The sequence below is a fragment of the Vespula pensylvanica genome, chromosome 2, assembly GCF_014466175.1.
Source record: "Vespula pensylvanica isolate Volc-1 chromosome 2, ASM1446617v1, whole genome shotgun sequence".
NCBI classification, from domain to species: domain Eukaryota; kingdom Metazoa; phylum Arthropoda; class Insecta; order Hymenoptera; family Vespidae; genus Vespula; species Vespula pensylvanica.
In genome coordinates this window covers 9,075,830-9,138,633 of record NC_057686.1, presented here as the reverse complement: position 1 = coordinate 9,138,633, position 62,804 = coordinate 9,075,830, and the positions used below count along the sequence as shown (strand labels likewise).

Genomic DNA, 62,804 nt, shown 5'->3' with positions numbered 1-62,804 from the left:
TCTCTCTCTCTCTCTCTCTCTCTCTCTCCGTCTCTTTTTTCTCTCTTCCTTTCTTTCTCTCTCTCCCTCTCTTTTTTCTCTCTTTCTCTTTCTTCCTCTCTCTTTCTCTCTCTAGATTATCCCGCTATATACCTTTGTCCTTCGTCCTTTTCCAGTTCTCGATGTCCTCATTCCCCTAACGGATGTTCTCGTTTACTCTGCCATGCTTTGTTGCACCGTTTTCGACTTCCTATTTTTTTACAATTTTTTTTTTGCTATGCTACAACAGATCGCAAGTAGGATACAAAAACGATCTGTATACGTTAAGTCTAGACAAATGTTTATTGATCTGCAAATGGTCGGATAGGAGTAATCCAGTTTTGAGAAATATTTCGAAGACAGAAACGATCTGCGTCAAGTTATTTGACTTTAATAGAGACGAGTATAGAGAAGTAAAACATTGCTATCACGCCGAAAAAATTTCCCAGTGTGTTTCCGGCAACATGAAGGTGACCTCAGTAAGCTCGTTTGAATTAGCGTAATAATTAGCGTAGTGACGGACACGAGGTCTCATAAAACTAAGGTGCGAAGTCTACGAAAAGTGGAAGGGGAAGATAAAAAAACAAAGAAAGAGAAGGAAGGGAATGATAGAGGGAAACAAAAACTGATACGGAACAACGCGGAACGGCACGGCAGGCAGCACGAAATCTCAAATGCGCCGATAACACGGCTCTCTCTCTCTCTCTCTCTCTCTCTCTCTCTCTCGGCTTGTACTTTCACTTCCCTCCTCCTCCCGTCCTCTTCCACCCCTCTTTCTTTCTCTCGCATAGAACTACTTTTCCTTTCAAGCCCTTGACTGAGGTGCCCGACCATGCCCATCTTGAATTTAAAGATACACCTTTGAAGTCATATATACCACATAGTAAAAAGAGAAAGAGAGAAAGAGAGGCTAAAGTCGGTAAGATACACGTCCGTTTACACGTTCGTTCGTTCGTTCATCCTTCGGGGCCGTCCTTACTATCCGTGGACTGCCCACGTCGTCGCGTGGGATAAATAGTTGCTCGTCCACCCGTAGCTATTGCCGCTCGATCACTGAACGAAGAGCGAAAGAAAAAGAGATAGAAGGAGGAGTTGGATAGTGCTCGTTTTGACCTCCGCCTTGCGAGGAGCGCCGCGAAGAGGACGAAGAGAGAAAAGGAGAGTAGAGAGATCAGACGGTAGGGTGTAAGACGGAAGGGAGGTAAAGAAGAGAAGCGAATCAGAAGAAGAAGGAAGAAAGAGAAAGAGGAGGGGAGAGGTGTTTCGCGCGTGTGGCAACGCTTTCGTGCGAAAGAAGAAGCCGAAGAGGAGGATGAGGACGAAGAGAAGTAGGAGGAGAAGGGAGCGATAGCGAGGCTGCGATAGCAAGAGGGGAGCGAGGAAGTCTCGACTCGGCGAGTGACGCGAACGAAGAGCCAGGAAAGGGTTCGAGAGGGAGCGAGAGCGAAGCTGGTAGGGGTTGGGACGGAGAAGGGGGGAGTCGACTCGAGATGATGCAGTTGTGCGTTTGCAAGGAAGGCGGAAGGAGGAACCGCGGAGGGAACCGGTCCCGGTCACTGGGCCACCAGCCGGCCGTCGAACCCGCCACACTGCCCCCTGCCGCCACCTCCTCCTCCTCCTCCACTGTTCTCTACACCTCCTCCTCCTCCTCATTCTCCTCCTCATCCTCCTTCTCATCCTCATCCTTCTCGCGAACGCTTCCCACCATGTGCCAACCTTCCTCTCGCCACTTCTCCCTCCTCCTCCTCCTCCTCCTCCTCCTCCTCCTCCTCGACGACTCTCTACCTTCAAGTTCTTTAAACAATGTCAACTAGCGTGTACCGAGCTGATAATGCTACTACGATCGTCGAAGGTTGCTCGACGGTGTCCCTCCCACGATCGATACCAGTTCTTGGATCCTTCGGCAGAAGGACCTCGAGAAAATGTGTATCTATAAGTGCACACGAGACGTCGTGGAGAGTCGGTTTACATGCTCTTAGGATATCAAAGAAAACGATAGTCCTAAAACCTACGAAAAAGTATGCGTTTTGATTTCGTTTAATCCACTTTTATTTCTCAACCTTTTAACTTCTTAAAGTTTTGCATAAGAGAGAAGAAGTCATATGTGTCAATGAAAAAGAAATGATGCATTTTTTAAACGTTTATGTAACGCCGCAAACAAGCGCTATACCTCGTGTCGAACGATTCATCGCGAACAGCGATCTCTCTCGCTTGTCGTTTAATCAACGCGGTAGTCGCTCGAGCGAAGAGAATGCCGAGGTTTGTTTTGGATCGGGCCTTCGATCGTGAGAGAACGCGCACGCTGGCGCACAGCAAACGGAAGCCCGCCTCGCACACCGTAATCTCGTCAAGATACGCCAAACATTTTCTCTTAATTAAGAAAGGACGTGCCCGTAATTAAGTTTCCCTTCCATGAGCGTTTCACGCTTATGATTTGCACCTTTTGCGTTTCATGCAGCAAGCCGAAAGGACGAGCGGAGAAGAATGATCGATCTTTCTAATCGATTCTTTTCCTTTTTTCCTTTTTTGTTTGTTTCTTTCTTGATTAGATTGATTTCAATCTAATAATTTTTCCATGATAATTAATGTATAAGAAATTTTTTTTTAAACGAAGAAAATTGTTTGGAATTTTGAAATTTATTAATACAAACCTATATATATATTTTCTCAAAGCATGTATAAAAGTTATATTATTGCATACCCTTGGCCAATAAAATTTAGAACAAATATCTGATTGTTCTTGTAATAAATTGATGTGAAAATTTTAATAAGCGCGGGAAACAGAAGTTTATGATATCGATATAACAAACAACGCCCTCATTTCGATACTTCAAAAGTATAAATATCGATATGCTGGTAATACAATTTGTCTGCGGAACAAATTTTGAAACCATACTTATAAAAAGTACACGATCGATAAAATATTTCATACTCTTTGGATGAAGGGAAACTATCTTACCAGCAGTCGATATAGATGTTTCGATATCTATTTTTACAAGAAAAAATTCTATAAATCTGAAAATTCGGTAAATTATAAAATTTTATAACTATATAGATAATTTTTTTTTTAAATACTCTATTTTCTTTCATTGTCCATTTTTAATATAAAATTTCGGCTTTTTATTGTTTTTTTATTATTTATTAGTTTTCCTTCGAAACCGTTATGCATATCGAAAAAGTTTATGAGGAAACATTGTAAACAAAGAAAACTAAAATTTGTTTAAATAATTATGAAAAGTTATACACAAAATGTTTAAAAATTGTTGAGAAATGGGTTAGTTTTGTATACAAATAGAAAATAATTTGTTTTTTAAAATACAATCATATCTTATTATCTCTTTTCTCTTTTAGAAAGCAAAAAACATTTTTGAAAATGATATTTTTACATTTTATTATCTATAAACGGCAATAGTTTCAAGGCAAATATTCTCATTTTTAGTCCAATCTATCATTTTTTGAAATATAATCTTATTTATATAGCAAATAAACACTGTTATAAACATTTACAATATTTTTGCTTATTTTCGTTTCTCGAAAAAAGATATTAATTAAAATTAATTCATCGCAGATTTTTTAATTTATACTTTTATTGGATTTATTTTATCTCCCGAAGATACCAAACGCACTTTGCTAAATGTATAATTTATATTTTATTTATTTAATTAAATATTAAGTAAAAAAAGTCTACAAATTATAACATATTATAAAATGTTTGTATAAATTACATAACCGATTTCTACAACGTTACGTTACAAAAATGATGATGTATATAATAAACAAATGTGCTCAAAATGGTTTTTTTTGAAATATTTTATTATAAAAAAACAAAATATATCGCAACGTGTTATTAGGCACAAGTGTTCTTTCTTTGAACGTTCGGTTGACACATTGGTTCTAAGACGGTTACTGGTTCTGCACAGGGAGGACATGGTTGGCAAGGTTGACAGGGTTGACAAGGTTGACAGGGTTGACAGGGTTGACATGGTTGATAGCAAGAATCTGGAAGACATCCACCGCAAGGAGAAGCTGTGCAGGGTACAGGAGCAGGCTCGCAGGGAACCGTGCAAGGTTGACATGGTGGTATGCAAACAGGTTTGCAATCGACTTCGCAGACGTATTGCATCTCGAAAGGTAGATCGTTTCGTACGGTAAGACATTTTCCTTGAATCAAGTAGCAATAGGACAATGCCAATACGGGATTTCCACTGTATGGTAGGTGATGTGGATGCGGCAAATGACCATGTGTGTCGATGTGCGTGTACTTTAAGGGTGAACAGCTACAAGCTCCATGCTGTAATCGATATCAAGAAGGAAAAAATAGAGACTAAACAACGTTTTAAACGTTATTGTAACGAAACAATTGCTAAATTTATCATTAACGCTCTCGGTGCTTGCATCAAGCCAATTATCAATAAAGTATTCATTGAAGATCTCTGAAAGAAGATATCTCGATTGACAGCCACGTCTGTAACGGTACTTGTGAAATGTAATTTTAAATATTAACGAAAGATACGCATTCATTCAACAGTTTCGTTAAGGATTCAATTCAACAGAAATTCGTTAAGGATCGAAAGCTGGAATAAAGTAGAGGTTAAGGATCCTGGAAAACACGTGGGATAACATTAAAAAATAGGGGCAGTCCGGGATAATGGGGAAAAGTAGGTAATCTTGCAGAAATCCTGAAAAATATATTCGTTATCACTTTTTTGTATTTTTCTTGTTACTCCAAGACTGCATAATTTTATCCAGAAGAAATCGTTTAGCCAGTGCCAAGATCGGTGAACCTGTTGGTTGAGTTGGAATATCACCGGCATTGCCGGCTATATCCAGATGGCAGTATTTTAGTGGCTTGTCGGATTGAGTACCATTCTAAAAGTAATTGATAATTATCATATTCGATCGTAGATAAGTACGAGAAAAAAATAAAAAAATGTTTTTTTTATGATTAAAATTTAGTGAATACTTTGTCTAAGCCAGAGGCCATAATGAGAAAGGCCGAAGGTCCCTGATGACCTCTCTCCGTTCTCACACTTGATTTGTTTACTGCCTGCAACACGTCGTCTCCCTCCGAACGTCCCTCATGGAAACGGAAATCCTCTCTGCGTATTCTGGATATTTCGAACGGGTCGCCTATTGTCTCACCTGAAGCTTGAAGCTTTTCTGCGTTGCTAACCAGCCTGGCTACGGCGTTGTCCATGACAATCTTTCGAATCATCGAGACGTGTTATCGACGATAATAATAATTTAGACAGAACAAAAATAAAATAAAAGTACTCACGGAATATCCAGTACCAGCCGATAAGTGAGCATGACCGGTCAAGGTCGCTATCGTAAAGATGTGAGGATTCACCGAGCAAAGTGCCATTTCTTTGATATGACAAAGTGCATCGGCCATAGCCATCCGACCTTCGGCATCCGTGTTACCAACGCGTACTCTTACTCCAGATTTTGCAGTTATAACCTCGTCAGCAACATAGGAATTCTCACCGACGCTGTTTCTGAGCACGCACAGTGCAGCTACTACCTTCACTGTCGGTGGTTGTAAAAGATTCACTACCTGAAGAACGTTATTTTTCTATGTACTTATTTATTAAGATATATATGTCATATTTAGATTTAAAATTAGACATTTTTTCTTCGTATAACTTTTAAGAAATGTTCCTCCTTGAAAATATAAAACTCGAACCTGCATAAATCCTGCACAGGCAGCAGCCCCGCACTTGTCTCTCGACATTCCGCACATAGCCCCTTGACATTTAATGTCCGTACCACCGGTATCGTAAGTGACACCTTTGCCAACAAGCATTACAGTCTCTAGAACGCAGGCAGGATTCTGTGGTTCGTAAGTCAGGAAGATGATTCTGCCGGCATGACGTGGTATTACCGAGGCCGCTCGATTAACACAGGCGAAAAGAGGATACTCCTGAAGTAAGGTATCCTGATCAGATATCACCTGCATTGTCACATTCGAACCGCAAAACAATTCGGCCAGGTACTCTTCCACTCTCGGCGGTGCCATCCTCTCTGGATCAGCTCCACCTATTAATTAATTAATGTATTTATTTATTTATTTATCAAATAACGTTATAAAATCGCATCGATTAAGATTGGCAAGTCACGTAGTATGTATGAATGAGGATCGAACCACATATAAGGTACTAATTGATAAATCCAATGGGAAAAGACCATTCGATACAGCAAGATGTAGATAAGAAGAGAATATTAAAATGGATCTTAACGAAATGCTGTACGAGATTTGCGACTGGAGAGATCACGGAGGGATTTGGGAACGCAAACGCAATACAACGACGGAACATTATCGAAATTTTTTAAATATATTTGCGATAGATATATTTGAGACATGGATGAGATTTTAAAGTATTTACGACAATGAAACTTTCGAGTTTCTAACGTTATATAATAATAATAATATAATTTATTTAGCAGAAGAAAATAATCCAATATTTCTATTTTCAAATGATTGAACAAGGAAAATTGTTTCATTGTTTAAAAACGTATCAATAAGTATGCAAAGAGAAAAACAAAAGAAAAAAATATCGATTGCATTGTTCGTTTTCTTGCGATATTGTTAAAGCATTCGATTGAATGCACTTCCATCGTAATGAATTTCAACATCTTCTCTTCTGCGCTTTCGCGCGAACAAATATTTTTTCTAGATTAAATGGATCCCTGCGTATTTATGAGGCCGTATATTACTTTTTTTTTTTGTATACAAATGCTGTTGAACGTTTTGAATTTTCTACGTGGTTCGGCATCGATCAACTTGGTAAACATATCGTCGTTCGTTGCATATTTATACGGCGTTCTTCTCATAACGGAGTTGGAGATCGATCTTAAGCGTTAGGCAGTAAGGCTAAAAGCGTTTTCGATAAAAATTACATCGGGATTGTTTGTCTATCCAGGTTAAAAGATATGCCATTAGAGTTATTATTTTATTCTTTACGTTGGCAGATGGGTGATTTAAATTCAGGCCAAATCCCGAGAGGTAGGTTGTTATAGGTTACTCTACGAAATTGCATTATCTTTCCTTCTCGTTCTTACTAGTACTGAACATACAAAGTGTAGAAAAGTTGACGTTAACGTAGGGAATTGGGAAACACTTACAGTCAATCTTGTTTTTATTGACAATGTTTAGAAAACTAAATTAAACGTATTTACGTCGTTGTTTTTCTAAAGAATAGATAAGTTAGAATATTTTTTCTCAGAATAAATTAACTTAGAATATTTTTCAAGGTTTACTTTTTATCGAAGACTATATTGTTGAGGAAAAACTGCAATATATTTCGTTTCGAAGAAAATAGATGTTCCAAAGGCGTGATTGATTTTAAATGAAACAATTTGAAGATGCATAGGAAAACAAGAAACTCAATCGTTCGAACAAATTTTCCTTACAGCTGGGAGATCGTCTAGAGAGGTTGAAATTCCTGCGGCGGAAAAAGAGTCAAGAGAGATACTTCTCTTTTTCTTGCTCGAGTGAGAAAGTTACTCGATTCGCCCGATAAAACTTGCAAGAGATTTTAGACCGGTGGGCATGCCGTTGGCAATAGCGAACTGTATTCGATCAAAAAAGAAGGCAAAGGAAAAAGGACTTACCGATGTCCCTCGCGACGTATCTACCACTTTCTAAGGCTGAGGCTAGCTTCACTATACCCTGGAGTTTCTTGCTGCAAATTGGACTCCAGACTGCTAGTTGACAAGCCTTGTAGCAACGATCAGGACATATCTCTCTCACCTCAAGGGGCTAGAAAACGTAAAAAATATACATTAAAACGATTCGATGTGTCCACACTCTTTTTATTTTTTCAAAAAGTTTGTTTCTTCGTTTCGATCGTAAGTTTCAAAAACAGTACTGCAATTTCTTAAGATATAAGTTACGCTCATGCGACTTCGTCGTCTCGGGATGTCGATTCTTAGGAAAAAAATGAAGAAGGAACTGCGTTATCCTTACGCAAAGGATGATCGAAAAAGTAAAGGAATCTCATTGGATAAGGTTTACGGAAGCAATAACCGATGTCTTAGGAGAGTTTCTTTTTTAACACGTTAAAAAACGAAGAGCAACTTTAAAATTGTTACGATATTCTTTTGTTGGTTCAGCCTAAATTCGCAGGATCTATAATTTTAAATTCGAAATAACATCTAAAACTTAAAAGTTCCAAAAGAAATTCTTCACTGTTTCTCTTTTTTTCCTTTTCTAGTTAATTGCATCGAGCAAACGAAATTGTTGGACAAAGAATCGCCGGAAGTAAATTTTAAACTCGCAAATTCGGGACTAAAGTGCTTCGTTATTATTCAAAGAGGCAGCAACCTCTTAAAAGAAAAAGAAGAAGAAATAGACGAGATTAAAATGATTAAAATCAAGCAATTCGTAAGTTTACAGCATAGGAGGTAAAAACATTCCGCCAAAAGCTCGGTTAAAAGAATGAGAGGAACAGAAAGGTAGAATTTCGGAGATAATTTTGTCGACAACCTGAGAAAAAAGGGGAAAAGAAGTTTACGTTGGATCTCGGTGCTGTTAATGTCGTATAAGAATTCAAACCGTTTTTCGTTCTTTCTGTGGATACATCCTTACGCGTAGAATACAATAAAACCTATGGAAACAATGCACCGATATTAAGTACGCGATATTCTGGCGAACTCGTTGCAGTCGAACCGTGTTCAGAATTCGCAGAAAAGAAGACAGAAAAAGAGTTCAGAACGGCGTTCCGATTACGCGCCGTCGGAATTCCAAAGACGTTTTCCGGTATTTGGAAAACGATGCCTCCTATTCGTCGTCGTTGAGGGAAAGGGAGCGAGATGGTGGCTAGGAAAGAAGGCTACGAATTCGACGGTTGCATCATCGCCGCTAGAGGGTTCGAATATTTCGCTAATTAGGTCGCCTAGCCGACTACCAGGCTTCTGGAACGCTAGCTATTCGTTCGTTGCTTCTCCTATGAGGCCTTCTCATACCTCTTTCCTATCTTCTCTCTCTCCCCCCCTCTTTCTCTCTCTCGCACTCTTTTGTTCTCTCATTCACTTAACTTCATACTTTGTAATTTAAGCATTACTTTAAATATTAATTGACACTATAAAGTTTTATTATATTTTTATAGATACGTCTTTCCTTAGCCATAATAAAATTTCTCTCTCTCTCTCTCTCTCTTTCTTTCTCTTTCTCAATTAATATTTTCGAGTTATCTTTGTCAAATTTGTTCTATTATCATTTAAGCCTTTAATATACAAAGACATCTGATATCTCATTTGTTTCTTATGTCATTTTAAACATAAGCGTCTGAGACAAGTATTTTACACTGATTAAACTTGCTTTTAATGCACCTATAAAATTAATATTACAAAAAAATATAATTAATATATATGCATTATTTTATATATATACATATATATATTAGCGTACAATTTCGTAATGTTTTCTTTCTAAAAAAATTTTTGTCCAAAAAAAAAGTATTTTTTTAAGTAAAAAGTAACACTATATATAAAGATGTTATATATGCTTATATAATAAATGGTGTAAGAAGGGAACCAACTTGGCAATGTAAAAAATGTCTTACATAAAGAGTAAAAAATCTTAAATAAAAAATACTTCTACATTTACCATAATGTTTTGAAAAATTGCATTCTTTACAGCAACCTAATTGATGTCGTGAGCGCATTCGAGACTGGAAAAAATTGAGCCACGTTCAAAAAGAAAGCAAATATTTGATTATTACATGTTACATTTATTAAAAAGTACATAATTAAACTATAATAAATTATTATAATTATAAAATTAACAAAATATAATGTCTCGTAAGAGATTCTCCTACATTTTTTTAAAAACTTAAACAAACAATAATATACTTGCCAAATCTTTAAAATTAGTGCGACCTTTGGCACTGCATTTCATTTGCTACTTTCTCATTTCATTAGCATTGTTAAATAGAGATGTTTTTTATTTTAATTATATTTATCACTGAAGATAATAATTCGTACAGATAAATAGGAGCAAAAGAGAATTTTATAAACTTTATTTAATTTTATAAGCTTCATTTTTTAAAAATGTATACTTTTTCGGATCAACTAGGTTCTAAAAATTTTCATTTGTAACGTAAACTTTCAATATGTCGTTTTGAAGTTCTAAAATTTCTTCCTGAATTTCTTGTGTTTTTGCTAGAACAAGTACCGCTATCGATTTAACCATTTGTGTAATCTGTATTTGTGAAATAAAACGATTTACACAAAAGCAAGTCATGAATTCAAGAATAGTAAATTGTTCAAATCTATTTTCAAACTGTTTTGAAAGTTTTTCAAAGTGGATGATGAATGATGATAGGTTAAAATTATCTTCACCATTCTTTCCCATATCAAAATATACGAGAGAATTTTCATTCAATTTAAATATCCAAAATAGCATTTTATCTTTAAATGCTTTTATGAAATTAATCGTTCCAGTTAAACGTTTATTTCTTCTCTGAAGTTCAATATTTAAATATTTTAATTGTTTAAAAATATCTGTCAGAAAATTAAAATCCAATGAATGTTAATCAATTATTTAAAAGATTCGTCTTTTAAAATAAGAAAACATTTAATCTCTTTTAACAAAATAAAAAGTCTTTTAACAAATAATAGTTCGAGAGCTTATTTTTAATAAATCATTTCATATTTGTATGTAGTATAAGATCAAATTTAGGTAATTCATCTTTCTTTGGTAAAGCTCTAAACATTTCATGCGGTAAAAGATTTGCTCTAATGCTGTTAATTACGTTAATAACATGATCTGCTCAAATGATAATATTTTGGCTCGGATTTTAAAAGATATACACGGATGAAAGAAAGCGATAATGAACGAACGAGAGAAAGAAATGATAATCAATATAAAGACTAGGCATCAGTGTGGAGAGAACAGAGTATAACAAACAAAGTAAAGTAGAATAGAGTACAAGAGAACACAGTAGAGTAGAACAGAGTAGAGCAGTTGAGTTTTATCGAGCATCAAGTGTCGAGCGAATGTACAGACGAAAGGAAATTTGTATATCTCAGGAGACAGTAGAGAAACTATTATCTTTATTTTAATAAAAGTATTTATTGTTTTCCAAATACTCTGGCTTGAACCCACTTATATTTATTTATAATTATTTACAAAATTGTAATGTTTTTCATTTTTAATTTATTTTCTGATGTTTGATAATTTGCTACGGGTGAATACGTGGGCACATTTGTGCTGTGTGTCGACACATACAATTGAGAACTCCTACTTTATAACATAAGTGATTTTATTTGTAAGAATCGATGTGTGTGTGTGTGTGTGTGTATGTATATATTAAGCAATATTTTTAATTGTATCAAATTTTATTTTATTTATATGTCAAAAGGTTAGAAGCCTCAATCACTTCGAATAAAAAAACTTCGATTCAGGTTCCGTACATGTCTCTTTGTGAGGAAGCGAATTTTATTTTTGTAAATAAAAAAGGAAGGATTCCTTTGCTACGTGTTTCGAGTCGGTAAGGAGCAAATGATACTACGTCCGACAAGGGAGAAAGAGAGGGAGAGAAAGAAAGATAAATAGATATATAGATATATAGATAGATAGATAGAGATAAATATATATGTACATATATATATATATATATATATATATATATATATAGAGAGAGAGAGAGAGAGAGAGAGAGAGAGAGAGAGACTAAGAGCTTGTTAGAAGTTTTGTGTCGCTACTCTTAGGCTTTTAACCGTGCACTGAATTTGTCGAAAGTTTCTGTGAGCTGCTGGTGAAAATACGCGTGCGCCGTTATCTTTTGCCAATATTTGCGTTACGACGTGACCGTGCATAAACTTTCAACATTTTAGCTATTCTTCTAGCTTAACTGAAAGATAATAGGAGAATGTTACTCACGAAGAAAATTTTTGTAACGAGCTATCCTTCGTCTAGTAAAATCTTTTATAATTTAATCGATTCGATCAAAGGCAAGCTTTCACCGAGATGAAGCAAACGGTTGACTAGAAATAGCTACGAGATACGTCTCGACTCATCGGTTAATGTCACGCGTGTGATATACCTTAGTATCCACGAGTTTACGAGGATAAATGCCGAGAGTAAAAGAGGAGAGAGAGAGAGAGAAAGAGGGAGCTAGCTCGATCAGACAATTCTCTCTGAATTCAGTTTGCTAAGCGATAGCAATTCCTTCGAGATACTATTACAGGCTTTCCCATTGTGTGAACGCAGCTGCATACATGGTTGCATCGACTTTGCCCTCAACGCTTGAAACAGTTTTCCTCTGACAATGAGTCAGTAAACACGAAACAAGCTATCTCGAAAATGTATTTTCGCTTGTAACACAGCACGCATACGCAAAACGTCTTTTCTATTATATTCGTAAAGATTCTATGTATTTATCTAAGTATACACATTTAAATCTTGCCTGTCCTTCATACATTACACGCTTTTACGTTGTTTACAAATTTCTTTCGATTGACTTTCAAGTTTTATTAAACAAATTGAAGAAAATGAAACATTATTCTCTCCATTGATTATTACTTACCACATAGAGACCTTCCAGAGCACCGAGCAATGTCACCAATTCAACGTTTTCAAAACGGACATCTGGTAGAAGTGCTAGCAACGGACATCTCACACCAGCTTTGAGAGCTCTGATGAACGAAATCGTCTAATTAGATTGGTGATCGAAAATAAATAGATTTTTTCCTATCTATTGATTTCTGCTATAACCATGTAAAAAAAGTGAAATTAATCACAAAGAATAAAGGTAATGCAGATTAATGAAGTTAACAACGCATTGCAAGATGCATTGATTCTACAAAATGAATAGAAATAAAAAGGAAATTCTTATCAAATATATTATCAGTATGTTAGTAATATACAAATGTAGAATAGTAGCTTTAAACTTTAAGATAGCGGTAAAGATAATTAAATGTTAGAAAAAGTAAGAAAGACTAATTTAATGGAATCATTAAGACGTGAAAAATCTTTACTAGGTGCCATTGGAAGTAGGAAAACGGTATCGGCTGACGTTACTTGCAAGTTTCCTGGATTATCACCACGGGAGGAATTTCATTTTTCAAGCAAATTTCGCGAGAATCGAACGAATGGATCGCACGGAATTTCGTTTGAACACCCAGATACACTTACGCACGAAAGTCGTGTGAAAATGTACACAGACATATTTCAATGTAATAGCATACTGTCTCACGAATGTACACAGATAGGAGTAGAATCCAATACGCGAGCTAAGTGTACGAAACGCGAATATTCGGAGAGGCAATAGCATGAGGTACTCTCTCTCTCTCTCTCTCTCTCTCTCTCTCTCTCTCTCTCTCTCTCTCTCTCTCTCTCTCTCTCTCTCTCTCTCTCTCTCTCTCTTTCCTTCTCTCTCTTCGTTTCTTTCTAATAAGATAGGCAGTTCTGGAATGCAAGTGAAGGTATCTAAAATCGAACGAATGTGATATCGAAGTCTCTTTGATTAATTACTTTGAACGAATGTGGCGTGCATTAAAACGCCACAGCCAGTTAGTGGCACAAACCGATTTTCTCTACTAGTCCTTTCTCCATCTTCCTCTTTTTTTCATCGGACAACGAAAAGAATCAGCGAAAGCGACGATCCGAAAACAGATATCTCGTTTTTTAGCGCCGTCACGTCATCGTTCTCGTTGCCGGATTTAATTATCTTCGTCTCGTGTTGGAAGAACGACTATTCTTCCCGCGTTTTCAATTTCCGTGCCACGCTTGGACACGTTTAGACAAAAGAGCGTGTTGAAATTCTGCGCATAATCTGTAAATATTAAAGAAGATGGAGAGAAAAGAGAAAATGAGAAAGAGAGAGAAACAAAAAGAGGTTCGTCGAATTTTCATAATGTCGATAGCTCAAAGCATGTACTGAAAAATTTTATCGACAAGTTAAACCTTTAAATGGCTGCACATTGCCTGACATTAGTAAGTTTTTGCGGATAATGGCCTCTGTGCGAGAAAAAAAATCCCTTTTCCACTCGAAAATCATGAGAAATTCCTTTGAAACGACAAATGAATCTTTTTATGAGACTTTGTATACGAATGCAATTTTAATTACATAACTGGAGGCGACAAATTAATTAATGGCACACCACCACCGAATTCTATGAACTTTTCCGTGCTTCGCAACATGCATAAGAATAAATTGAATAAATATACTATGCAATTTTTGATTGAAATCCTAAATTTAAAAGCAGTGGTTTTAACAAATCAAATGAAGGATAAAGATTTGTGATTGTTGACACAACGCTATATCGTGGTCAACGATCAAATGGTACTGCTCAAAAGCAATCTCGGTGTACCAGGAATTAATGGGAATTTAGCTCCCACTGTAAACCGCGCCGACACGGAAATAGATGTGTCGTCGGACACTGTAAATCTGTAAATATGGAGAGTACAGAAAACATTGTACAAGAGAAACATTCGCGTTTAACGTTTTAACCGTTTGATTTGACGAGAAAATATGATATTCCATTGATAATATGTTCTTATATTTAAACATGTGATCAATAGAGAAATCATTTAGTTATGATTTGTAAGATTGGTTTTGAAAATTTCTTTATAATAAAAAAAAACTTTTAATAAATTATTTTTAATAATACGGTGAAAAAATATTTTTAAAAATATACCCTTTAATACGGTCTTGCAAGCTTTTGCGATTTCCAGTTCTAAAGATATTTCTTTGTTATTAATGATCTGCATAATTTCTTTAATCTGTTAACCGGGGAAAATTACTTAACTAGTTAATATAAAAAGTACATTGATATAATGACCTAAATCCTTTCGCGATTTTTCAAAAGGACATACTCATATTTACTACATCTTCAGAACGAAAAGTTGTAACATCATGTAAGAAAGACTTTTTTAAAGAAAACTTCCCTTTTATTTATGTACGTAAATAATACCGGTATAATAGCATCGATTTTGTCGAACTTATTAGAAGACATCTTTCATAAGTATATTTTTAATTAATTTTACAAATTAATCTTCTCCAAAATTAAATTAATATTTATAAATTTACCGTACAATACCCCTTGTGGCGGCCTCGCCAAAACTTCGTACATCATGATAATCCATGTTGAGTGGTCCAGTTGGACTATAAATAAGTCTTTTCGCAGGCAGGTTGATCGACAGGACAGCACCGATTATGCCAAGGGCGGAATCGATTTGTGCAGCGCTATAGAGAACCGTTTTGAACGGTTCTGGCTCATCGAAACCAGGCGCACTCCCGGAGACCAAGATTATACCATCGTAGTCGCAGCTGCAGATGTTCAGCTCGATCTTCAGCTGACACGGCATCCATCTGAAACAGATTGTCATCTTATCGACTGTCGAAAATACGATCAGTGTATGGCTATTCGGTTACAAGCCATTACACATATACGCTTATCTCTTCCGGAGATAAAAGAAAATTTAGCAAAGTGAAACTCCATCGTAGAGTCCCGACTGAATATTCATTTAATGCCTTTCATAGACACTTGTTTTTTATATAAAATACAAGAGAATTCATTGTCAATCTGTTTGTATTAAACTTTATTCTCATTATAAACTATACTTGTAGTCTTCTAAATATCACAAAAGATACTTTCAAAATATATTATATGAATAATTTAATATTTAAATATCAAGGTATTCACCGTTCAGAAAGTTTTACAAAATTATCTTTTCTGCCTAGGTAATATCGCAAAAGTATACAATTCAAATTCAAAGCAAGTAGAACAAAAAGATCGTTTTCATTGTAAACAAAATTTGTTTGTATATCGAAAAACCGTTCGATATCTCGATATTTGCATTTTTGGGCCATCGAAGTGGAGATAAATAGGACGAGGAAAAAACGAGATCCATTGATGCCAACAATAATGGAATATTATTCGTCTCATCTTTCTCTCGTATCCGATGCTCCATTTCGAAGGATGAACGGAACGATAACTACTCCGCGTTGACCGATTATCAATACGTGTCCATTTTCTGCTCGTGAAATAACGTCCTGCGTCGCGTAGGATCTCTCTTTCTCTTTCACTCCTTTATTCGACTCGTCGATTTTGCGATTTCTCGTTGTGGACGAGAAACGAATGTCACGATTCGAACTAGCAATGAGTTATCGTTGGGTCTCGCACTCGCTCCATTTAATATTCTATACGTATATACTGAGTTATGCTCGCTTAACGCGTCGTACGCATTGTGTGCCAGCCCGCGAACTTGGTAAAGCGAATAAAAAGGTATGGTTCGATCGCAATTGCAACGTTTACAATCGGAACCATACGACGGAAGCGAGTTGTCACGTCCAACGAAACCAAATATCTAAAAACATATACTGTGTAAGGAAATTCAATCGTTTACATGAGAAGAAAAAATAGAAGTGGAAGAAAGGCAAAATTAAAAGCTTTTTTATTTCAAGAATTTTAACGGAAAATTTACACAGAATATTGCGTTCGTTTTATTACATTTTCCAACGCAAAATATATTTCTTTCGTTGAACATTAGAAATACGTAAACTAAACGTTCGCTTAAGTTACGAAATTAAGTTGTCCGTCAGTATTCGAATAACGCTTTTTCTACTATTTCTTTAATGGTCATTATTTCGTCGTGCTATCTTTCTTCTGCCCTAAGTCTATCTACGCGCTGATCCTAAGATCGATTTTCCATAAGATGAGTAGTCTCGAACGACGATTGATGCTTTTATTTAAATCTCATAGCGTCCTAAGATATACAAACTGACAATCTTTTTAATATATATGTGATGATCTTTAAACGGGATTCAAGACATATTCATTTTTCTCGATCGAGAACGCACGTCTCAAATTCTCTCGAGAGCAACTTGCGATAATTTTACTCTTAACTGAACATGTTATTTTCTCTCTTATCAGATTAAAATGTACAGTTTTACTGCTATATTCCAAGGATTTTGAAAAATTAAAAAAGATTTCTTTATTTTTGGAATTGTATAAGATATTCTTCATCATAAGCACATCAAACTTACTTTTCCCAAATATAGATTTTGTCTTTCTTATTCTATATATAGACATTCATTAATACATTTTTTAAACATCTTTAGTATCCGATTTTCTTTGATCTATATGTCATAAGAATCGATTTATTATCTATATGTATATATAAATATATGTACAGAACTGCAGTACATATATAAAGTAAGCTATAATTTTAATGAATTAGAACTTTAATTAGAATTTAAATATAATTGCAAAAGAAATTAATTAATTGCTTATATTCTTTTATATCATTGTAATAAGAAAGAAACTGAAGGAATCGATCATCCATCTTCGAACCCATGTTTCTTAATTTACAAATCTAAATGCTTGTCATTGTACTAAAGGTTGTTTATAAGACTTTCATATCTCTAATATATAAAATATAAAGAGAATCGCAACTTTTTCTAAAATTTAACAATATTTTAGAAACTTGACCTCATTAGCATGAACGATAGGACATATATTTCTTTATTTTTACTGTAAAATTATCTATCCAAAGCTCATTAAAATATCCAAATGAGTTATCGTAACTTCTCAACCCAAGGAAACGCGTTTTGCAATGCTCACACGGAGTTTGTACTTGCGTTGAAATGGATCAGAAAATCTGAGAATAAGTTTACACGCACAAACAAGTAAGCCTATTTTATGGAAATAAAACACACATTACTCAAGCATGAAAATGAAAAATGAGATACAATCATCTTCTCTTTTTCGGCAGATTTCAAAAGGTGCCACTATACAAAATTCATTTTTCATGAAAAATGTCGAAAACAGCGTTTACGATAATAGTGAATCCAGGCATAATTCTTAACTGATTTTGATGAACGAGATTTTATCTTAAAGATGATGGTTCAAACAAGGATATAACTTTCTTAATTTTTGAAAAAGTTTTCAAAAAACGACTAGCTTTTAAAAAATATAATTAATTATCGTTTCGAATTCGATCTTTGGTTCGACATCACGAAGAAGAATTTTAATCGCATTGATAGCCATATGTACGGTCATCACCTCCTTAGCTCTTTGTGACAATCACACATTTTTTGAAAAAGTTTATTAATAAATAGTTTCTTTTTGGGGTTAACTGAAAATTTATTTTTAACGACACTTTTTCGTCTCATCTCAAGATGAATCATGTAGATTCGAACAAAAAATAAGAATTCTTTTTATCTACCTTATTCCACTGTAACACAACAGAGTATTGATAAGAGAAACAGTAAAAGTATATGAACAGAAAATCATTTTCGTAGAATTTACATCTTTATCGTCTCATATAGATATGTAGCTACTATTAAATTTATTGAGTGTCTTTTATGTTACCCGTATCAAGAAAATTTTCTCGCGAGCTTACTGTAAGTTCGTACAATTAGATTTTCAACCGTACGTTCAAAACTTTCGGAACTTTCTTATTTGCTTTTGCTTTGTTTGCTTGAATAATTGAATATCGACTGACTTGCTATGCCGCATCTATCGAAAGAACAATCGAATCGTTTGAACATCATCGATTACGATATATGCATTACTAGCGACTGATTTGCTTGTTTCAACGAATCGCCGCATGTGGTTTTTATCGGCAAACCGAATGTCAAAAATTGCCAAATCCCTGATTTTATAGGATACGGTTGACAATAATGTTGTGTATATATAAAACATATGGGCCACTGTAGTAGACGATAAATTAATCGATTAGGGAAAAAACCGATTCATGAACCATAAACATAAATCACGTTGTCGTGTTCACTCAAGATTTTTTCACATTTAATGGAAAGCGTGAAGTATTTACATGGAATTTTTAATTTTTTTAATTCATGACAGTGAAAATTATCATTATTTACGTAGACGTTTTGTTTTACGCTTGCTGCTACCATGACAGAAAATCAAACCGGTTTATTCTGTCACGACTGAACCGTAGAGGTGTTGATGTCGCAGGTAATCTTCATGATAGCATGTTCATGGAAGCGTAATTCACGTTCGTGATTCATCTCTCGTGAAAATACAACATTACTCTTCCAATCGAGTAATTTATGTCTTTTCACGACCTCTTGTTTATACACCTGATTATTTTTCACAAATTTTCACTTCATACTCGACTGTTTCTGTATATTTTCATAAAAAAAAAAAAAGGAAAAAAGAAAGCTTACAGTATCAAAATGACAAGCCAAGCTGTTTGAAACGTACTTTCGACAGAACGATAAAAATATACGAAGAAAGGACGAGAACGAAAAGCAAAGAAACATGTGAGACATAAATAACCTTCAAATCACCGTATAATATAACATAAATTCATAAAAGAAAAAGAATGGCGCTCTAGCATGTGTCGTTGATAGAAATGAGAATCTGTATTACATTACGTACACATACGTTAATTGGAGTTCTCTATCGATTTGTTATATTAACTTTATACGCTCGTAAAATATAATTTATCGAACAAAAGAGAGCATCTAATCTGGTTCATTTTTCCGTACGAGAGCATTGGAAGAAGAAAATTTTTGAAGCGAAAATTTTTTAGTCGTAAGAAGCCGAGAATGGAAAAAGAGAAAAATGTTTCTACTTTCTCTTCTACCTCGTATATGTCATGCGCTTGCGCAGTGGATATTATCCATATATATATATATATATATATATATATATATATATATATATATATATATACTATATATACTATAAATTGTATAGTATATTACGCGATGACAAGTATTCGCTAAAGATTGTGAAATTTTGTGAATTTTAATATGACAAAAGAGCACCATACGTGTCAGTACTACTAATTTATTTAGACAAACGGTCTCAAACAGCAATGGCTTTAGTAAGACGAACATCTAATATTCTATTAAATAATAATGTTATAGTTGCCAAAAGGAATCACTTATCACTATTACTTGCCTTAGCCTTTAATGATCACAAACCTCAAGGAGATTCTTTCAGATAGGTCGTATTTATAAATACAGCAATTGATATATATATTTTCATTATGAGTCATGAACGTCAACGTTCTATACCGTTATAAAAGGCGATAATTCAAAATTTTATCACAATCGAAAACCAAATTCAGTGACTTATTTATAAAATGAGGGCTAAATTTTAACTGATTAGAAACATTGAACAGAGTTTTAATCAATTTTACGACGAATAGAAGAGTACTTTCGCTTTGTTTGTTTAATCGTCAAACTCTACGGATTCATTCTATGACCATAGATGATGCGATGATCTAATTTTTTGCTTTTATCAGAGACATGGATAAAGAATGAATAAAAATAGACATTCCTAATTTTTATTGCGTTGTATAATTTAATCTCTTTAATACCAGGCCTATCTACGCGATATACACGAAGAATCCAGCGATCAATTTAATATGGATGCTTCTGCGAATAACTTCATAAAAAAAAAAAATTCATAATGTACGAGACCGATACATCGGTCCGTAACAAATTTTGCATAGGTAACGAGGGCCGATATATCGATCCGCTAGCAGTAAGTAAAGTTAAAGATTGGAATGAGAGCTAGAGAAATAGTGATTTACAAGAATGTAAACGATTACAAGAATTCAAATATAGATTTGAATTTAAAACAAATCAATTCATTGCATATCTATTCCACAGAAATTGTCGATTTTTGAGCAGTTCAATGTCGACTGGAAAATGAACAAATGATTCTTATGGTCATCACCTACACATTGACGAACAAAAACATTGATGAAATCATTGGATTTCATTCAAAAATCTTAATGAAAGTGCGAAACTAATGAGAGTGCGAAATTGTTGAGAACAAATGTGGACAAATTATCAATGATTATCAGTGATGATTTTAACATTAATTTTGATCTAGAAGAAGCACAATAACTGATCACATTCTTAGAGAAAAAAATTTAATTTGAAATTAAATACTGATATCAATAAATTCCCATTACCAGGTCGGCTATTATAATCGATGCATTTCGACATTATTTAGACAATTTACAGTCGAAAATATTTATATTATAAATTTAATTTATTTTATAAAATAATATAAATATTTATATTATTTTAATTATCATAAGCTAATAATTTTATTCTTAGAAATTATGAACTAATAGAGATCGATGTGTGAATAAAGATTAAAATATTTAATTTAATTACATTATATTTATTTAATTTATATATCGCATTATCGTCTCTTAATTCTAGTATCCTAAAACTTGTTCATATTAAAAAAAATTAATGGTTTCAATATATAAAAAAAAAGAACTAATGATAAGAAGTTGGAATCATAGATAAGCTTGGATTGTGAACTTCGTGATTTGTTTCCTTTTTTCGACAGAAGACTATTAACTAATAGAAATCGATGTGTGAATAAAGATTAAAATATTTAATTTAATTACATTATATTTATTTAATTTATATATCGCATTATCGTCTCCTAATTCTTAAAACTTCTTCACATTAAGAAAAATTAATGGTTTTAATATAAGAAAAAAAAAAAAAAACTAATGATAAAAAGTTGGACTCTCAGATAAGCTTGTATTGTGAACTCCGTGACTTGTTTCCTTTTCTCGACAAAAGACATGCAACGAGTGGTGGTGTGGTCAAAGACCGTGAAACCGTAATCAATAAAATGTGTCTCGAAGTCATGAAGAATACGTTAAAATTTTCAAAGGGGATCCAAACAGTCGTTAAATACAACTACAACAGTTCAAGATGAAATTCGCGAAGAGATTCTACTTAGTAACAAGTTACTGAACTAACCGTTGGAAATAATTATTAACTAGGCTCCCCAGCGATGATATTCGAAGATAGTCGCGTACAATGCATTTGCATTTATATTAACAATATGCACAAACGTTACGTGATCGCCTTACGTTTTACTACCAATGTAAATTTCTGTCGATAAAGCCGTTGGAACGGAAATGATAAAAGCTGATAGGAACGCTTATTCAATGCTATCTAGTCTTATCCGATATTAGATTAAAATATTATGTTACAATATTATGTATAAACGTATAGGAAATATATAATAGGAAATATTCGTTTAACCAGAAGCACTTGAAATCTCTGGGATACTTCCCTACGCGATGAATAGATAAACGAGAAAAAGAAAGAGGGAGCGTTGGGTATCGAGTTTGTAAAGTGGAACGTGACTACAATTTGTCTATCTCGCTTTAACGATGGCAACTTTCCTCGATGATAAGGTTAAAGCGAACAATATACAAAATATTATTTCAGTGAGCGGATCTGCCTATTCTACACGAATAACCATCGAACGAAACGAGTTTTCAGGAAATCGAAAAAAGGAATCGTAATTTGAAGGCCAATAACCGTATTTCGTTAAATAATATATATATGTACATATACATTATATAATTTTGAATAACGATTTTACCTTGTAATAATTACTGATGGATTTATTAGAAATATATAAGAAAACATTTAACGATAAATTTTGAAGAATGCATGAATTTTTATCGAATTCTTAAACTGGTTTAGTCAATTTAATCGATTGTAAAAATACCTTATTTGATACGATTTAATTTTACATCGCATTTATATAGGTTTACAACGACGGAGAGAAGAATTTTGGTGGTATGAAAAAGATATAGAAGGTTTAAGAAATTTGTGTTTTATCGGAAATTAAAATTCCAATGTTTCGATATCTACTACGGGCTCTCGTGAATAATGTAATATTTACTGCGCTCTGTGATCATATACTATTACATAGACTTTAATTATACATATACTTGTAACACTTTATTTCCCCGGAAGAAAAGAGCGAAGAAGGCAAAGATAAAAAGGAAACGTGCAGTAATAAAAATAAGATTATTGTTAAATTATACCGTTTATAATTAATGTCGTGAAATAATAATAGCATGAAAAAGAATAGCAGGAAACGGTTAAATGTATGATTCGAGAAAAATTTATTCGACGAATACTCTTTATAAATTAACCCGTAACAGTTTTCATGATCAAACGCATCGTACGTACAAATTAATTTTTTCTCGTAGTTTTATTGCGAGAGACATCGAAATTATCGTTTGTTGCCCGTTTTGAAAATACTTTCTATTAAGAAAAAAATTGGAAAGATCAGTACGGAATTTGGTCGACTGACAGGTATAGAGGTTAGCTTGTGAACAAAGGATTCGACAACCGGTGAGACGTACCGTCCCTAAAAAATAAAAAGGAAGAGAAAAAGAAGGGAAAAAAGGATTGCGAGAGCATCGAACCGGCGCGCTCAGAACGGAGTTCTTTCTTTCGCGCATGTACGTAGTAGAAGTGCTGATTGTGAGAGAGTGGTACATATACTCGTATAATACGACACATACATCGAAAGAGAAGACTGGAAGGAAAACTCACCTCGACTCGACAGCCATGATGAGAAGCTTGTTTCACTGGCGAGAGAGAAGTCGCGTGTGATCGAAAATTCTGCTATATATATATATATATATATGTAATATCGGAGTTCCACTCCTGACTTACTACCACGGTTGTTTGTCCGATTGTAACATTCGTCTAAGAAGGAGAAGGAAAAAGAAAAAAATGTCAACAAATGAGAAACGAAGGTATGTAGAAGGGGAATCTAGAAGGGAGACGAATCGACAATCGCTTAGAGACGCTACGACGAATCGTGAATTCCGATGTAATCAAGCATATTTTGTTCTTTGGTCAAATTCCGATTCGATAGAGTCGAACGTAAAGAGGAACCTGAGTCTATCGCCAGGTGATAGGCCACGTGATTGACTTATCTTGCTGTCGAGAAAGGAAAAACGGACGACGAACGTTGTTATGCGAAGAAACGAAACGACAAACGACTCGACGCAGCACAGGTCTTTCGACTACTAAACCTTCCGCCCCGTCGCTTTCCACGAATATAACCAGCCACGCTTCTGATGCTATCACCGCTACTACTGCCATTACCACTGCTACTACACCAACGGAGATGGCAGTGGTACGTCATCGTCGGCTCTACAGTTTCCACGCACTGACAGTTTCGTAACCTTCCCCGTAGAGCGCTTTCAACTTTACCGCCTGTCGTAATCGCGCCTTTTCACTGTAAATTTCAGTACCCAACGACAGTTCTTGCATTTGAAAGACTTCGTGATTACGTCATAACCTCAAGCTATCCCGTTATCGTTTTTAAGAGCCTACTTTGAATAGATTCTTATTTTTGATAATCCGACGTAATATTATATCTGTTTTTGTTTTTCAGTAAAATCGACGGATTCCACACTTTTTTCCGCTTTTTCCGATGAAAAATGTAATTTATCTTTGATCAGGATATTCGAAAACAAAAGAAAGAAAAAAATGGAGATGTGGGGGCTTTGTTTCGGCACTTGGTGTTAGAGTTGAAAACAGAAGGTTTTAATCTGCCTTTGTCAGCCCAATCGATAACCAGCCGCGTCGTTCTACATATATATATATATATCATAGTATAACAGTGCTACCAACGTGTTGCTCGAAATACGGGTAGGAGAATGCGCACTTTCGATGTATATATAGCTTGAAAAAGTGAAAAATTCTAGTAACTAAAAAACCTCCTTGACCATGCCTATATCTATGAGATAGAAATTAATCGAAGTAATTCCTACTCGTTATCTACTAAGTAGGCTTTGTCGATTGTCGGTTACTTTATCGACCGAGTAAGTACGCGTGTTATCAACTCGCAGCATTTATTCGAAGGTACCCTCGTTCTATGTCGGAGGAAACATTCTCTTTAAAATCATAAGGTAAATGTCATGATACATAACGGGTTTGGGCATTCAGCTCATTTTGTTATTAATCATTAATTATTCGAATTGTGGACCGTGCGTATAACGAGCTATAAAATATATTGGATAGATTGAAACATTCCATGTTCAATTGTGAAGATTATATTTAAGAATAATAAACGCTAATTTGGTACAAAATCTACATTTATACGAATTCAACAAAAATCCACTCTCTCATCCAACTTTAACAAATTTTCTGCGCTATATATTTATATATGTATATTCGTTCTATTATAAAATATAGTGTTAAACATAAATATGCTCATTGACGTCGTACAAATCATATGGCATTATAGGATTTATCTCATTCATCGTTCGATCATGGCGCAAGCTACGATATTTACAAAACAAAGAAAGGAGAAATAAAATCAAATTAAAAAACGCAAACTAAAATTTGTGTATCAAATATGCCTACGCTTTCATCGTTTGTGATTCGTTATTATGGAAAACTTAATCGAACTCAAGCTCGAGCTCGCAATACTTTTTTTTCTCCCATTTTAAATAACATTAAATGATGAAATATCTACGATAGCAAAAAAGTATCTAGACGCTAAATATTCGTTCGAGTCGATGAATATTTTTCATCCCGAAAATAATCGCAAGTAATCGAAAGTAATCGCAAATCCTACCGAAGTTTGGATCTCTTATATATCCTGATAAAGAAGAATAAGAAGAAAAAATGGCAGAAAAGTGAATATCACCGGCTAATGACCGGATCGTCAGTCTTATGCCGAAGCTAGAACGCCTTTCGTGCATTCGATCGAGACTCGGGTTTGTTTGGTATCGTACAGGGAGGTATTATATTAAAATTCGATATTTGTTAAATAATCCGTCTTTCATTGCATACGTTCCGATGATCGATCATTTTTGGAACTTGAGAACGGCGTGTCTAATGTAGCTATTCTATTATGGCACGTCGAATCTAAGTATCCGAGTTTGAAAATTTCAATCGGAGTTATATATCGTTCAATACTCAACTTGATTTCACAGTCTGGCAGTAAGCTTGCACGTCCACAATATCAGGACACCGAGCGTGATCGACGAAATGAATTTTGGACTAGTAGTTAACGAGCATTCTCATAGTCTCGTTCCTTTGAAAATTTCATTCGTAACCTCCAACGAGCTTACACCTTTCAGAGCGCTTAGTTTTTGGATATAACCATTATCAAAACGAAGCTTTTCGTTATTATCTACCATTCCTTGAACTGTAGTTGTCTTCTCGTTTCCAGTTGAAATCGATGTAATAGAGCAGGAAGAAGTAGCATTCATTGTGTTGTTTCGATTGTCGAGACGTGTACTGCTCGCATAGAGTCTTTCCTTACCCGGGAAAAACTTGGACAATTTGTATGCTATAGGATGGAGCAAGTGTAGCTCGTAAGCGTCTTCTTTGGGATCAGCCGTGAATAGACTGACTATTATTCCGACTAGAACTGTCGATACACTGCCGATCAGAGCATAATACATGTAGGTAATCTCATAAATAAAGGTCAGTGGATTCTCGGACGTTTCATTGCTTAACAGATTCATTGATCCGACATTTTGGTTATTAAGAATGGTCGATCGGTTTGATATCGAGTTTAACATATTGCTTGGCTTCGTTATCCAAGATGAGAACGTATCGTTCTGGCAGCCTTCCGTTGACAAGGATAATATGTCATCTTTCGTTTCCACAGTGAGATGTCCAAAGGTCAACCAAAGTGTCGTACAATGACTGAAGATCATTCCCGCAGCTGCACCTTTCCAATTGGCACACGGTACGAGCATTGCTAGAATGAAGACGCCTAAGAGAGGACCGGAAGTAGCCGATGTCATCAGCATCGACGATTCTATTACTCCGGATAGCATAGCTACGACGAAACTGATACCGATTATTAATACTCCGTAGAAAACGGACATTATCTTGATCATTCGTAGCTGCATCGTATCTTTGAGATTGCTGAGTGCTGGAATTTGACTTAGAAAATCCTCGAACGTTACCGTTGCCAGAGAATTCAGGTTTGAGACAGCTATTGTTAGAGCGCTGTTGAAGAGAGTCGCCATTACCAAACCTAATAGACCTGGCATGTTAAGAAATTTGTCTTGTACGAAGAACGGCACGATCTCATCAAACTTAGAGATATAACCTAATTTGAAAGGATCGCAATCGGCGTAGTTGGCGAAGATCACCATTCCCACCACCCAGGAAAGTGAGAAGAGAACAGCAATGGTCGGTATGTTTGCCATCATAGTTCTGAAAAAAAAAAATAAAATGTTTGTTTCGAGTTTGTGAATATACGAAAATTCAGGTTACGATTGGGAAGATAAGAGTAACAGAAGAAGAGGTAGAAGAAGATAAAGGCGAACCCAACTCGAGTTAGTACGGAATTAGGTTCGGATTATATTCGACTTTACTCAGTGGATTATCTTGGTTCTCGGCTTGATTGGAGCCAAGTTTCGCGTATGTGCTCTTCCAACAAATAACGTAGTCGAAAGATTTATACGCGGGAGTTCGGTTTCCATGGGTAAGAACGTATGTTGGCCGGATCTGAATTGATATTATTGACCTTATTGAATGTCGAGTATTTCATACCGAAAGTTTTGGCCTTGTGCCATTTACCTCGACGAAAGGCTTCATCGATTATATCGTAAGGAGAACAATTTTTGAAAAATCTCAAAATACGACCTAATTGTTTTAAAAGACGCACTTTTCGTCTTCTTCCTCCCTTTTCCCATAGAAGCAATAATGACGCGATATCAGTCGCTTTCAAAATCAATCATCTAAGAATCACAATCTTTACAGCTTAATAATCTCATATTTTATTTTATAATAAAATCAGATAGTTTAATGAAGAATAATAGTTTAATGCATAGGAAAGATAGATCGATACATTGGCGGAAAATAATAATTTTCTCCACTTCAACTGATTGGTTAGCCTGAATCTAGTAGCAATTTGAACCGTTCTCAGCTTTATATCGCATTCCATTTGTTAGTGGTCTACTCGAAAACTCGCGTTTCCCGGCCATTTCTATATTTAATGAGACAAACAATGGCGCTAGCTACTCGTTTATTATTCAAAAATGCAATCCCGCAGCATTGTTTTCTTACTTTCAAACAGGTATCCACCTTTCTCTCTCTCTCTCTCTCTCTCTCTCTCTCTCTCTTTTTCTTTTTCTGTCGTTTACACGACTATTTCTACGAGGGTCATCGTCGTTATAGTTACCATTCGTATTATCGCATCGTAGACGAACAAGAATCGAGTGAGAGTTAGGAAAGTTTCACGTCGACGAATCGAATTATTTAATTCTCAAGGGAGAAGCAACATAGTTGGTTGTGTTTCGCAAGCGAAAGAGATAGCTTACGAATTATTTCGACACCCGACAATGACGCTTAATCCCCTTTTGCATGGTCGTTTCAAGGAAAACACGGTATGTTAATAGATAACGCATCTACTTCCCGTAATTTTCTTTTTTCTTTTTGTACTTGAAACGTATTTCCTAATTTGCTGACGTTAACATTGTTGACGTTATAGATATATGAAAAATTCATAAATTTGTCGTAAAAAGTTTTGACGATTTTTCCGCGAAAGATAATAATTTAACTAATAGTATTGAAAATTATTAATTATACTTATTTTTATCAACAAAGTTATATAATCTTTAAATTGCCTAGTTAGAATACATGATTTAGTAAACTACATAATGAGAAAGAATGATCGATTGACTTTTTAGTGAAAGGATAGATTTAGAAAATAAAAGTGAGTAATGTACGATAATGGAGAAATTTTGGCATAACGAAACTCTTCTTCGTCACGTGATCCGAATGTTCGCAAGCGTAATTAACGAGCATGCGAACGCGTTCACATTGGGTCTAATTACTTCACTTCCAGATGTTCTTGTTGAGAAAACAGTAGGAAGTCTCTGTAAGCATTTATTTTGTCGACGAAAAGGTTTCAAGACGAATATTCAAGAATTATTGTCTTACAAAAAGTACAACTTGTTAACGCGTTAGTTGGTTTGTTATCTTACGAAGAATGACATATTGAAAATACAAAAAGAGTATTTTACAAATAAGAATGAAAAGAATATATGCAGTTACTGCGAAATAATAAAAGTAAGCTTTCAATGAGGATCTGCAACAAACAAGGTCGCGTAGTGATAATTCGCTCGTCGATTATTGTTATTATCGTAATTTTCTATAAGAAGTGCTATCGTAATAACGTGTATTAAGGATAGTCATACGTAAAAACTATTAACATTGCCATTTTCATTTCGTTCATTGGAAGTCCCGCGTTTTAATACGATCTACCTCACCGGCAATTACTTATCAGGAAGTGGAAGATGCTAGTACGTAATCATTAATCTTTTTCTACTTCACGAAAACAGACCTATTACCGATTTCTCAAAGTTGCAATTTTAATTCAAAAATGGTTTACGGACGTGCGTATGGAAATGCGATTAATCGATACATCATTAATTATTATAATTAATTTTGTTATCCTTGATATATGATTTTAGTGTAGTTATCTTGAAAAAATTCGCTATATGGTCAAATTCTTTTTTTTTTATATAATAATATTAAAAAACTCTTACTTTACAACTTCTCTCTTGCTCTTCATACTGCAGTATCTCTGGACGAAATTCTGTTGACATCCGAAAATAGATAGACTCATGAAAAGCTGACCGAGTACTGCTGATACCGTCGTTACACGTACCGTAGGATCCATGTCGAAGCTGATAGTAGTAATAATAAAAGAACACAGTTGAGTTAAACAAGAGTACGAAACGGAGAAAATTCATGATTCGGGCCGTATGTGTACTTACTTGTAGAATTCCCAACGACCACGCTCGATAGTGACGTTGAGGACTTGTTTAACTCCACCTGGTACCTCTATGGTACCTTGGACGATTAAAACGATCGATATTCCTATCATCATGAGCCCCTGTATAACGTCTGATAAAATGGCAGCCTTTAAACCTCCCTGCAAAATCAATCATAATAAATTTCGGATGCTCGAAATTATTTCCGACTAGATTCGACATTAAGACATACCATTAATGTAAAAATTACCGATATCGTGACGATACCGATTATGCTGGCCCAGTAAGGTAATCCGATGACAGCTTTCAAAGCAACACACGGCGTGAAAACGGTGACTGCTAAATTCAACAAACTTCGTATCACGTAAGAAAAGCTTGCAATGCATCTAACCAGCTTCGATTTGAATCTAAACAATTTTTAATTGTGATTAAATATGGGACTACGATGAGGATAATTCAGCATTTATTCCTGAAAAAAAAGATAGATACCTCATATCCAAATATTGATAAACCGAAGTGATCCCAAGATCGTAGTAAATCGGCACGAAGATGTAGCAGACGATGGGGTATGCCAAGAGCATGCCATATAGTGTTTCCCACATAGCGTTGCCTCTATAGTAAAGCTCGGAAGGATATCCGAGGAAACTTCTAACACCTAACGTACCTCTAGCTATGGATAACATCATCGCACCCATAGAAATGTGTCCAGCAGCGAAGACATAATCAGCCTTGGTCTCTTTCGTTTTTCGTCGAAATTTTCCCCATAATGGTAGGACGAAGGATATGACGATAAAAGCAATAAAGATCAGATAGTCGACTATCATCGAAGACGCTTCGATAGTCATCTTGAAATGTCGTGGTGACGTCCGTTTGTCTCACGAACTTGTTGTCTTCGTGAAGAATACCACAAGGGTCGATTTTAACTATCCGGATCGAGAGTACTCGAGCTTGAAGTCGAGTCTCGAGTGTAAAGAAGTACCTTCGAAGAGCCGCTTAGTAGTCTGTCTCTCAAGATCACTCGTGAGATTGCCCGTGGACGAAAAGTCACGTGGCTAGGTCTTCTTTCTTTTCTTTCTTCCTTCTTCTTCCACTTCTAGTTTCTACGAAAGAACCGTGCTCTCTGTCAGCTTATACTCGATATCTGTTCTCTTCAGCAATGCGCAAACGTGTGAGATGAATCTATATATATATATATAGATTCATGTATATGTTTACTTGTGTGTACGTATCTCGAGCGTAGGAAGTATCGAGTATTGCGGGTTATGTAATTTGGCGAAATGAGCGTGACTCAATGTGATCGATGTGATGCGAACAGAACGACTGCACGTACTGACTACTACCGAGGTAAAGCACTTGATGTTATTATGCTAACGACCTAGACAAAGAGCGATAGAGATGGAGAAAGAGAGAGAGAGAGAGAGAGAGAGAGAGAGAGAGAAGGAGAGAAAGAAAGAAAGAGAGAAAAAGAGAGGGAAGAAGCGTGCCAAACACGATCCAGACGAAGAAGGAAAGAGAAGGATAGGCCAATTGGTTATAAAAAAGGAGTGGGAGTGTGCGGAAAGAAATCTGAAAAAATGTATCTACCATATTACCCCCTCTTCTTCTTTCTTTCTCTCTCCACTTTCTTATCTCCTGCATCGTTTATCAGGCACATCGATGTGTGATTCGCAGAAACTTGCGACGTCCATGTGAGAGAATTAATCGTAACGATTGACCTGTTCGCGATCCCGCCAACTTGTCAACTTGTACAAACAAGTATCTACATAATCATTATCAAATGGACTCATGTGATTCATGTTATTCATGTGACCGTTGTCTGACGAGATAAAAAAAGAAGTAACATCAAAATTATTCTCGTGAGGCTGTCAACTGGCTATCGTTCGGAGCTCTTTCACGATGTGTGATTTTAATTTATGATACCTCTTTATTATTCATTCTTTTTTTTTTAAATCTCTGTATTTTTTAGCTTCCAAAGAAACACGTTGTATATTTGTATCGTTATCATATCCGATGTTTCACTATGACGATAGTGAATCCATGACTCTTAAATAAAAAAAAATGTTGATCTCTTTTTAGCGTTCATGGACTCTTTACGATTCGTTCCATTACAGTTTGAAAATTTTCCATTCCGAGAAACGTTAATCCTCGAAATCGACTTATCTAGTTTTTACGATGGAAAATCTGTTGTGGTTCTTTATGTCGATGTTGGAAACCTTAGCCTCTTGATCTTTTACTAGGGTAATTTGGCAGTGTTTCGTCGGTCGAGTCTAATTAGTTCGAACATTTTGATCGAAACAGCGATATCTTGCGATAGAATAGAGAGACTGGAATCGATTTAATTAACGTTTGCATTAAGATCACTTGATGTTTGCATATCACGCAAGCGGAAAATCTTTGGATTTCTCCTCAGACACGCAGACACTCATCAGAGATAACAAACCGATGAAATTATGCCGAAAGATTGATTCATCCTATCCCTAATTTCCTTTCCTTCTCTTCACTTTTGTAGATCATTCATTGAATTTTCCTTTTGATCAATCGAGATCTTTTCAAGATGTTTACGTTTATAAAAAACCTTCGACAAAGTTTCAAATCATATGCGTAACTGCTAAGATAGGTGATTGCAGATAGGAAGGAATAAAAAGAAAAGAAAAACGTTCCACTTTAATCGAGCAACCAGAATGCGGATACTGGAAGACCGTTAGAGACATGGCGCCAAGATTAATTTCAACTTGGCGTTCGTATCCACGTTCGAACGATATTTGTCCGAGAGGAAAGGTGCCACAGAAGTAGACTTATGTTTCGAACGAATATTCTTTGTTACGAAAATTTGCACGAAAATCGAACAAAAGGGTTTGGTGAATTTTCCTACTCTTTTTTTTTTCTTTTTTTTTTTTTCGTATAAAGATAGTCAATATTTCTTCTTTGTTTCCTTCACTTCGCGAATGCACATTTTAAAGATAGAGAAAATTACAGAGAATATACCTCGATGCATTTTCTGTTCTTTTTTTCTTTGTTTTTTCATCTACTTTTTCGGCACGGACACCGTGTGATGAAGCAACACGACCTACATTTAATAATAGAAGCCGATTCAAAAAGTAGCGTTATCTCTTTCGCGTGTTTTTGCAAAGTGAAAAAATATACGAGAGGGACAATCCAGAATGTTCGTCGAAGAGATGTGCAATGGGTGCTTACTATTCATGAACTTTCTTTTTATCAACGGCGGACCTATGTACGGGAGGCTTCACCGATACTGAACTTCTTTTTTCATGAAAGAGTATTGAATTTGGGTTCTCATATTATTTAAATAAATATTTTTCGAAACGCATAATATATGAAAGAGAATACTTTACCTCCTTCTTTATAGTAAATCAAATTTTATCAAGCGATTATCATATTTTCACCATAATTGGAATGAAGTGTTACGTGACTCTCTCTCTCTCTCTCTCTCTCTCTCTCTCTCTCTCTCTCTCTCTTTCATTCTTTCTCTCTTTCTTCTTTTCTTTCTCTCTCTTTCTCATAATATGTACATAAATGATATAGTTTCTCGAACATTCCTCTTTCTCTCTCTTTCTTTCTCTCACTCTCTTTCTCTTTCTCTCTCTTTCTCTCTCTCTCTCTCTCTCTCTCTCTCTCTCTCTCTCTCTCTCTCTCTGTCTGTCTTGGGAGACGCGATAAGCTTGTTTACAACGAATATTAATGAGCGCACGCGGGATTCGGTGCACGTGGCGACGCCGGCAAATTGAGTCTCTTGAAACATTTGTGATGAAATATAATTGTCCAATACATATCATTTTCATCTCATTTCTAAATCGAAAATGAAGGTATAAAAATACCCTCAAATTTTGTGGAAATTGAATGACACATTTATTTATGTGTACACATATACACAAAATGTTTATTCAACGTGTAATTAAACCCACGATGTTTTAATATTGGAACTTTCCAGTGTTTTTGTGGAGCTTGGAATTAACAAATGAAACTAATTTTTGAATTTATAAGTATGGCGAGTAAGCGTTAAGACCGTTACGAAGAAGTACACAACATACAGATAACTATACATATACATCTACATTCGTATACAGTATGTATTCGTCCTTGCAGAAAGACTTCTAAAAATGCGAAAACAGTGCGACAAAACGGTGCCACAAATTCATGAAACTTGTCTCTCTCTCTCCTGCGTATCGTCTTGGCCGCGTTCCATTTTCCTCTTTTTTAACGAACCTAATTTTCATCACACTTTACCCACCGTCTTTCGATACACCTTTTTCGAGCAAACGAAGAAATGTACGATGGTATATTTTTTCGATACAATATATGAGTGGTATCTTTGTAACCAATGAAGTACATTTCCTTTGTGTCGTTAACACGAACGAGAACTTATTGTTTTTCACTTGCGGATTTTTTTTTTTTTTATTTTTCCTTTCTTCTATATTGCTTTTCATTTCTTTACGTTGCACCTTATCTTTCTCTCTCTTTCTCTTTCTTTTTCTCTTTTTTCTTTTTCTCTCATTTATTCCATATACGTTCGTTTTCTTTCTCTCCATGACCCTTTTATTATAGAAACGATCTTCTTTCAACATAATCGTGCTTTTGCTCTAACAATAATAGAGACGGAGAGAAGGATGGAGAGAGAGAGAGAGAGAGAGAGAGAGAGAGAGAGAGAGAGAGAGAGAGAGAAAACAGAGTAAAAATGATCCACGCAGAAAGGCGAAAGCATAAATACGTAGATAAAAGATAGAGATGTGAAGAGCTTAGTCAAGCATAACAAACGTGACTAAATGTTCCGTAAGAGTCAAGTCAAAAATTCCGGTCGATTATAATTTTGAACTCGTTGATCAATTCGACCGAAACGATACAATATTATATACATACATTTTTTTTTTTACATTGGTATCGTATCTTTTAGAAATGTTCTTTTCTTCATAAAGCATGTTTTGATATTTATTTCCTGTTGTATTCCCGAAGCAAAATGTTCTCCCAGAGTATAATATTTCTTAAGTTGAGATTCGTGCTATGCAACTATTCAATGTAGAATATATCAAAACGTGTTTGTTGAAAAATGTCTAATATTTGATCTCGATGCTTTAAACATTGTTATACAGAGTGGAATACGCGATAAATCACCGGAAGTAATAAATTTTTGTCGGACCTCTTCTTTTTTTATTTTTTTCCTTCAATGACAATAGTAGGAAATCACCTAATCCTTTTATGCTTCCGTTTTCATCACTCGTTGCATCTCTCTTTTTGTTGCAAGTAGCTCTAGGGAGTCTTTTAACAAGTATTTTTATAAGACAGGGCGGCTGTGTTCGACAATGGAAAGCGTGACTCTTTCGTAATACATATTTACTGCATTAGTTGAAACAATTACGAAGCGAGTGTCGCCGGAACATACGATTCAAGGTCAAACTGAGTGAGTTTACGCGTGTATAAAGAGTTCGATACGTCATTCGAGCGTTTATATTTTATCACCTGGAATTACAATACATATTAAGTACTAAGCTAATTTACTGACTTTTTCGTTTATATTAGGTGATGTGAATGTTAATGTTACTAATGAATAATTTGGAAACATGAAGATACTTCATTCGAATCTTCGAAGTATAATGAAGCGAAATTAAATAATGAACAGAACAAAACAAATAGGAACAGTTCGTTTTATGTATATATACCTAATGTATAAACCAGGTCCAAGCTTGATTAGTCTTTAATCTTTACTTCATAGATTCCTATCCCTTTCAATTCTTGATACCCTAACTATAAAATATCTTATAGCCTTACGATGAATGAATTTTTCATAGGTTTATTATTTTTGTGTAACGCTTGAAAGTGACCTTGTACATTATAGCTGGCGGTAAAGCTTTTGAGAAGTCTCGTCACAAGACTTTGACTTTGTCGGAACCTCGACAACACAATGACGAAGACAACGTCGAGACGAGGATCATCGAGCACACAAGCTTTCAGTCTCGGCCCACGTGCTCTTTGAGTTAACGAAGGAAAAGTGAGAGAGAGAGAGAGAGAGAGAGAGAGAGAGAGAGAGAGAGAGAGAGAGAGAGAGATACGAGCGCGAGAGTCACTCGGTAAATATTTGATGGTTTGCAAGCTTAATCGACCAGTTGTTATCGTTGTCTATTTTACCTGGCATCAGAGAATGCCACCATCATTTGTTTCATGGCTCGTAAACGACCATGATCCAAGATAATCGGTAGGCTTTCGCAGAACATATTTATTAGCGCAATAAACTTGAAGAAGTTTCAAACGGAATCCTTAGAAAAAACGTTTGTAAGAAGTCTCTTTCTTCAAACTAATAGAAACATATGATTAATTGAACAAGTGAATAATAACTCGTCGAAATGAATACATTTCATAGAAACGTTTAGAGTAATATTTTACGAAAATGGAAAGATCGATTATAGATAATTATATTCGAACAAATAGAAATTTCATCGTAATTATTTCGATTTCCGTTTAATCTCTGTCTGTAAACATAAAAAAGGATAGGATGATAACGAGACGAAGATGTTATGGTTCTTGGAATTCATAATGTAGTGTTAGAAACATTATGTTGACCCTTGCGTCGTATTGTGTCAACGTGTATCGAGTTTAATTTTTTTAATGGCTTCTCTCGGAGTAATTCGCAGGAACAAATTCGATGTACGCGTTACTTCGCGTATTATCGGGTCTTTTCGGTCATAAGCCACTTCATAATCAGTCGGAGCATCCTCTCTCTCTCTCTCTTTCTCTCTCTCTCTCTCTCTCTCTCTCGCTCTCTCTCTCTCCCTGTCTCTTTCTCTCTACAACTGCACTAAATTTAATATCACCGGTGTGCTGTTTGAGAAGCGTACCGTAAATCAGTTAGCGTAAAAACTAAAAACATAATATAACGGTTTCAGTAGAAAAGAGAGGTAAACAAGAGAAGCAAGATTGAATGGGAAAAAATTAGTGGTGCTGCTGCTGCGTTGCTGGAACGTATACGAATTGCACATGGGTTTTTGCTCTATGTTTTCGCAAAGCCTTCGTCAACGACAAGGCGATATCAACTTTTTATAAATTGCAAGCACGGCACTGCATTGATTGTTTTCTCTAGCATGAAATGCTACTGGTAATAAGCGGAGTTTAGTTTTTTTCTTTTACTTTTATTTTTTTGTTAGATATCTACGAAACTATGTTAGCGATGCTCACTCTACATGCTACCGGCACATTTTCAACGCTAAGTATCAAAGGATTTAATTTTACAGAATTACGTCCTATCATGGTCTTATATCTTTCATGAAAATCCGACTGAAAAATATATACATATGTATATGCGCGCAGGAGCAGTTAACTATAAGACTAATAATATGTTTCCGTTTGAGAAAATACACACATTTTGATTACACTTGAGTGGAATCATTAATTAACTAAATAACACGGTTCTTTGATACGACTTTCTTATTTCGCAATGTTTAAACGATGGTGTATTTATTTTCTTTGGAGCGTAAGAGAAACAAAATAATTAATATAAATAAATAAAAAATTAATTAATGAATAATAAATTAATATAGAATAAAATGAATTAAGAAAAAAAAAGAAAAATAAAGATAAGAAAAATAAAAATATGGATCGGCAATATATTTAATGTAAACAGAGCACTTATTTTAATCAGAATCACTTATTAATCAAAAAAGAAGAAAGTTCATCGTTTGATTTTTCGACAAACGAGAGAAGTAAATATAATTTAACGATGACTATTAAAACTGGATATCGGGTTAGTTTAACGAAATATCCAATAATTATATATGAAAATTTATTAATTTTCTCAAAATCGAACGAACGTAATTTAAATTATTTTAATAATTGGAATGATGAAAATTTGCTTCTTCCTTGCGACCGTGTCCTTTCGCTCGCTTATGTACGAGCGTATTTATCGCTGTAATAGGTTGCTGGTGACCCGTGACGATATAATCTTTGTAATTAAAGGATAAAATCAAAGCACATATAGCCGCTTGATAATAACATTTGCAATTATTTAAGCATCTAATCGACGACTTTCTGACCGAAATTTGCTCTGCATTACTTTCACTCGTTTATCGAATTTATGTTTTGCGAGATTTTATGTAGAAAAAGTTAGACTTTCCGGATCGTAAAAGTCACATTTCTGCCATCGATCCAATGAGTCAGTAATTCGAGACGTCCTTATGAGTTCGCTCGCTCGCGTTATTTGCTCAAACAATGCGAGAGACCAAAGAGAACCGGCCATATAATGTTACGCGTCGAGCTCGTAACTCTGCTTTGTTTGTCGCAAATTCCAACAATACTTATAATTAGCTCCGTTTTGCAAAGAATTACATTACAAAGGCATCACGCATGGCCCATCTTAAAATTTATAGGAATAGCCATAAATTGTGGTTGGCTGTGATAACGCAGATAACTTTTTGGTACCAAACACATTCCAGTCGTCACACAATCGCATTCTCGAGCCCGAACGATTCATCTTCTTTGTTTTTGACGTTAAAAGAGGTACGAATCTGTAAAATGTGTTCATTAAGATTTTATGTAGTATATATATATATATATATATATATATATATATATATATATAATATATTAAACAAGTTTCGCTCGAGACTGCGATATTTCTCAGCACAACGCAGATTTATGGATCGTTCTCGTTGATTTTGTTTACCGTTTGGCTATTACGTGTTCTCATTCACCGTCTGTCGTCTTGAGATAGATTATGAGGTTAAAATCTCTTATGCGCGAACAAAGAATATGCAGTGGCTCGCCTCGAAGTTATTAATTCAGCGAGAAACAACGATAACGTTCTAACCACCGATGGAATGAAATTTGATTTAAACGAGTTAGGAGGTTATAGAGGTTAGGAGAACGGGAAATAGAATTTCCTTTATCGGTTCCCACAAAGAAAATCGCCAATTTCCTGTAATATTTCTACGTGATATCCTTGCCCAGGGGGAAAATTATTTTATTCGATGAACCTACAAGAAGATTAAACGTAGCAATGCGAAATCGCGTTTATTGCTGCGTGTACGTTTATGCAATGTAAGCGGTGAGAAGAGAAGCAAGAAGGGAGAGGGTAGAAAGTTCGAAATTGCTTTTTGACTGGGTGATGGAGCGAACACGACCGGTTACAATTATTCACATTGCATAATAGCGCATTATTAACCAGATATAGTGGTATACGTCATTGCTTGATAATTTGACATCGCATTGCGTTCCATAAGTTCGGTTTCTCATAACGATTCGAGCCGGGCGTTTAATTGTTCTACAACGTTCCATATTACGATGCATCACGAGGACTGTCCAGTAATTGATGCAACAACGATTTATGCCCGATTAAACGGCCAATGAAGAATCCTGACGTATTGTTCGACCGTTTCCATTATTACTGAAACGTGCTGGCTGTGGGAATACTTCGATAATCAGGTCGGTGAAACCATCATTACGGGGCGTTCAATAAACGAATTGTTTTTTGATCTTGTACAGTCCATAAAGCATCTATAACGGAAAATAATTCCTCCGATGAATAGTACAATATAATTCAATGACGAATCATGAAACTTTTAACGCATTGACTGCCAAGTTAATTCTGCGTAAGTTCATACGTTTATATGATATCTTGTATTTCAGATTATTCGAAAAAAAATTTTTGATAATATTATCCTTTAAATAAAGTGAATAATATTTAACGGTCTTTCTGATAATTAATACGTATATGTCTGACAATGAATAAATTCTTGATATTTTTACAAACAAATGCCGAAATATAATATCGTGAATGTTAACTTGTTTATATAAAGAGCACGTTTCGAGGAGTGACTCACTTGGACCTCTTCGGTTCAAAGGAAGTCGTTAAATGAGATAGAAACAGAAACGGTGGCGACTCTATTACTCTTTTATCCAAGTTTTAATGCTTTTTCGAACATGGATACGATCGCGTTTATGCGGTGATAACGATCGACAAAAACTATTTAATCTTAATCAAAAAGTTTTCGATATATAATGAGCTATAGACCACTTGATAGCGAACGTCCAACTGTTGCGATGACGTTAAAGATTCAGACGTTTATAGTCGATAGAACCTCGATTCTCATACGATTAATTTTTTTATTGGACTTTTGTAAAACTCTTAAGCAAAACAGAAATTAAAATTGTAAGTTTCACGGACATGTACGATTCCTTCAGTTTGATATAATACAACGTGTCGAGTATTTTTATTAAAGAATGTTTTACGAATTTTTTGTGAAAATCTAAGAGAAAAAAAATATACCGGAAATAACATTCGCATCACGATTTCGTTATCGAATACACGTGATATCAGTAAGGCCCGAGTCACGAAACGATAATCGTTAAACGTATTTATGTCCACTAAGAACGAAGCACAATCTTCGCTCGTATAACTATTTATTATATTTTTTTCTTTGTTTTATTTAACGTAAGTGTATATTAAAGTATATTTTGTATGTGCATATTGTTGTATATAAAATTTTTATGTGTAATCAAGATAAAGTATTACGAAGGAGTCATCACGTTTCTCTATTGTCGTGACGATTATCACTCATTTGTTAATTTATGGTCGTTACGTTATACGATCATAATTGTTATTTGTTCACGGAAGAAGAAAGCTAGAGAAAATGGAAAATTTTCGTTTTTCAAAAACAATGTCAGTTCCTTCACGTTAGCTTGATATATCGCCTTACGTCTTTCTTACGATAATCTAATGCATATTTAATGAAATTATCCATTTGTCAACAGACACGTGAGAGATGGTCGTAACGAGCAGTGGATGGGTGATAAATTCTAAGTTCTAGAGTTTCTGCGATCGCTAATTAAATAAAGATTCATGATTTCGAAATAACCATCTAACAAGATAGGACAGATTTTGTTTGTTCAACAAGAAAAAAGCAACGCAAAAGTTTGCATGCTGACGCCGTAATAAGTATACATGTATACTGTACATATTACGTCCCGCTCCCGTATCTCCTGCTAGAGCTTTACACATTAACGACAAATCTTTATGAATTAGTCGCTTGTAAAACGCTTTAATTTTGCAGAGATTGCAATTGATCTGAAAAATACATGAAAATTCTTTTTTTAAAACACGACTGTGTTATTTGTTTTTTCAAATTGGAATATTGATGTTTTATTTAAATATCAATTATAACTATTTCAATGAAAATAAATATTTTTCATGCATTCGTATAGTTTTCCTATAAAAAATTAGACTCGAAGTACAATTTTTGAATCTTTCAATTGCATTTTTCAAATGCATTGCAATCCCATAATGAATTTTTAAAACTGTAATCTTCAAGTTAGGTTTAAAAGTATTCTATGTAACGCATAACAGTAATTACTTCAAATTAATAATTTTTATAGAGAACTATCAAGCATCATTCAAATTTTTATCGAGAAATTTATAATACATTTGCCCATTATGAATAAGAGAAATAGAAATCACCACAGAGTGACATGAATAAATTATTTGTTTATTTCTTATCTATCGATTGTATGTTTGGCAAGAGAGTTGTTTATCGTGGAACAAACGGAAAGCAATCAGAAACGAGTCAGGGTAACTACAGTGTGGCGAGTTTATAGTATTCCCAAAGATACATTTGCTATTGAAGACTAATACGTCAAATAAAGTCGAAGTTTGCTAGTTTTAAATTCGGATGTATAGCCCAGAAAGTTTATGAATCGCGATCGAATTGCCGTATTTCGATCACTCCAGTAAACCACCAAAGAAACTAAAACAACTCACAAATTTACGTGAAAAGGACAAATATTTTCTACGATGTTACGATGTTACGATGCTAGAGTAATGTTGAGCGAATTATTAGTTTGATCATTCAGTCATGTCGACTTATACACTATAATAAACAAACAACAATATATATACATACATACATACATTCATACATACATATATATATATATATATATATATATATATATACACACACACATGTATATACATATATATACATATAAATATAAATATATTTATATTTTATTGTATATATTTATACACACACACACACACGCGCAAAATACTACACATTTCGACATTAATTATTAATTAATACTGTATATGTATAGCGTTGTTTATCGTACGTACGTATAACGTTGTTTATCCAAATATAAAATACTACAAATTCCGACATTACTTATAGACTAACTCAATATTTGTACAGGTTCTCAGTAAAGAAAATAAAAAGATTAATAAAAATGATGTGCGATGCGTTATAAAAATAATAAAAAGCTGCTTTCAGTGTTATTTATTAGGGTCAAGAATAAGCTATCGTTGGTACTATTCTCACAAAAGAAAATTCACCTTCCTTATCATCTAAAGCAAGGCAATGTGAAAAATATTGAAACCACTGCATCTTCCTGAGATTCTAGTGTACTTCCTTTAAGTCATTTTTCCGCGTTACGCTTATTTTCGGAAATAAATCGTACGGATTGATCAAAATGGAAGACGCTGTCTATCTCATAATACTCTCCGAATAGGAGGAGGGCAAACGTGAAAGAAGGCGATAGAGAAAATGGCTTTCCTTTTTTCATTTTCAAGACGCCTTCGAAAGGAGCTTGAATAATCGTTAAGGATTTACTTTCGTTGAAATTTACTTTCTAACTAAATTTATAATACTTTTCTTCGTCTCAAGAAAAGAAGAAGAGGAAAAGAGTTCGTTGAAAATTATAACGAGACTATGTAGTTATTCGAGACTTGGTAAATTTTTGAATTCACCTTGACTTTTATAGCTTTACGGAAGAACTGAGGTATCACAAAACCAATCGAAACTCGTTCTGGTAGTCGTAGAATAGTGGCAAAGTATAGACTCTCATCTCATTTACGTGACGCAGCTTCTGGCAGAGCCTTCGCTTTTACGTGGATTTCAGGAATTATTCAAAATCCGGTGCGCGTCTCTGGGACTCTTCGATTAATATGCAAATTTTCTTCGCTTCTGCGTCATTTAAATGATTCGCTTACTGCAGAAAATTAAAGCAGTTCTTCCATCGATGTTTCTCTCTCTTTTTCTCTCTTTTTATCCTTCTCTATTCGATGGAATTTCGAAAAAGAAGTAAAGACAAAGAAAACAAACTCGGAATCTAAAAACGCAAATCAAATTTTCTTTTTCTCTATCTTTTACTTCATGAAAACACGTACGTATTGTAACTTTGTGAAAACGTGAGAAAAAGAGAGGAAGAAAATTCGTTATTGTTTGGTAGTTTGTTCGTTTCAAACTCACTTGACAACGATATTAGGTGTCAAGAAAGTTTTCGCAAATCGCACTTCGTTTCAGTCATTGTATTGAATTAAAATTTTGACTCTCTCTATTCTTTTTTTAATGTCGCTCGAGTTTATTATTCGGCAGCTCTGTCAAGGCAACGACAATGGCAACGACCACGGTATCGAATTTCTTTCCTTTTTTCCATCCTTTTCTCATTTATCATCTGACGTTTATTCTCTTCTAAACTACATGTAGTGTTCATGTATTGAAATTAGAAAATTCATCGTAGTACGAGTCGATTCGGCAGATTACATTTCAATGTAATCTGCTTTGAGTTACGGCAGGTAGTAAGCCGTGTTGTAATCAGCATCGAATCGCAACTAGAACTCCAATCGCATTTAATCCGATCCGAGAATTATTACTTGCTCAACGAGTAATGATCTTTGCCGGTCTTTTTTTTCCTCCTTTCTTGCTTCCTTCAATTAATATTTTATCAAAACGCCAATACTTTTACGAGTACCCTTTTTCTCTCAAATTTTTTTTCGTCTTGTTTCGTACAGAGTGCACGTCATAGCCGCTGAGTCCGATTTCCGATAAAACGAAAGATACGACTCGATAAAGATACGATCGCAATCTCCTGCCGTGGACGAGCATATTTTTGCTGCTCTATGGCATCGAGTTTGTATTTTCGTTGGCTGCCTTTGAATCTTTTTATATATCTTCGTGTAGATATTGTAATTTTCATTTACTTTGACACATGCTGAAGAATGTGGAAATAAATTCATGAAAATTCATTGGCGATGCATCGGAATTTTTTTTTCTTTTAATGATTTTGAGATGACCAATGAACATCCTACAACTTCCTATACGGGAAAATGAATAATAAATATTTATATTTTTGTATTCTCGCTTAATACCGATTGCGAATAAGCGAGTTTAGCTGGTTTTGTATTTGTTTTATTTTCAAATTAATCTTTAGATTTTACATCGCAACATGGCGCAACACATACTCGATTATTCTTAGCCTCTGGCGAGTGCTAAGCACGTGGCTCGAAGTTGACGCATCGTTGCTCTTGCGTCGGTCGCTGCTTGGCGCCGCGTTACACTTTTCTCCCGGAAAACCCGTACTGCCTGTCGTTTTCCTTCAAACGATCTCGAAGAACGATGGATCGCGCGAGATCATCGGATAGATTACATTACCTTGTTTTCTTGGGAGCACGTAACGCAGTCTTTTTCGTCACTTCTTTACGTCATACTGTCTGTGAGCGTATTTTTTGTTAACTTCTCGAGTACTCGAGTCCATCGATCGATATTTGTGAAAACCCGTTGCACTTCTTTTCTTCAGACAAAAAATCTCGAATATGGAATGATGAAAGAGTCATGTTTGTTACTGATGCAATATTTCTTATGAAATTTCATATTACGACAGGATCCCGTCCATTATCATTTTAATCGATCTGATGTATCGTCGTTGTAAAAAATAAAAGAGAAATAACAAGAATTACACGTTGAAGTGTAGAAAACACTTGAATATCTCGATAATCTCAGTGAAGAGCGAATATCGCGTGTCACCTGGCAGAGTTATTCATTATAAATAAAATCGAACCTTCGAAAAGTGTGCTCGTGACGATTGATTGATAATATAATCCTCTCGCGAATATCCAAGAGCGAACGAATTTTCAAACTAATATCCGGATATAGCCTACACGACCGAGAGCATCGACTGATCATTTCGATATATGAATTCGTCATGCAAATCGCGTACACTCAACGCGTAATATTTTTTGCGTTGTCTCGACGGTACGAGAAAATATTTTCTAAATATTACACGATTATATTTCAAATATTATATTAACGACGTTAAATGTTTATTACCGATAGTGTTAATAAGCTTATTGCCGATAGTGTTAATAAACACGTAGCGTTCTTTTATAGATATTTTCCTTACTCGAACGAATTGTTCCTACTCGAACGAAACGACTTATCGGATCGATTCTTTCTGCCCGAAACGTGCTTCGTTAGTAATACTTTTAAAGCCATGTCCTTATCTGTTCCTATAAAATGAAGAATAACAATATGAAGAATGACGATAATATCGGAACATAAATTCGAGAATTAATGTTCAAATGTGACGAGTTAATAAACGAAATAAGAAAACGATAACGTTCGAGCAATGGAAAAAGATTCGAGTAAATGTTTTTCTTTTCTTTTTTTCTCGATCAAATAACGTACGTTCGAGACGGTAGGGTGGGCAAAGTCGACGTCGGCTAGGTCAAGCTGGCTTAAAGCTGCTCGCCAGTGGGACCTTTCACCTCCTGGCGCTCACGGCCAGGGAGATTAATTAAAAAGTTTGGAGAGAGATGCCGAGAAAGTTTAGAGAGTCGCTTGATCGTCGACGAAAAAGTCGACGAGCTCTGCTTCGCTCGACTTGTCCAGGCTATGTGTTACGTGTGTTAGGGTTAATACTATCCTACGAACCACCTTGGTTCCCCTCCCAACTCTGCTTCTCTTTACTCTCGTAACGAGCTTCGCGACTCGTTTCTATGTCGCATACATTTTCTCGGATTATACTAGCACTGTAGAGAAACTCTAGTCGCAGATCGGTTCCTTAGACTTGGCCACCCTTGCTGCTAGCTACTACGGTTGTCGAAGAAGGAAGGAAAAGGAGGAAAAAGAGGAGGAGGAGAACGGATCTTATAATTCCGTAGTGACGGTGCAAACGAGCAAAATTGCGTACATAGGACGTTAAGAGAGCGTCGGCTTTACAATGCAAATCCACTCGAACGTTTCTGACGAAAACGAGATGGTGAAAACACTATGGGATAGAGAGAGAAAACTCCATGAGAAAGAGAAAGAGAGAGATGGTTAGATAGAAAGAGAGGGAGAGAGAGAGAGAGAGAGAGAGAGAGAAAGGAGAGAAGTTTATCAAACTAGGGTATAAACTCTTATAAATATACTATCGCATAGCATGAAGTATAATAGGTGACGAAAACTATCACTGTAACAACGTGGAATAACAAAAATTGTCAACTTGAAGATAAAAAGAAAACGAAGATTAAAAGAAGTCGTTCTTCTCTTGAACAAGCTTTCAACTTATCGAGCAAAAAACCTATTTAAAGCAGAGATCGAAACCTTCTTCTCGTTGAATGACCCTGAAACATTGGGCAAAGAGAGAGAGAGGAGAGAGAGAGAGAGAGAGAAAGAGAGAGAGGAAGTGGGATGCTCGAACGTAAAAAACTTTGATACGTTTCATGTCCGACAGATTATCCGGCTTACCGCGCTGCGCATTAGAGACGTTTTTGATAACGCCAGATGCTCGCATATGCTTCGCTTTTTCTCCTTGCCCGGCGGCGAAACTTTTCGCAGGAGTCTCGTTCGAAACTTTCTAGCCGTTATACCGAAGCGATGTTTCATTTTTTTTCCATAAGGAGAAAGAGAAAGATAGAGGCAGATAGATACAGAAAGAGAAAGAGAGAGAAATATAAAGAAGGAACTATATTGATGATGCTCGTTGAAAAAGTTAAGAGAGCCAACGTTTTATTAATTCTTTTTCTCTTGTTAATTTCAATCCTGTCAATTTTAATCACGATCCTAACTTAGGCTAATGTTCTGCTTATTATATTTAAACAAGCTATTACTTTTATATTCTTTCGAGAACACGATTGGTATGTGCATTTATACATACCAAATATAATATCTTGCGAGAAATTTTGCTATGAAATTTGACTACGTAAGCAAATTCAACGAATTTTGACGCATCATGCAAACCGATACGTTGATATACGTCTATCTTATACCTTCGTTGAAATTTGTCTACATTTCGTGATATCAGACTGATACGGATCATACCTTGCTACGATAACTATTCCGTCAATGTTTATATTTATAAAATATAATATAATCTAAAATTGTTGACGAACATTTCGTTGCTTTCGAAAAGTGCAAAGATAAATGAAGATAAAGCACACGTTCGGTTCTAATTCGTTCATTTGACATATCTACATTTTTTTTTATTTTTCATTAACTATATCTTCTGTAAAAGTGGAAAAGGAAAATGGGTCATCCTCGAAAAAATATGTCATCGAGTTTTTAATGCTAACGGCTAATATCTAAACATTATTTCATACGATTTGGATCGAACGACATTAACGATTGTAACAATGAGATCTCAAATGACCGTAAATATTTTCGTCTGCTATCGCACGTATATTGTCAGCTACAGTATCAAAATTGAGAAATTCTAAACCTTTTAAATACGCCGAAGTTTTAAATTTAATGTTTATTCATTTTGATTAATAATTAATATTACATTAATAATTAATATTAATATTATTCTTAATATTATTATTAATAATATTATTACATTAGTAATATTTTATTAATCATATTATTAAGTGTAATATTAATATTAATTATTGCGGAAGATCAAGGATTTTCTCTGTACTTTCATAAGTGATTAATGATCGAGTTCCTAGAATCTTAATCTTTTTGCGAAGATCTTATTATAATGTTGCGATCGTAACTTGTATCAAATCTCAATAAAAAAATAGCTCGTATATATTTTTTTTTATAAGTCTCAATAAATCTAATATTCGAGGAATAACAGGAGAGGAAAAAGACAGAAAGCATTCGATAAAGATGAAGGAGTAGAAAAAGAAGAAACGAGAGATAGAGAGAGAGAGACCGATACATGATTTATTAATGTCGATCGAGCACGCACGTGTTCGATGCCATTCATTAACTCGACGGACACTAACTTCGGTATAAATAGGCATTTGGCATCGTTAACTTCGACAATTTGCCCTGTGATTATTTGAGACGGCCGGACGGAATTTACGTCCTCTCGTTTCTCGACGATCCGAACCAGAGACTAACTCTAAGATCTTCTAAGAACCTAAGACTAATTCTAAGACCTGTCTCATGAGAATAATATTAGTTTCGTTTATTGATCGAAAATTTGGCATCCCCGCGGTATTTGCTACGCAGCGCGATCTTTTTTGTGTTAACGTGGTCTTATGTGCGAGGTAAGGGAAATAAGAAAAAGTGGAGAGACAGGTAAGAAGAAAAAAGAGAAAAATTGAGAAAGGTTTCTCAGCGCATTAGCAGCCGGAAGGAATTTAACGGGATTGACGTGAGCTCGATCGTCACAGTAGAAACTTCCGAAAAGAGCTTTTTTATTCGACGAACTTTTCCTTCCTCAGAAAGTATACATAGTCCGAAAACTCTGTAAAAGTAATAAGTTTTCGAACTATGCGGAAAGCCAGAGCGCGTATTATTAATTATTCAGAACGAATGAGTATGACATTGTTTTTCAGCGTCCCGTTAATTTGTTCTGCTAAAGTAATGTGATAAGCACGAATATGGACGGAGTGTAAGAGGGAGAGGGAGAGAGAGAGAGAGAGAGAGAGAGAGAGAGAAGCTGGGAGAAATTATGGCCCTGAGACGATATTTACGTGGCGAAAAAGCGTGAGTAGGTATTTCTAATTTTACCTTCTCTTTCGGACGAATATTGATATTATATGAAACATACATCTCTCTTCCTTTTTATTATCGATTTAATCGATTCACTTGGTCATTTGCACCGCCATTTTAGTTAATAGATTTTCGACATATCGATCATTCATTTACGAAATCGAAATGAATTTCAAAGAAGACCACTTGTATGTATGTAGATTGAAAGATCAGTCGAGTTCGATCGATCGATCAAATAACATTAAAGGTCACTCGAAAGTTCCGTATTACAATTCGAACTACGGTTCGATTCCGTCGTGTGAAGACTCGTGCGACATGGTCAGTCGACGTCGTGCTACTGATTGTGAGAGAGTGTGCTCAGCCCGGTAGAGGCCAGTCTGTTGAAAAAGCAAACGAAGCGCATTGCATCATTTCGAATCACATAGACTGACTACCAATCACGAGTCCATTATTATACGAGGGATTCGTTCTTTCATTGAAAAAATTATCGATTATTTTATTTTTAAGTATATTTTTTCATCAAAAAAATTTGTACTTTAGCAAAATTTATATCGATAATAATGTTTTAATTTGGAATCACGAAAATTTAAAAACCCGATGGTCGAGCTCTTTATTCAAGAAAATTCTCTCGTGGTTTAGCAATTTCTATAAATACTTCAATTCGATACGTCACGTTCGCGGTTAATTCGAACTGCTCCGTAGCATCTCTTCGTATAATCTAACAAAAAAAAAAAAAAAAAATAGAAGGAGAAGTATCTTCTAATTTGATTTGCTTCGGGAATAGTGAATTTTTAATCGATCGAGTGGAAATATACAAGCCGAAACGACCGACATAGATCGGAAGTCAACTAGATGGCAACGATCTTCCCTCTCTCTCTTTCTCTCTCTGTCTTTCTCTTTTGATGACGTCACACGTCGTTGACTAACGAGTTTCTCGGTTGCACTCGATGCAAGGTTGCGAAACCTAACAGTTTCCACAGCGCGACGGTAATCGGTCAAGATCATGTCACTCGCGCTAACGAAACCGCGTAGATGAAACGACCACCATTGAATCTTGCACCAGGACATTTATTATACTCCCTCTGTTTAAGCTCTTTGTATAGCGACTAGATTCCGCGTTAGCCCGATGAAGTAAGTTCGACGATTATCTACGTTTCTTCGATAGTTTTTAAACGTTACTTTGATAGTTTAGGCGATGACGTAGAAGGGATAAAAATTAAAAAGAAATTTATTGGATATTTAGAAACTTTAAATCACGTTGCTACTACTTTTTCTATTTATTGTTCTGTGAGTTTTAAAAATACATTCTCTTTATAGCAAAAGTTTGGAGAACTCTATAATTTTTATATGAGGTCAAGTTTCCATAATGCATGTAATTATTTCGTCGTAACTGATTGTTGTCGTAAATTACGAACAATACATAGTCATGTTTATTTATTTTTCATTCGAATAAAGTATATTAAGTGGTATGAAATTTTAATTGTGCGTATACGTGTACCTATACTATATCATGAAGTTATAACGTAAGAATATAAAATTCTAAATCAAAACTTTTATGCATTGTCAAACATCTAAAAGATAGAAGAACGATCAATGTATCGTTAAAACAAAGAAGGATACGTCATTTTTAAAATTGAAGTTACAATTTCAATGTTGAATGAAAAATTTCGATGTCGAATGAAAAAAGAAAAATAAAAAGACTTTCTCATTTCCTTGGAAGCTTCAAGAAGGAAGGTTTATTGAAAACGTCGTTGGCGCGTGAACGACCTATTCGACGATTTCTTTTTTTTCTTCTTTTTATTAGTAAGAAAAGGTCAACGCTTTAATTAGGACGATAAAAAAATTTTTTAAATCACGGGCAATAAATAAATTTTTGAGATTAGGTCAATGAGAAAGAGAGATCGTGAGTTGCGTCTACGTTCTATCAATTATGTTTTCACCGACTGCAAATCGAATTTCGCGAGTGCATTTTTGGTTCACTATCCCATTAAAAGTAAATATAGAAACGGTTTGCGTGTATGGATGAAAGGGTAAAGCGAGAGAGAGAGAGAGAGAGAGAGAGAGAGAGAGAGAGAGAGAGAGAGAGAGAGAGAGGCAGAATCAGAGAGAGAAAGAGAGAGAGAGAGAGGCAGAATCAGAGAGAGAAAAAGAGAGAGAGGAGAGCAACGAAGGAAGAAAGCATGAATACAACAAGGAGAGAAATAGGAGATAGATGGATAAAAGGATTCTGAGAAGAGATAGAGGGAAACCGAGGGCAATATTACGGGTTTGAACTGAAAGCAACTCTCTCGGACGAACCGAGCCGAGCTTGCGTCCTAATAGAGATTGATACGAATTAGTAGCCTGCCGACGAGTGAGTCAGTAGAATACTATCTTCTACTTGGTCCTATACGTAAATCTATAATATATATATATATATTTATATATGTTACCGTATATACACGCTTTATTTCATTACTCTCTTTGGCTATTTCATAATATAGCGTTCGCCTTTATTTTCATACCAATATTTTGGTTTTCATTACATTCTCGTTTCTCATTTTGATTTCCTCAAAAAAGATGCACGTATTTAACAAAATCAAAGTAATGTATACATATGATTATTATCAAGAATGAGTCATATAGTTTTGAATCCGTTACGCACTTATTTATATACTTTATTAATTTTAATAATATTTATATAATTCTTTATATTTTGATAATAATAAATCTTTTTGTGTAAATATTAGTCTTGAGGTTTTTGCATTTTATGTTATAAATGTTAGTTTACAAGAACTTACACGCGTTTGCATCACAAAATAGATTACATTCGATAAGTCGTAATAGTTTAAAGAACAAAATTCTTTTTGAAGAACTTCTTTGAAGAAGAATGCGATTTTATTATATAATTATCAATATAGTAATTGTAAAGCAAACCAAATATCTACGAACGTAAATATAATATATATACTACAAATATAATAAAAAAGATTCAATATATTTGCTGAAAAAATGTGAATATAATAATAAATATTAAATTTGTTATTGTAACATTAGGGATGTGCAATTTAATTAAAATATATACTAAAAGAAAATTAAATAATAATTAAGTAGTCCTTCCAAAATTCCTTTTATATTAAACTTCTTGTAAAATTTCTAATTTTTTGAATCATTTTAGAATTTGAAATTATTTCATTATAAGAAATATTATATATAATCTATAAAAATCAAATATCATACTTTTTGCTGAAATATTAGATATCAGAAATAAAAGTACTTTTTAAAGTATGTCTAATTTATTCGATAAAAAGTGAAAAATTTTAATAGCAGCCAATTTGCTGTTGAACTATTTGGAAATAAACGATATATAATCAATTTTGTTTAATTTCAAGTTTCTTTCACTTTAAGTTTCACCATTTCAAGTTTCTTCTACTTTAAACATTTTTTAATAAATATTATTTCAGCATATATTTTACATTCCAAGGAAATTAAATGATCCATCATCTCTAATTGTAATTGTAAAGTGCTGTCGAGCAAATGCAATTGTGTAGTAGAAAGAAAAAAAAGAGAATTTCAAAAAGAGATTTATCATTGATAGTTGGACTCTCTTCAGTTACAATTTGTAGATCTTTCTGGTTTGTATTCTAATCATTAAATTAAGGTCAATTTCTACGTGCGACTAGTTTACGAGCCAGTTTAAGTCTACAAATTCGAATAGAAGCGTTCCTAATACTCCTTCATAACATTTTTTATTTTGTTCCCTTAATAAATTCTTAATCTATATTATCGATGAAGAATAGACATTTTTATGTACGGTTAAAGTTTCTAATTAAATGATATAACCCTTGTAACATATCAATAAGTATGATAATTAGAACATAGCAGTAAAAAAAATATAAATAAAATCAATTTGAAAAAAATAATAACTTGTACATGATGAAAAGAATTCATTCTCAAAATCTGAACAAACTGAAAAACATATTCAATATATATTTCCTATGAAAAATATTCACATAAAATTCTGTCAGAATATTGTAATTATACATTCATTAAGTGTTACTCAAATTTGGAAGAAAATTAATTTTTTATTGTTCACTATGTTTATTAAATTCAAATAAAAAAATTTTATTTATATCTTATATATATATATATATATATATATATATATATATATATATATAAAACACACAAAACGAACTTTAATTACCATAATGCATAACTTCTTTACACATATAGAAATTAACAAGCTCTATTTTAGTATATCTACATATTCCGAAATGTTCATCACGGTCTTTCAAACCGAGTTTCTGTCGAAGACAGACAAATGCTCGTTGTTATGTGTATTTCAAAATCCTTTCGGTGCTTAAAAACACTTCTGTTTCGAATTCATTTATAATGCCTCTAGACACGCTCCTTTATGTATGTATGTATATATATACATATATATAATATGATATGACTGAAGTAACATATTTTAATTAATAAAAATTTTATTTAGATTGATTAAAAAAAATACTATTTACAGTCATACCAAGATATTTAACATATATATCAATTTGCCCGCAGTGGAATAAATTGATACATTTTGATTTCACCAAATATATATTTTCCAATTTATTTTATATGCATTTCAGAAAAGTTTCGTTATTTCTAAAGAGGAAGGACCAAAATATGTTTTAACATATTTTTTATTAAATGATTAATTCATATAAAAATTACAAAAATTAAAAACTAGTAAACGTATCAATTTGCCCTGATTTTGTCTACACACAAATTTACTATAATCGATTGTTACGGCCAATTGCTTAATCAGTTACTTTAGAAAAAAATACTAGTAAATACAATTATAGTACCATACTGTAGTAGTACTAGTAGTACTAGTATAGTATATACTTAAAGGTAATATTTTTTTATTTGTTATAAAATATGGACTATAATATCCAAAGCTTAATTTATATGTCATAATTTCTTATGTTTTCTACCGCATAATAATTCCTTTAGTTAGAAATTTCACGTACCAACGCTCAATTCACAACTTACATGTATCTAGCACGTAAAACGTACGTTATGCACGATCACGAAAATATTAATAGTCACTATAAACAAGAATTTTGAAATGAAATTCATACTGATTTGTTTTCACTCTTATGTATAATATCTGCATTCTACGTAAAAATGAACACGAAAGAAGCAAAACGGTGAGAAACGGAAATTAGTGTATTAATTGTTGAGAATGTTGATTTAAAGGAGATTAACTAATATTTTAAACCTATGAGTTAATAATTCTTTTTTGAAATATTAAGAGTAGCATCACTTTCTGTACACAAATATTTAGAAATAATTTAATACTTTATCTTGAAAGAAAGAAATTTTAATATATAATGGAAGTTTTAATAATTTCCTCTTATATTTTATTAATTGATCCTCGATTTATTAATTGATTCTTTTCCATAAATGTTTTAATTAGTTAATAAAATCATACTGTAAGATAAGAGAAATTAATGTACAAGTATAATTAAAGCAATAATTGTGTGAGTGTGCTTCCTTCCCTCTGTCTTCTTCCTTTCTTTTAATAAAAGATATCAGATAGAAAATATTTTTGTATGAATAACGATACAAGGACAAGAGAGTGTGAATACAATGTTTAACAGATGAATGCGTGGATGAAATGATGTTCGGTATCATTTTAAAATCGAAAAAATTAGTCCTGAAGTATTAAATAATGAAGAGTCAAAAAAAAAGAATCTACATGGGAAAGCATTGTGAAAGTTCATTTTGTTATTTTCATATTTACATTCAATAAGTTAGATTAAACTATAAATATAAAATTCTTATATTACAACCAATACTATCATATTCTAATAATATTCTTCGACTTATATTCTACGATCTAACTGTCACGAATATCTTCTCGTCATTGGTATATATAAATTTGTCGATATTGTTATATCGAAATAGCTCGCTGTTATATTTGAAAATATTGTAAAGTATGTTATGTGCTATATATGTAGTAGTATAGATTTATTGCATAGCGCACAAAAAGGGAATGCGTTTGAAACGTGATGTGAGTTCATTATCCCTAGAATAAAAAGAATGACGAAAGAGCAATGGAATCACGTAAAGGAGAAGAAAGAAATAAAGACGAGTGTCTAGGCAGATCTTATGTTCGTTTTAAGTTTTCAATAATTAGTTAAGTAAAAAATCTCACAGAAAAAATATCAACGAGAAATTTACTACGGTCATAATAAAATATGGAACTTGAAAAGTATCATTTATTACTTGCACCAACTTCTATAGATATTTTTTCCACGAATTCTTTAATAATTTTACGGAAGATCGAACGAGAATATATATGCTGTTTATCATTAATATTATCGTAATTAGATAAGATGACTCTATTCTGAACTAATATAAATAAAAAAAATTACGCCAAAAGATAAAGAATTTGTCATTTAAAATTACAAAAAGGATTATATTCATGGTAGTGTTCTTTGTTTATATATTCCATATACCAATTATAAGAATTAGAATGATATGAATTTTTTCATTTACTGCTTGTAAAGTTCTGTAATGGCTTCAAAATACTCGTTCGTAATTAAAGATAAAAATTGAGGAGGATTGATTTATGAAGTAGGTTGAAAATGAGATAAGTCAATATCGAAATTGATTGAAATTAGAAAATAAATTAATATGATACGATTTCGCAATGATTAACTAAATAAGACTAAAATAAAATCATTATTACACTCATTATAAAAAACAAAAAATGTAAAATGATAGGCTATATAATTTAGAAATATGCTTATCAACAGTTTCCTATAGAAGAAAGTTTTGTTCTAAAATATATAGCTTCTTGAATTATTTTTGCCTTTGATACGGCTACAATTAATTTCTTGGAACTTTTTAGTTAAAATAAAATTAAATTATACAAAACGAAATATCACAAATTGTACAAAATACATTCCTTGAAATTACTCCTATAGATAGTAAATTAAAGCAGCAATATGAAATGAATTAATTATCCATTAAATTATTATTAACAAGAAATAAATACTTTTGAAATGCACCGAAGTAGACAGCTAATTAACTCAGTAGTATTTTCATTGTATCATTGAATACATTAAAATAATAATTACATTGAAACTATCAGTCTATATAAAAAATGAAAGAATTTCTATAATTCGTTATTTTAAATTAAAATTTTTGGAATAATCAATTTATTATGATAAAATAGATTTATGAGAATTATATATTCAGACATACGCGCATACGCGATGATAGAATATAAGATATCTGCTCTACGTGAAACCGATCAATGTTTCTACGTGTGTGTCATATTACTATGTGCCTCTCCTTCTGTCCTTGAACGAACACAAACATTGAACTAATTTATGCTTACATTTTCGAAAATGAGTTTTTTGGAACTTTTCCATTAAAATATCGTCAAAAAATTATAACCGTTTTATGTATTATTCGATATCTATCGATTAAATATTTTTTCCGTTTTTAAGTTTTTAAGCAAATAGATTTACCTTTGTGTGTAAAATAATATATAAAGTAATTTCAACTAGAATCAGAAAGTCAAATTTTGCCAATTTATAAATATTACAGAAACTGAAAATTATAGAAACTTTATTAGTAAGAGATACAATTATCCACTGTATGCGCGTATGAAATTTATTTATTTAAAGCTAATCTATACAATACATATAATGGTATTTAAACATTTATATATAATATTAAAAATAAATGTGATCTAATTAATACTATCGAAAATTTTACTAGACCTAACTTCTGTGAGAAGCGCAGATGTTTTATTTAAAATTTCAAATAAATAAAAAGATTATTTTTAAAATAGTTACTTACATATTATATTTTTATTGCATAGCAATATAATCATACGATTAATACATTTTGTTTTAATTCAAGCGATAATCGAAAGATTGACCATAACCAATCAGAATTTATTCTAATGTATAGAGCATTTAAATTTACTATAATTAAAATCATTTACTTTTTATGTATTCTTTATCTAACACGTATCTTTATTTAATAGATTGCAACAATAATATTTCATATAGATCGAGAATCTTTATTCACTTCTTAAATCGTGTTACATTTTTATTGCATAATATTATAACATAATTAGTAATTATTATTATGTAACATATAGTAATAATTTGGTTATATATGAAAATACTGTTCTCCGAATACGTACGTGTATAGAAACAAACCAGCTGATATCGTGGCACATACGTTTGGAGATCATCTCAACCAAAAGTTTCAATAAAGACTCTTACGGAAAAAACAATCTTAATCGGTATTCACTAATAATGAATGAATCTAAAACGACACAATAAAACGTAGTGAGATATAGTGGAACATTGCGAAATAATAAGTGCAATAACGTTAGTTAATATATTATTAGTGAAGTGATCGATAGTTTGTCGCGATTCAATTTCCAATCGATTAGTATACTTTTTAAGTGTTTCTACTGAATTTCGAGATTTAAGTTTTCCTTCTACAGATCACATCTATCATGGCGTAGAAAATAAAATATCCTATATCCTATATCCTAATTCTAAAAATACCTAAATCGATTGTTTATAAAAAATTTTTCAATTTCATTCATAAATATTTATTTTTGAATCGACGAAGTACAATGACACTATTTCAGATAGGCCGATAAATAGTAGTCATTTTACCAACATTGTTTTCGTTTTGCAAGTCATTATGACATTCTCTTGATATGTCCTTTGCTCCCGGGCTTTCGACGGCGTCACATGGGAGTAATGCGCAGACAGTTTGTCATTTCTCTATCACGATAAAATCGAGCAACGTTAGAGACGTAAACGTAGATAGATAGAGACCATTGAAGTTTTATAAATAAGTTGTCTACGATATCGCATGTAGAGAGATTCGTCAAATTTCGAAGTGTCATGGTGATGATTGATTGGATCTTGCCAACGAGACAAAGCGGAAGTTCTCTTAATTGGAAGCGAGATAGCCTTCGGATACGAACGAAGATTAGACGATGAAGCGGATACGTAACCATCCAGATGGTCGAATTGAGACCACTTCGAAGCAGCCATCTCGATTACCGCATTCGCGGTTTCGCATTCCGCCGCGATCGGAGCCGATTTCAAGAAATTGCATCCCATGGGGTAGTTGAATCACCTCTAGTTTAAGATATATATATATATATATATATATATATATATATATAGAGAGAGAGAGAGAGAGAGAGAGAGAGAGAGAGAGAGAGAAGGTATCGAGATCACTGCTGGCGAGTGTTATTGATGAGACGTCCATAAAGATCAATCATTCCAAACGGCAAATTTCTTAGTATTAAATGAATCTTGTTAAATTTCAAAAGCTTCAAAGAATTTTACGATAATCGTTTTTAGTCTAATTTTTCTGCAGCTAACGTAGTTTGGTCTAGAAAGAAATACCAATAAGATCGATCGCTTCATCCAAACATTTCCTTCGGTAGATGAGCAACATCTCTCGAGTTTTCAAGAGAAGGTACGAGAAATATCGCTCGTGAGTGCTCTTTTTAACTTCGTGAAGTTTCACGTTTACCCGACTTCTATGTTTGGAGTAAAAAGTGAATACGAAGGGGCCGTCGAGCGGCACAATATAAACGGCACAGTCGTTAGATATAGTTATGGAAGATAAGAGAAAGGAATTTGGAGCGAGTCGAGTGCGCTTGTATTGTACAAAAAGTTTACTTCTCTTTCTTCCCCTTTTCTCTTTCTCTCTGTCTCTTTCTCTCTTTGTATTTCCCGCCATGCTTATTCTCTTTTCACGAATAGCTCTCTTTGTTCTCTCGAGAATTTACAAAAGTCGCTCTCCTATACGCACAATAAAACAGTACGCGTAGGTGTAGGCGAAAAAAAACATGGCGATTGTTCAGCAAGATTGGTCCCGAAAACTATATTTCTCAATATTTGCATATGAGCAACGATTATACAGGGATTGCCGAACCTCAAAAAATGTTTCTTTCTGCTCGTGATATTTCTCACACTTTTTTAGCAAATATAAAATGTTTTGAAGTAGCAATAATTACCCGATATATCGTGTATCGTTATTATACCAGTTAAGTCAATTAACAAAATACACACGGAGAAATAAAGACTAAAAGTTTGCCGAGTTTTAATGAAAATTACGAAGGTGAATAATTATAATGAAATAAGTGTCAGAAAGATGATAAACTGTGTCTTTGGTTTATTTTTCCTTTCATAAAAGGAAGGAAAATGTATTTTCTTTCGAAAATTCTTTCTCTTTAATGAGATAAGATAAGCTTATCTTACATAACATAGATCTGACATGAAAAAATCATTGTGCATGGTTTTAGTTAGTTGATGCAGTCAGTTTAGGTGTATAATGTAATTACAATGTTTCCTTCTTTCGCAGGTGTTTGAAATGTTTCTTTGACAGATGTTTTTAATGCGATAATTTACATTCTTCGCAACCCAGACGCATTGTCATATGTACAAATCACTCTAAAAGACTTTAAACTTTGTCCTCATGATGTTACTCATCTGCTTTATCATTTTTATCCTATCAAGAACTGATCGTACATATATTTACATATATACGTATGAGTTGAAAATGTAGTTTATGAATTGTGCATAAAAATATTTATGCGCAATTCTATTATAAAGATACATCTCATGACGTCAATTCATCACGTTCTCTCTCTCTCTCTCTCTCTCTCTCTCCCTCTCTCTCTCCCTCCCCCCCCCCTCTCTCTCTCTCTCTCTGTATTTCATCGAGCTTCATTCTCTTCGCCATGAATCCTACGCATCGATCGAATTTGCAGATAATCAAATAATCTGTGCATACACGCATCGTAGCTTCACGTGATACAAATATTAGGAAGATCTTGATAAGAATAATGGAAATATTTGACATGCCTTACCTCGTAACACTGACGTTATTGGAGAAAAGAAATATTGAAACAATTCTGCTCGAGTGAACACCTTTAAACGCTAACGAAGCGAAAACAAATGGTGCTCTCGTGGTCGAATTGTTTATTAGTATTAATACATATGCGCCACGTACACTTTTAGTTTCGTCTCCTCTCTCACGTAAGTATATTCTCTTCGCTTTGCAAGTCAACAACTTAAAATAAACTTGATATTGAAGTCACTAAATTCGCTAATATTAACTTACTCGTACGACCGACGTCGATCGACTATTTATATGCACTTGCTTTACTCGACTAATGCATTATTATTACAACATCGATACTCCTCTGTTATACATACACACTTATAAAGAGTTATCTAAACGAATAGACATATATGTATATATGTCGAACATTATTAATATCAAATATTAAGCGTCTCGTACACTCTAAACGTTTAATTCAAAATTTATTTCGACGAAATCACAGAGAGAACGGGCTGTCGTTGGCGACATCGTTAATGGGATTGCTAGCTAGTATTTCTGTAATTTAGCAAGACTTGAAGTGCGGTTAAATATTCATGAATAATTGAAACAGCTCTTTTCATCGGGTAGCCACGAACGTGTCCATGCCGTTCGAAATTTGTACCGTTGACCAGTGTCAATTTTACGTTTTATTTACCTGCGTGTGAACTTCTGTCTCTAGAATATAATTATGAGTCAGAACACAGAGCGAGTCACGTAACTTTACGTACTTAACAAGTCACAAGTAATCAGAACAATTTCGCAGCGTCTTAACTTATTCCGAATGTACTGAATATACCTAACGTCACATATATGAAGTCACACATTTGATGCAAGTAAAAATATATATATCAACATACGTATACATAAAATATATAAAATGCGTGTAATATATGTTAAAAAATAGAATACCTCAATGTTTCTCACTTTGTATAGAACATCATACATATTACCAGAAAAGAGAGTATCCTCTTTCTCATTTATGAATTTCTTTTCCCTCCTCTCTCTCTCTCTCTCTCTCTCTCTCTCTCTCTCTCTCTCTCTCTCTCTCTTTCGTCTCTCTTTCTTTCTAGCTTTACTCGTTCGTCCACTGCAACGCGCGCGTGCACGTCATTTGCGCAACATTCTCAGTACCCTTGAGAACGTGGCTTGGCTTGCGAGTGACGTCAGCAATCGACCATGTTATAGCAGTCCAAACGAAACATAAATTCGAGAAGGTCTTTTCAAGTTGAAAGTTGAAAGAACTTTGCCATCTTTTCTTATTTCTTTTACGACGAGATCATGGTGTTTCAGCAGCGTTGAAAAATATTACGCGGTCGCATCTGGATTTTAGCATAACGCGAACATGGAACGGTGTATAATAATGCCAGTAGCAAAACCTACTCCTCCTACAGCCCTTTCCTCTCAACTCTTCGCGTCGGAACCGAACACGTTACCCTCGGTGGCACCGACAGCTCAGCGATGAAAACTGTTGTACGTTCTCTATGTATGTACGCGTGCATACGTCCTCTTTCTCATTCTACGGGGTGTACTGACTAAATTGTCGTACGTGTTCCGTAGCTTTATTTCTCTTGCATAAAAATATCAAAAAATTTTGGTAAATTAAATTTCCTTTTTTTACTTTCCATCAAACGTAGCTTCTTTTTTTTTCTTCTTAATAGCACTGAACATGCAAAAGAATGAAATTATTTTAAAATGTGAAAAATCAGTTAGAATTTTTAGTCGAAAGTATATCTTACGTACATATATTATCATACTATTATATGCATTTATAATATATTATTATTCATCAGTCGACGAGTAAAGTTCAAATGTTTGACTCGCTTTACGGAACAAATACGTACGTGGAAGCTGTAGTTTGCTTTACGTAAGCGACACTCAGGATTAGTCTGCGTATGAACGTACGAACAGTCGTAAGCGGTAATGGAAGTTGGCTGATTGAATGCGCGAATAAACGCTAATTATGCTCCTTGTAGCGTACTGAACTTCGGCGTTATTGGATAAACAAATTAAAGGAGGATTTTGTGATGAGACGTGAGAAGCCTTGCCCTCTTCGCCATCATTCTTAGTCTATTCTCGTCTATTTTCTAGTTTCCTTTCGCATAATTAATGAATCGTTTAGTACTTAGTTTCTTCGTGTCCTCGATTTTGAAGCAAGTAAAATGTTCTCGCTTGTACGTCTACAAGATCGTCGCAGATACCTCGAAACTTCGACAAAGCACGTACCAGTAAATACCGTTTGTTTTGTAGTTTAGTGTTAGCTACCGCGAGAAGGCGTCTCGAGGATCGAGAGTAAACGCAAACATCCGCTTGCTATATGAGCTTAAGAGAATCAAAATGTGTGAAAGAAGAGAAGCAATCTATCGTTTCTTCGTTATAGGTATTTACGTTTCCAGGAAATAAAAAAGAAAAAGACAGAAAAAGAGAAAGAGAGAGAGAGAAACAATTTTTATCATCACAAATCATAAATAAATATAAACTCAAACGAAAATAGATTTGACGAAGTTAAAAATAATTAAACGATCTATGTGAAATGGTTCGAATGAAGCTTTCGATGAATTAGGTGTATACTAAAAGCAAAATCTCAAATCAATTCTGTTCGCACACGTTTCAGATCTAAAGGAGATATAACTTATTCGACGAGTGAATCTCGTATCTCCAACGACTGATCTCTTGATCGGTCTCAAAGTTTATTTGGATAATCTACCAAGTCAATTCCCCATGAGAAGATACATTGCATAGAGGATAACGAAACAACTTACGAGACCACCCGGTACCGTTTCTAACAAGCGTATCGAGTAGGTTCTGCTACGGACATAATTTACACTCCTACGAATTCTCCCGACTCATGGGACGTTGTACACCTCTTTCATTCTCCCTCCTATCCTTCTCTTTTCCTTATTCCACAGTTTTTCTTTTCCTATTGATCTTTTAAGAGGCTTGTTGATAATATATGGATATACACGGGAGAAAGCAATTTCCCTATAACCAGCACGTTTTTCTTAGGTATTCTATTTGTCCAAAAAAAAAAAACGGAACAACAGAGATAGAGAAAAAAGAATCACTGTTTAAACGCGCCGACGGTGAGTGTACACGTGGCTGATTTACGAGACACGACGTGTACGTGCGAGAATTTCAATGGAAAAATAGGATACTTTATTACTTGTGCTCTCTCTCTCTCTCTCTCTTTCTCTTTCTCTTTCTCTTTTTCTCTCTCTCTTTCTGTTTTTCTGTCTTTCTCGTACTTGGTGTCACCCAAAGATTAACACGTAACACGTGCAAAAATCTATTTGCTCGACGCTTCCCATTCCGGATGGGATGGGAATACACGTTGTCGCTTTAATGTTAGTGGTTACAGACGGGAATTTTCGGTATAATAAACGTATAGCCGCATTGTGAATTACGAGTAGTATTTCTTTGAGTTTACCGATCGATCTCAATCTCAGTATTGTTACCTACCTTCGATTATAGAATTTCAATGAATCACGAATATAAATTCGGACGAAGTAAAAGAAGGACGCAAAAAGATTTATAGAGAAAATTGACAATATCTCGAACGCGTTCGAATCTTGCATGGAGAGTCCGATTCCTCTGTATTTTTCGCTTCCCTCTTTTCGAAACGATGCACTGATAAAAGA

The 62,804-nt window shown here is 34.2% G+C and overlaps 3 protein-coding genes and 1 long non-coding RNA gene across 6 annotated transcripts; 1 reads left to right on the top strand and 3 right to left on the bottom strand.

Moving 5' to 3' along the window:
• Positions 1-3,649: 3,649 nt before the first annotated feature.
• Positions 3,650-4,321, bottom strand: LOC122627337 (keratin-associated protein 16-1-like; the record flags this gene model as incomplete). The annotated part of the gene is made up of 1 exon (XM_043808417.1): positions 3,650-4,321. A coding segment is annotated over one exon (456 nt), but the record flags the coding sequence as incomplete, so codon positions are not given.
• Positions 4,322-4,694: 373 nt separating this feature from the next.
• On the bottom strand, positions 4,695-23,433 carry LOC122638225 (putative aminopeptidase W07G4.4). The gene is made up of 8 exons (XM_043831090.1): positions 23,346-23,433; positions 15,057-15,338; positions 12,552-12,660; positions 7,633-7,780; positions 5,705-6,057; positions 5,297-5,575; positions 4,982-5,221; positions 4,695-4,887 (listed from the first exon to the last, which is right to left on the bottom strand). The coding sequence occupies exons 1-8, from the start codon at positions 23,360-23,362 to the stop codon at positions 4,717-4,719; spliced, it is 1,599 nt and encodes a 532-aa protein (XP_043687025.1). The 5' UTR covers positions 23,363-23,433; the 3' UTR covers positions 4,695-4,716.
• A 3-nt stretch (positions 23,434-23,436) lies between these two features.
• LOC122638226 lies at positions 23,437-24,899 on the top strand. Its single transcript, XR_006329386.1, has 2 exons — positions 23,437-23,937; positions 24,199-24,899. It is a non-coding gene; the product is annotated as an uncharacterized LOC122638226 (long non-coding RNA).
• On the bottom strand, positions 24,844-59,422 carry LOC122638224 (sodium-coupled monocarboxylate transporter 1). 3 transcript variants are annotated; one of them, XM_043831088.1, is made up of 6 exons: positions 59,156-59,422; positions 30,044-30,654; positions 29,787-29,961; positions 29,558-29,715; positions 29,327-29,467; positions 24,844-26,987 (listed from the first exon to the last, which is right to left on the bottom strand). In XM_043831088.1, exons 2-6 carry the CDS (start codon positions 30,397-30,399, stop codon positions 25,835-25,837), a joined length of 1,983 nt encoding a protein of 660 aa, XP_043687023.1. In that variant the 5' UTR covers positions 30,400-30,654; positions 59,156-59,422; the 3' UTR covers positions 24,844-25,834. The 3 variants fall into 3 exon arrangements, with proteins under 3 accessions (XP_043687023.1, XP_043687022.1, XP_043687024.1); XM_043831087.1 differs by lacking the exon at positions 59,156-59,422 and adding an exon at positions 48,271-48,600; XM_043831089.1 differs by lacking the exon at positions 59,156-59,422 and adding an exon at positions 48,311-48,600.
• Positions 59,423-62,804: the final 3,382 nt, after the last annotated feature.

Excerpts from the sequence above, each read along its gene's own strand:
- LOC122638224 (XM_043831088.1), bottom strand. The coding sequence starts at position 30,399 with ATGACTATCGAAGCGTCTTCGATGATAGTCGACTATCTGATCTTTATT. Across the intron at positions 29,716-29,786 it reads CGGTAATTTTTACATTAATG|GGAGGTTTAAAGGCTGCCAT; the intron begins GTATGTCTTAAT and ends TTGATTTTGCAG. Across the intron at positions 26,988-29,326 it reads AGCAAGAGAGAAGTTGTAAA|AACTATGATGGCAAACATAC; the intron begins GTAAGAGTTTTT and ends TTTTTTTTTCAG.
- LOC122638225 (XM_043831090.1), bottom strand. Across the intron at positions 12,661-15,056 it reads GCCACAAGGGGTATTGTACG|AGCTCTCAAAGCTGGTGTGA; the intron begins GTAAATTTATAA and ends TTCGTTCATCAG. Across the intron at positions 7,781-12,551 it reads CTCTGGAAGGTCTCTATGTG|CCCCTTGAGGTGAGAGAGAT; the intron begins GTAAGTAATAAT and ends TACGTTTTCTAG.